We start from the raw sequence: 72,089 nt of genomic DNA, 5'->3' as shown, positions 1-72,089 counted from the left end.
CTCGGGTTTTTGAGCACCCAGCCGGGGAGGTTGCTTCCTTTTCTTGCTGGCTGATTGTCGCAGGGTGAAATTTGCTTAGCATGAAAGGTATTTAACCGCCAGTGCAGCTACAGTAGCACGGCCAAACATTACGGAGTCATGGAGTCCAGAAAGGCTGCATCTAAAAAGTGCAACATTTTACAGTGCTGGGAGGTAATGATAAACTCCACTATGCGGTGAAATGTGGAGTTTTTGAGGAAATCGGCGCCCCAAGCAGAGTGCGGAGTGGGTAAAACTGATAACTCCACCGGCGGAGCCGAGTTTACCGCCCACCGCTAGTCGTAGTGAGTCCCAATTCACAACCTACCTCATCAATGTTGAGGTAGGTCGGATCGCAACCCACTGCGATTTGGTATTTTGTAAACTGATCTATTTGTAAATCGATGGGTTTGCAAGTATATATTCCATTTGCAAAAAGTCAGATTGAAATTTTGTGACCACTTTTTGTGAATGGAAATATTAAACGTTAGGCCCTTCATTTTGCAAAGTGTCTTCTTTGTATTTAAGGTATGACACTTGAGGCCTTGCTTCAGGATTCCAACCTTATTTTCATGTTTCAGCTGCTTATTTTAAATTCAGATTAAAACCCCTGAGCATAGTTTGTCTGAAAATGAAAGTGAGCACTGGCAAAGCCAAATAGGCATTGTCTTTTGGATTTATAGGCTTTGCCAATGCAGTTTAAAGAAGAAAAAGGCACTATGACGTGATGACTAGTGCTGGTTATGCCAATCTGTGGGCGCAATCATGCAGAATGATGTGGCACCATTTTCCTTTTTTTATTTACTGTTTCTAGATGGCGGACACCACTTGGAATAATAAATCAATAAAAATATGAAATTCTTAAACTTGAAAATGCTAAATAAAGAAATAAATGGGGGGTTCATGTATTTCCTCAATTCCTCATCTAAAGGTTTTAACCCGTTCTCTGCACAGTGCTCTGGCAACTTATTGTCTCTATTCTTTGGGCTGGTGCTTCTCCTAACGCCTCCTAAAAAAACAGAAAATGGCAAACAGATCCACCAGAGCAGATTTTCAACCCATTGGCCTCCTGGGAAAGTTATTCCCTTCGATTACCATCTGAAACACTTCCCTCTCCAGATACGTCTCTCGATGCTCTTTAATCATATTGCCAGTGTCCCAATCAATAATAGTTTTTCCTCTCAAAATGGTTTCTAATTGGATAAGAAAAATTAGTTTGTGTTTTGCAGAGGACATGCTTTCACAAACACAATTTATGACAGAGACACAGAGAGGGATGCAGTCTTCCACTCAACAACCGCAGATAAGCAAATGCAAAGCAGATGCAGCGGAATCAATAACTTAGACAAAAAAACCTCATGTCATTGGTTTAGAGGTAGGCAATAACAAATTAAGCAACCTTGTTAAGATCAGATAAACGGGAACACACACAGGTGTGTTGCCACATCTGTGTGTGGAAGCTAAACCTCAATATTCACCTGAACCCCAATATTTCAAACATCCCACTTTTCATCCAAGCAATCTAACTCTAGAATCTCCAGTAGATGTTGCTGTTAGAGACTACACTTCTCATGAAAAATATACATTTCAACAGAGTGAAACAGAATATATGAGAAAGTGCTAATGACTGAGGGCCATATTATCAAGAAAGGGCGATACATTATCGCCGCTTATCGGCAGGAAACTGCCGCTAAAGCGGCGATAATGGGCTTGATAATATGCCCTTGTGAATTCCCATAGAAGCCCATGTTCTGGTGTTAACCTGGGCTTTAATGGGAATTCACAAGGGCATATTATCAAGCCCATTATCGCCGTTTTAGGGGCAGTTTCCTGCCGATAAAAGCGGCGATAATGTATCGCCCTTTTTTGATAATATGGCCCTGAGTCTAGATCAAAAATAAGGCAAAAATAGAGTTACTACAGAATTATCAGTATAAACGGTAAGGAGGAAGAATGCATGAAATAGCCAAGAAGGCCCAAATACAACAATACAGAGTCAAAAAATCTGCCCCAAACCTAGACAGGACTAAGCAAAATCACAAGCCAAGCTAATAAAGTGTACTGACAGCATCCCATAGGAAAATCTAAGTCAAATAGACATAGTGTCAGGAAAGAAACACAATATATCCCCAGTAGCAGCCACATTACAGACAACTATAAAGATGACCTGCACAGTTCTAAAACCCAAGAGTTGTATACACAAATCACACTTTCTATTGATAGATTCTTCAAATTCAATGTATGATATGATCATAGTTAGTTTAGCATTGCAAACCAGAAACAGCTACATATTTTTTTTAATCTTTAGTACTAACCCATTTCTTAAAGTAAGAGAAATCTTCCATCTACACCCTCAGTAACTGCACCGTGGAGATGATCAGCACAAAATGAAACATTTCTTAATCAATAGCTCATATAACTAAACACCTTCAGTGGAACGTCCAGTGGAAGTCCTTGAATATGATACTTTGGGTACACAAAGTTTAATTCACAATGTACACTTCCTTACAAAATAGTACATTTTTTTAATCATTGACATCATTCGCTTTGTGCTCCACGAAATCAAGAGGAGAGATGACTTGCAGTGAAACACTGGTTGGTAGGGGAAATGAGTAGGGGTGAAATGAACAGAACACCGGAAACTGCATCCATAGTAAAGTAAATGGCATCTTACATAAAAGTTTGGCATTACTACTTATAGTATTAATTACATTTCAGAGTAACTCAGTAAATTTGTTTCATGTGCAACATCGTTAATTCATCAATTATGACTCTGCATTATTAATCTCATCAAATTAAAAAAATAATCTTTCACCCAAATGTATAGATTTGCGCATTTTAAAAAAGTTACTACATGAGCATGCCTGGTACACTCGGTTTCCACAAATTGAACTATATGGTTAGCTAATCAAATACCTGGGTGGAGGTCTATTTTATTTCATATCGCAGTCTTGGCTCACACTGTGTTTGCTGTCAGATGATGCGCAGGAATCTCTGGTATGTTTAGTGAGCTCACTTCTGCGTTGTTACGTTTTGTTGCTAGGGTGACAAGATTTCTGAGCAAAATGGGAACTTTGCTAGGCTTATAAATAAGCGGAGATGTTCAGTACTTTTCTATGATCCTTGTCACAACATTTCAGAAAGAAAGCGTCGCTAAGTAGTGTCGTCCTTAGGATTAGTCGCCTATAAAATCTTTCTTACTTCTCAGCATCACTGGGGATGATGTACTGAGTAGCGTCTTGTTCCTGTGAGAATGCACTATGGCTGGAAGTTGTTGTCTGACCATTGCTTAATCAATGCCTATGGAGCCTTTTCATGTTTCTATTTGACAAGCTCCACACCTTATGGTTACATAAGTTAAAGAAACCTGTGACATATTTCATAGTTAAAGTAGTACTTTTATGCCTCTTTCTATAGCTTCCATCTTTAAAATAAACAAGGCTTTCTTTAAGTATTAATGTTTCAATATTCCCTCTCTGAAGCTGGAGCAGTAGTGAGTAGGATGGTTCATGTAAGCTAATTTTATGCATGCTTATTCTATATAAAATGTTTCACCATCGTCACTGTCAAAGTCTGGTTTTTACTTTTGACTTATGTTGCTGGATGCAATTCTTCGTTTCTTGTGTAGACTTTCAAATGTATAATAAATCACATGAAAAATGATTAAATGGACTGTCATTTTTGCAACCAATTAGTAAATGTGGAGTGTCTGATTATGGCTTCTCTGTGTGTAGAAAAATCTCCAGTTATGGTTTGTTGACACATGTGCAAGTTCTTTATTTATGGTGACCTTTGATTGTCAGGGGGTTTCATATTTGTATGCTCTAACCTGTTGTTATTTAGGTAGTTGGTTTTCTGCAGCTCAAATGTTTGTTTCTGACGGTGGTTGGTGACTATTTCAAATATTTTCCTACTTAAAGGGCATATTTTTGTACGTAATTTATGACTGTGCTAAATATGAAAATACAAACTAGGGTAGTTACTTTATTTGTGCATGTGGGGTCTGTTACAGGATATTTTTGGCTTGCAAAGAACTTATAAGGGATTGAAGCCTGCCCGTTGGTTGGCTTGCCTGCCATTCTCATTTGCCTCCTTCTTGTTCGTGCCCCAACTTGTTAATCTTGTGCTTGTTACCCCATGCAGCATTGACTCTTTACCATCACTTTTGATTGGCTGGCTTCTATACTTCTACTTCTTACTTTTAAAGGAATATTTTTAGGTTGAGCCTGGGCATAGCATGTGCTGCTCTGCACGGCATGCTGGATTCAGTTATTGGCATTCAACACACCCAGCGCTTTTGGTTGGTAGGTTGGTCTGCCTTTCAAGATTCCTGTACTCTGGTTAGTCAATAGTGTCCAACTGTCCCAACTTTGGGTGCTTGGTTCCCTACAAGGGACATCACCGATGGATCCTTTTTGTTGGCCAACTCCCGCCATCTGTTGCCTCCTCACTCGCACCCCTTCCCTCCAGATATTGGTACCCTCCTTCCTGTTCTGCTGCTTATTTTCTTTGCAGCTGCACACACACCTTCGTTGCTTGTTTTAAATGTAACAGCCTCACAAACATTTTTGTCAATTTTTGGTTACTGATTCAACTCGGATAGACAAAGAAAAAAAAGTTCTCATGTCATTTTGTATTTGAGCTCACGCTTGTTATTGAAATGGTGTCACATCCTTTTCCGTAAATTGAAAACATCAGACCTGCACTGTATTTTCCCAGTGGTTCCCAAACTGTGCGGCACGGCACCCCGGTGCGCCACCAAAACGAGTCAGGGGCGCCACGGTCACATTTGCTTAGAAGAATCCATTAGGAATTCCCTCGGCTGCTGGTATGTAGGCCGGGTGCACCTGGCGCCCAGTAGGTGGTGCACTTGCTCGTCCAATCCAGCATGTTTATTTCCATTTTGGGACTCGTAGTCCTGAATTTACAGTCTCAAAAGCTCAGCAGCAACGAGGTCTTGAGAAGATAAAATAATTATTGACTTGCCTGTGACTTCACAATTACGCATAAGTTGGTGACAAGCACCCTAAACACTACTTCACTGCTAAGATGATATCTTTCCCCAATAAAACCGTTGCTACTGATAGAAAAAGCTGTGTGGGTGCGTGTGTAAATGTGTGTGTGTATATATATATATATATATATATATATATATATATATATATATATATATATATATATATATATATATATATATATATATATATACACATATATACACACACACACACACACTACCACATTCCAATTAAATGACACTAAAATAATTTTGCACAACAAGCAAAATAGAAAAGGAACATTTTTGGACGCATTTACTCTCAGTTAATATGCGAAAAAACCACATTGAAATGTGTATTGTAGTAGTGAGCCTCAAAAGCATGAATACATTGAATACGTTTATAGATGGATCTATAAACGAAGAATTAAAAACAGTCTTAATGTGCTTCCTGATTTAGAACATTTTCCAGGATTATTACATGTAAAAACCAGCATTTTATTTTAGATTGTCTCACTTCCTAAGCAGAATTAACTGTCTTGTCCATTAATCTTCATTAATTCCGATTTTATATTGTGAGTGTGTATTTTTTTCCAAAAGTAATTCATTTGAACCTAAAAGTTTAATTCAGGATGTGTTTCACTGACTTATTTCTTGCCCCTTAACATTGAGGCCATTCTATTTTTTCACTCCATGATTTGTACACTCTACTACAAGAAACATGATTCAACCTAGTATAGTGAAGGATTTTAAATTATATTGTTGTACAAAAAGAAGTCTTTTGATATATGGTATTTGTTCAAGAGACTACAAAAACATTTAAAAAATTGCAAATAAAAATACAAGCTGGTACTGCAACTTTAAGAAAAAAGACTCCAACTATAGCTTGATTTTTTCAAGAGACAATTGTAAATTAGATGGGGGAAAAAAGTAATAATGCCTGAAGTTACTAGAGCAGCGATCAAAAGTGAAATGGAAAATGCACTAGAGAGAACAAACCGAAATATGGAAAAAAGTTAAAAGCAGAATAAGAGTTGCTCTTAAAAACACAAGAATGGTGTGACATGCTACACACCTGTCAGAAGTGGGTAGCTGTTCAGACACAAAGTGTGTTGATACTTTACAAAAAACAATGAATGTGTCTTTGTGCAATGTAACTGAAGCTCGTATAAAGCGCTCCAATACCTTTGGGTCGAGGTTGCGCTATATAAAACTGCCCTAAAAACATTTACAGCCCATGCACATTTTAATTTTGACTGCCATTCTAAGGGTGATTAAATTGGTTCCACTGTGTAGTAGTAAATAAACCATTATTAATGAGTGCCAAAAATCAATGCCTTTAATAAATATGTGATAGATAAATGGTTGAGTCTATATTTGTTTACGTACATACACTGATGGCAAGCCTCCAGCACCTGTTCACAGATAGGACACAACTTGGACAAAATAAATTTTGCCTTGTCAATGCTGTGAGGAATTTCTGGCTTGGGGCTGGTGAGGGAAAGAGAGCATCCAATCCACCTGCAAGGTTACATCTCCACACAGGAAGCCCTTCCTGAATGTAGTTGCCATGCATGTGTCTGAATATTGGCATTCAGCTCCTGGACACAGCCAGGATGATTTACCCCTGTTAGCCTGAAACTTAACTTAGGCACAAAACTTATAGCTGGAATCGGAATCCTCACAGTTCCCACTGGAGGACTGTTCACAAAGGATCAAGAGCGAAGCCATCACCACTTTCACTATATTGTTTTTTAAAACAAAAAATCATTTTAAAAATTCTATCTGCGGACCCCAGTGCTGAAGAGTATGGTTTCTGACTTAACCAATTAAAGTTTTTTATTAACTACTGTTATATTTCTATTTTGTTACATCTATGATTATAATACCTTCATCAGCTTCATCCCAATTATTTTCAGGGAGAAAATGGAGATACTCCCGAGGCAGGGTTTAAATCCCCCCTTACTTCATCCTACCTGCCAAAAAAAAGAAAGATAAAGGGGAGCCGTAGCCAATGGCCAATAGGCCAAGGGAGTTGTGGGTCAGAAAAGTTTGGGAACCACTGTCCAATACCATTGGAATGGCCGCCGTTGAAGCCTCACTTAGCAGAGGAGCAGCAATGTAAGTCTAGCTTCATTTTTTATGCCGCATGCATGACTTTAAAATTAAGGGATACATGGCGCCCGTTTCCGTTCACCAGGACGCTGTGCACATCATCTAGAAGGTATTTCCCGCGGACGGAGTGGGTTCCTTGCAACCGGGTTTGCGTTTTTGTTGCAATTTTCAAAGTGACATAGCAATGCTATGGTGTAATTTAGGTGTAATCATAGATCCTACCCTGTCATTTGACCTACAGGTCAATAAAACGGTCGGCACCTGCTGCACCATCATTCGGACCCTAAAGAAGATAGCCCCTTTTCTATCTGCTGAGGCGCGTAAACAATCTACGGTCGCCCTGGTATTATCCAGGATCGACTATTGTAACGCTCTTTACGGCGGTATAAATAAGAAAGAGATACAAAAATTACAGGTAATCCAGAATGCGGCCGCCAGGCTAGTTTTGAATCTGCCTAGGCGATCGTCAGCGACGGCGGCAAGAAGAGAACTGCACTGGCTGCCCATTCAGGCGAGAATATCATTTAAGATTCTCTGTTTTGCCCACAGTGTGTTCTTTGGATCAGGCCCAGAAGGGGTTAAATCCCTACTTACATCCTACACTCCCAGCAGATGCCTTCGATCCGCCTCGAAAAATCTGCTCACAGTTCCGAGGGTTAACAAGGCAAGATGGGGCGGTAGAGCTTTTTCCTTGTTGGCTTCGAAACTATGGAATTCACTCCCGCCCGAAATTGCTAGACAGCCGTCCCTGACAATCTTCCGTAAACTTATAAAAACGTGGCTGTTCTCCCTAGCCTATTAATTCTGATTCTCTCAGTGTTTTCCACTCAGGTTATGTCTCTGTCGTTTCCATCTGATAGCGCCTTGATGCCCTTGGGGGCTAAGTTCATTTTGCGCGATTTAAATATTTCATTCATTCAATGCAATATTATAACTTTAACGCACTTGTTTCTATCATGCTTGTACTATCGAAGGGCCATTTCTTCATGAGAGAGGTCTGTACTTTCTCTTCCTTCCAATCCTCTTGGGTGATATATATGAAATTTCCCATATTTTTACTTCGCTGGTTTATTTACTATTTGCCTGCATTTTCATAACATTATGCTTAAATTAATACACAAAGGGTCCTTTCGGCGTTTGGACTGTTTTTATCTGCATTTTTTATACATTATGGGAGAATACATTTAGAAGATGTCCCACATATTAAGTTTAACTAGCCGATTTCAATTGGTTAACATGTTATGCTGCCTTTATTATCAGGCAATTAAAACATGAACCTGTCTGACCGTAGGTCTTTAAGATAAACTCATCATAATGCTTATAATACAACTATGTCTAGCACCCCTGAGGTCTGTGCATTATGAGTCCTACCCATGGTCCATGCTCATAAGTTAACTCTTTTGGTAGTAACCAAGCCCCTCATTTCCTTGTTTACCTTGTCTGCATTCTTCCCTTCTAGTGGTGTATTTATTGGCCGCGGGTCAAGCCATTGAATCTTTATGGCAATTGCCATGGAAAATCTAAATACTGGTGGTATGTGTTTGCTCCGTGTGCACCTCCCCACATCTGCTGTTGCATTAAGGAGTTCATGTATGTGTGAGAGATTATTCTTGTTTTAAACAGTGTTCCATTTCTTGCCTTCTCATCCTTGTTAATTCAGTTTGCTTACAAAACTTCGAAAATCTGCTTGTGTGTTTCAATAAGGCTCAAAAATATTACTAGGTTTGTGTTTCCTCTTATGTTGGCATATGCAGTATTTATGAAATCTGTGCAAATAATATGTATAGGTTAGTTCTGTGTCCACCTTCCAAGGCATTTTATACTTCACTTTGATTTAAAAAATAAAAAAAACTGACTTTGAAGAAATACTATGCCCCAATCTACTGTATACTAATGCACTCTACCCCAGACTACTATACACAAATGCACTATTTGCCACTGCACTCTACACAACTCCAGGATAGGTCACAGCACTATAGTTTGCACCACTCCACTTTGTACCACTCCATACTAGTCTATTCTGCAAAACTGCACTTCACGCCCATCCACTCTACTCTTTACCACTGCATTCTACTTAAAGCCATCTACTCTACGCCAATGCACTCTATACTAACCACTCAAAGCCACTCTTTTACAATTTGTTCCACTACACTCTACTGTACTGCACTCTATTCCACTGCAATTTTCGTGGTGCCGCTCTAAGCCACTATACTCAACACAACAAAACTGTACACCACTGTGCTCTACATCACATAATTACTATACACATAATTCCACTGCACACCATGCCATGTATATATGAACTACACAAATGAATTCCACATTAGACAATTCCACGCCACACAATTACACATCTAACAATTCCAATCCAACACACATAATTCCATTCAAACCACATACATCCACTCCATGACACAAGGGTAAAAGACATTGCCATTTACGACACCAATAGCTCTAACTCAAAACTATGCAAGACCTATTGCATTTCTAATGCTTGTTTTCTTTTCGGTTAGGCACTCCATAAGAGTGCATGTTTTTTTCTATATATCTCCCTTCTGTACTTCACTCCCACTGCACTCCATGTGGCTTTCTCTTGTCTGTGTGCTTCTCCCCGCCCCCTCCATATTGTGCTTGCCCTTGTGTACTTCCCCCCGTTGGTTTCTCGCCTGTGTGCTTTTACTCAGCATAGCGGAAAGTACAAAGATTTGTTACACTTTGAGGGTCATGAAATAAGGGTAATTTACCTCTTCCCACTAAACATAAGACTACAAACTTGAGTTTGCCAGCTGCGCCTCACAAGAGGGAGTAAAATGAATCCTTAGTCAGCTCGTTATTGACGTTTGAGCTTAATTGTCAATTTAATGTCTGACAATGTCATTGCCTTTGATGATGGAATAGGCTCGAATTGTTGAAGGATTTGTTGTCCATAGGTTTCAGCTTTCTAGCCTCCTTCCTTCTTGTGAAATTATCTAAATAGATTTTTTCTATTCTAGTCAGACTTTTACCCTTGTAATTATCTGATGTAGGAGTGGTCTTTTTTAATCCATAGAGTGCATATTTCTTATAGTTTTCACTTTGTTTTATTACTAGTAGGCGTACTTCTGTCAGAGCAGTCATTACTAATTTAGAACACCCCCATGATGAAACAACACTTTTGTGACTTTGACAGGATGCATCTTTAACTTCCTTTTACTGTTGGCGTAATCCTTACTTGATTCGTTTCCTAATGTATAGAATTTCCTCTAACAGGAAGCCGAGTTTTTCACAATTCTATATAGTTTGTGTGGAATATATTCGGTTATGTTTGCTAAAATGTGTTAAAATTGGGATCCCCATTAATTTCCCCAACTCTTCCCTACCTATTTAATAAGAAACTATTCATTCACTATCATGCTGTCCGCCATTTATTAAAAAAAATATTTACTGAACATAATTTACTTCTAATATTGAAGAGTAACACACTTTGATTATCTTGCTTAGGATGGGTGTTGTGGTGGGCTGATTTATACCAATTTGGATCAAATCACTGGTTTTTCATCTTTTCCACACGTTAACCCGGGTGAATTATGAGAACTCATACCTTGGTGGCCCTTAAAAACTTTCACAATTAAATCGGATAAAGCAGCTGAGTTAAATTTGCCATGATTTACATTTTCTACGTCATTACTGATATTTATTTTTTTCTAGGTCAATTGCTTGACATCCAATTAGAATGACGAAGAAGAGGGGCTCATTCAGACTGCTACACGATTTAAGGTCCCTTGCGTTTATACTTACATTTTCACTAATATCATCACTAATCAAATCGGAAATAACAGGGGGGCATATTACCAAGCAATAGCGATAATTATCGCTATTGCTTGGTTAGAGACAAAAATTTACCGCTGAGCTGCGGCGATTTTTACCGCAAATAAACCTTGGTATTACCAAGGTTTAACGCAAATGCGATGAAAATCGCCGCAATGCATGAATATCGCTGAAAAGTCAGCGATATTCATGAATTAGCGAGATAATGCTCTTAGCCATGTTATCCACCTCCCATTGGATAACATGGCTAAGAACTGCTCAGGGCAGGTGTTAGCTTTTGGAGATATTCGCGCTTAGCGCGAATATCTCCAAAAGTTGGTAATAGGAGATAGTTTTCCGTTGCTAACATCTTGGCACGCCCACTTTGCATGTCATTAGTGATAAATATCACTGAAATGCAAAGTGGGGCCCAAGATGGTCGCTATCTCCTACTAGCTGTCACTAACTGGTGTTAGCGACAGCTAGGTAATAGGGAGATAATTTTATCTCCGCTTTCTTGGCTTTTAAAGCCAAAAAAGCGGAGATAAACCCCCTTGATAATATGCCCCAGGGTTTGCTTTGGACCGCTTTTTTCTTTCGATAAGAAGGTGTATGTCCATAAAGCTCTGCATTGATAACGCTGTCGGAGAGACACCTTTACTGCTCTGAATCTTTATGAAGCTCACCTTGTGGGAGTTTACGTTTCCCTGGCCTCAATTCCGAAGTGACCTCCATGAAAAGAGATGTACCGTATTTTAGTGAGCACTTTTCATCACCAAGGCACTTCAAAATTCGATCTGAGAACTGCCAGGGGCTCTGGCCCTTGCCCTCTGCCCTTGCCGCCCGTTGGTGACGCGATATGGCTCCGCTTCGTTGTGATGTGCTGCTGGGTGGGATTCAGGACGGTACGACAAGGAAATCACCCAGTCACTTCAGAGAGGTGAGTTAGCGGACACACTCCCCACAACATGTTTCTCGCCAGCGCCTCCGCAAAGAAAATTGTAAATGGCGCCTAGCAAGTGTAAAAAAGGTCACGTTTTATCAGAGCGCTTGTTCTTCCTCCTACAAATGTGTAGAGCCAGGGCTTTAAGTGGGCCGGGTCCTGCAGTTGCTCAGCACCGCCAGTTCTAAAAAGCAGGTGCTGAGATGAGTCCCTATGGGCTCTCCATTTTTTTAACCCTGAAGGTTAAAAAAATGTTTTTAACTTCAGCAATGCCATCTTTCACTGCCTTTGAAGTAACTTCTCATCGTTTCAGAATTGAATTTCAATATTCTATCCAACGAAGCTATAGTTGTTGCTTAGTTATCTTGTGCAAATAACAGCCATCTGCAAAGCCATTAGTCCTGGCTTGTTGTAGGTGTAATGTTACTTGTTGTATTATATATCTGGATGCAATGACAGAATCAGCTAATTACCTCTCTGGCCGCACACTATGGGAAGCACAGATTTCTAGGTTATATGTTTAAAGCCACGCCCCAATTACATCAGCCATGCACCTTTGTGAGGCTCCAAGTTTTTTCATCCCACTTAAAGCCATGTGTAGAGCAACCCGCTGCTCACTAGTGAGCCTTGGTAAAGATAGTATATCAACCAGCTGTCTCTTAGTACCTCATACCCTAAGATGGATAACTCGTGCACATGTAATGTGATAACAGAAACATGTACTCCTGCCACTTACCTGGTTAGCAGGTGACTTGACTTGCAATAAAACAAATACCTTTAGGAGGAAAAGCATTAAGTGGAAATGTCAAAACCAAACTAGAAACAGAAAGTGGACTAATTACACATTCCAGGGGAACAGGAAGTAGTCCTTGTGGTGCTTGCCAGCAGGAGCAGAAGAGAAGGGCAAGAGGACGCTGCAATGCAGTGCGCGATATGTAATTCGTTTTATGTATATATTTACTTACTTACCTCCGTTCGGCCGTATGCCGAAGTTTACTATCCCCCCACCCTGCCCCTCCCCTGCACCACCTCACTGTCCGCAGCACTCCCTCGAGGAGCCGCCACCAGGGGCGGCTCTAGGCTCATGGCGGCCCTGGGCAGGGAGCGTAGGTAGGGGGCCCCGGAAGAGGGGGTCCGGGCGGGGGTGGAGTGCGGAGGCCAGTGAAGAGGGGGGGTCAGGGTGTTTGGAAGTGGAACAGAGCTGGAGGCCGCCAAATCCCTGCCAGGGGCCGCCACACAAATATGTATCCATCCTCAGAGGATTATTATATTAAGGATATATATTGGCGTGGTGGCCCCTGGGGTTTGGTGGCCCTGTGCAGGTGCACAGCTTGCACATGCCTAAGGCCACCCCTGCCGCCACGTTCACTGATGTGTAATTTACCAGAGGGTTGATGGGACTCATGCGGACGGCTGTGAGAAATGAGAGTCTGTCTGAGGTAAACACAATTTCATGTATTCTTTTAAATGATCCTCAAAACAAGTTGACACACAAATATTTGTCTGAAGCAATTCACGTAAAAGGGTTTCATCATCAAATGTATTTTTCTGAATCACATCAACTTAAAGCCTGTGGTGGAAAGCAGTGAAAAGTTATATTAAGTGAGGGAAACATTCTACATTGGGGTGTACAAGACTTTATTGACCTCTGGTGCTGTGACCCATCTTTCTAGTGAGAGATGCTCACTTCTTCTGAGGTGTCCACCCACTTCGGGGCATATTTAAAAGCCCCTTGCGCCACTTTTGTGTCATTTTTCCCCATGTTAAAAATGATGCAAATGTGGCACAAGGGGCTTGAAAATTTGCCTCTTCATTGGGTTCTGGTGCTGTGACCCATTTTTCTAGTGACTGGGATGCTCACTGCTTCTGAAGTTTGTACAGACTTCATTGGGCTATGCTGTGGTGACCTTTCCTTTAAGTGAGAAACGCTCACTGCTTCTGAGGTGTGCACACATTTCAATAAGCTCTGGTGCAGTGACCCTTCTTTTTAGTGAGAGATTTTCACTGCTTCTGAGTTGTGTTCACACTTCATTGGGCTCCGGTTCCGGGACCCTTATTTTTACTGAGAGACGCTCGCTGCTTTTGAGGATTGCACATTCTACATTGGGCCCTTCTTTTTAGTGAGACACGCTCATTGCTTCTGAGGTGTGCACACATTTCATTAAGCTCTGGCGCAGTGACCCTTCTTTTAGTGAGACATGCTCACTGCTTCTGAGGTGTGCACACATTTCAATAAGCGCTGTTGCCGTGACCCTACTTTTTAATGAGGAGCCATGCTCACTGCTTCTTAGTTGTGTTCACACTTCATTGACCTCCGGTGCCGTGACCCTTCTTTTTAGTGAGAGATGCTCACTGCTGCATAGGTGCGCGCATACTTCATTGCATTCTAGTCCTGCAAGGCTTCTTGTTAGTGAGAGAAGCTCACTGCTGCAGAGGTGTGCCCATATTTTTGTAGGCTTTGGTGCCAGGGAGTGTGTGCGCCTCTGAGGTGTCAACACAATTCATTATGCTCTGATGCTGTGAATGTGTTAGTGAGTGGCACTCCATGGCTTGGCGGTGTGGGCTCACTTTACACAAAGAAGCTCCCCGCCCCTGAAGGGTGCAGACACACTGCACTAGACTCTGTTGTTTACACAGAGAAGCTCCCTGCCCCTGAGGGGTGCAGGCACACTGCACTAGACTCTGTTGTTTACACAGAAAAGCTCCCTGCCCCTGAGCGGTGCAGACACACTGCACTAGACTCTGTTGTTTACACAGAGAAGCTCACTGCCCCTGAGGGGTGCAGACACACTGCACTAGACTCTGATGTTTACACATTGAAGCTCCCTGCCCCTGAGGGGTGCAGGAACTCTGCACTAGACTCTGTTGTGTACACAGAGAAGCTCCCTGCCCCTGAGGGGTGCAGACACACTGCACTAGACTCTATTGTTTACACAGAGTAGCTCCCTGCCCCTGAGGGGTGCAGACACGCTGCACTAGACTCTCTAAAGAAGCTCCCTGCCCCTGAGGGGAGCAGACACACTGCACTAGACTCTGTTGTTCACACAGAGAAGCTCCCTGCCCCTGAGGGGTGCAGACATGCTGCACTAGACTCTGTTGTTTACATATTGAAGCTCCCTGCCCCTGAGGGTGAATGCACGCTGCACTAGACTCTGTTGTTTACACAGAGATGCTCCCTACCCCTGAGGTGGGCAGACACACTGCACTAGACTCTGTTGATTACACATTGAAGCTCCCTGCCCCTGAGGGGTGCAGACACACTGCACTGGACTCTGTTGTTTACACTTAGAAGCTCCCTGCCCCTGAGGTGTGCTGACACACTGCACTAGACTCTGTTGTTTACACAGAGACGCTTCCTGCCCCTGAGGTGTGCAGACTCAATGTACTAGGCTCTGTTGTTTACACATTGAAGCTCCCTGCCCCTGAGGGGTGCAGACACACTACACTAGACTCTATTGTTTACACAGAGAAGCTCCCTGCCCCTGAGGGGTGCAGACACGCTGCACTAGACTCTGTAAAGAAGCTCCCTGCCCCTGAGGGGTGCAGACACACTGCACTAGACTCTGTTGTTTACACTTAGAAGCTCCCTGCCCCTGAGGTGTGCTGACACACTGCACTAGACTCTGTTGTTTACACAGAGACGCTTCCTGCCCCTGAGGTGTGCAGACTAAATGTACTTGGCTATGTTGTTTACACATTGAAGCTCCCTGCCCCTGAGGGGTGCAGACACACTGCACTAGACTCTGTTGTTTACACAGATAAGATCCCTGTCCCTGAGGGTTGCAGACACACTGCACCAGACTGTGTTGTTTACGCAGTAAAGGTACCTGCCCCTGAAGGGTGAAGACACACTGCACTAGACTCTGTTATTTACACAGAGAAGCCCCCTGCCCCAGGGGTGCAGACACACTGCACTAGACTCTGTTGTTTACACATTGAAGCTCCCTGCCCCTGAGGGGTGTAGACACATTGCACTAGACTCTGTTGTTTACACATTGAAGCTCCCTGCCCCTGAGGTGTGCAGACACACTGCACCAGACTCTGTTGTTTACACAGAGACACTTCCTACCCCTGAGGTGTGCAGACACACTGCACTAGGCTCTGCTGTTTACACATTGAAGCTCACTGCCCCTGAGGGGTGCAGACACACTGCACTAGACTCTGCTGTTAACACAGAGAAGCTTCCTGCCCCTGAGGGGTGCAGACACATTGCACTAGACTGTGTTGTTTACACAGTAAAGCTCCCTGCACCTGAGGGGTGCAGGCACACTGCACTAGACTCTGTTCTGTACACAGAGAAGCTCCCTGCCCCTGAGGGGTGCAGACACACTGCACTAGATTCTGTTGTTTACACATTGAAGCTCCCTGCCCCTGAGCAGTGCAGACACACTGCACTAGACTCTGTTGTTTACACATTGAAGCTCCCTGCCCCAGGGGTGCAGACACACTGCACTAGACTCTGTTGTTTACACATTGAAGCTCCCTGCCCCTGAGCAGTGCAGACACACTGCACTAGACTCTGTTGTTTGCACATTGAAGCTCCCTGCCCCTGAGGGGTGCAGACACACTGCACTAGACTCTGTTGTTTACACATTGAAGCTCCCTGCCCCCGAGCAGTGCAGACACACTGCACTAGACTCTGTTGTTTACACATTGAAGCTCCCTGCCCCCTCTGTGACGCGGACTCACATCCTTCGGCCCTCGAGCTGGAGATGGTTTGATACTGATCCACTTACGCTGAAGAAGTATTTAAAACAATCAAAATGTAATTTGAAATATATTAAAGGTAGAAGCATGCTCGTTCACTCACAGATGTTATTATTGCTAGAATTTATAATATAATCCATAGCTTCATCATTGTTTAACACGCTCCATCCTTGAAAATTGGCAACATTAATTGATTTAATAGAAAAGTCAATTTCATACAATTAAACAAAACAGCAACGTACTAATTATACCTCTCTGCCACAGAATCTTCGGTTCCTAAAGCTTTCTTTCCTATGCCAGCCCAGACTGCATCGTCTGATGTGCCAGGACCCTTGCAATTAAGATAATAATAACTTGTTTTATATCACGCTTGGTATTGCAGTGCTGCCTATCTAGCGCTTTAATAGCAGGGAGTGTATGTATCGACTCCAGAAGGGTGAATGTTCAAGGTGGCCCTATGGGGATTCATAATTGTGCCCTGCGGATTGCATATGTCAGTATCGAGTACCTAACTCATGAAGCCATCCTGCTGTTATATTCGCCAAATGTTTCTGCGTCTTTACAGCAGTAAAGTGACACACGTCATCTTAAGAGATGCTTAGTCCTGAGAACGAGCTGGCCAAGTGCAGGCGACCAGGGGTTACCTGTGTCCTTTGCCAGACGAGTATTGAATAACTCAGTGACCATTAATGGCCAGCGCACTGAGAACAAACACCGCCCTCACCTCATACGCCTACAGACTCTGTGCACACCAGGCTCTACCCCAGGCAGCAGGCACAGTGACGTCCCTGCCTAGTAATGGATACCTTTTTACAAGGTTGTTCAGCAGCTTTGGGCGCGAAAGACTCTAAACTTTACGCACCCACCAAGGCCGGACTGGGGAGTCCCTCCATAGTGCGTTTCCTAGGGAATCCAGTTATCTAGGCGATATAACTCAGGGGAGACGCTATCTTGCTCCTCTGCAGCTTTTACCACAGGCCCAGAGATGCGCAGAAAACACTGGGCTTCCTGTTTCATTTAGCACTAGTCCCGTATACTGCATGGCATCCCTACATAGGTTTAACTCCGTGTTGAAAACTGTTGCCAAGCCCTAACGGTGTCACACTCAGGGGCCGTGGGTGACATTTGAAAGTGGTAGGGCGCAAAGTGATTTGCATACAGCACCGTAGCGAGTGAGCGCAGCATTGAGCGAGCCCGAACCCCAAAAGGGGGGCTTGGGGGGGTTACCCCCCCAAGAAAATTTTGGAAAAAAAAGAAGAAAAATCGTGCATTTTCAAGCAAAATTGAGAAAGCAGGAAGGTTAATAAAGCAATTGTGAAAGTGCAGTTATTACATTAATAGATGGCATAACATAGGTAGCTGCTTATTCAGTATAAGTGGAGAAGTGTGGCTCAATGCTTAGAGCAGCAGACCTTGATGCAGAACGCTGGCCAGGGACCATGGTTTGATTCCCGCCTCGGCGGGTTTCGGGCTTAAATTCCTCTGACCGGATATTCTCGCCTCAGTGCCGATTCTAAGCATGGGTCCCACGCTGCAACTCTGGGCAATAGCTTGCTTAGTCTCCACAAAGGCCCCCTGATACACAAGGGATGCCTGGTTTCACCATGGGATGCATAAACAAAGTGGAATCCACTCAAGGTGATAGTGATCCCTAAAGTGATGGGGAACACACAGTGTTGTTTAAATGCCCCTCACACACCAACAGGCCCCTTGGTGTCATGCTTCATCATCGGGGCCTTCGCACCCCTCTACGGGATGCGGCGTGCTACGACTCGCGGATACGCAGGAGCACTTGGAAGTGAACTATGTGTGGGGGGGGTGTATATGTGACAATGGTGTGAGTGAGGTGAGGTGAAAAAAGTGAAAAGTTAAAAAATACCTGGCACGTGGGAGGAAAAATTATTTTAATTTAATCCCCGGCTGGTATTGTTAAAAAAGTGCAGGGCGTGGTTTAATAGATACGAGTTAAGGTATCAAAAGCCACTATCAAAGGTGTCAACATGTTTCGGAGGTCGCAGCCTCCTTCTTCAGGACAAGGGTTATGCACTTACCCTCCCCTTACTCACATGCACAATGTAAAAGTGTATAAAAATAATTACCACAATGTGTAATATTCCTAACAATGTTTTAATGTTAGTGAAATGCAGTTGCGCCTTGTTGGCGATAGAACCAGCGGAAAGAAATGCATAAATAAATACATGGGTCTGTAACAGACTGATCAGTAGAGAAGAAAAAAACCTTCTCTGAATGTTACCAGGTCGAACCAAAAATCATGGGACCCTGTGAAAAGTAAAAAAACACTGATGGACACAACACAGTACTGACATACATATATACAAAACACATAATTACTCTCTGCTCAGATGGAAAGAGAGAATACAATAAGAACGAAAAGTCTTACTTAGAGTTCTCAACTATAAGACCTCATGAGCCTAAGCGTGTATTGGGGATCCTTCCTTTCTGCTCAGAAAAGACCTATAACAACATTAATATACGTGGTTCAGTTGGGAATAAAAACGATACTAAATGCACCAAACTGCTGAAAAAATGCTCGTCTCTTTCACCCAAAACTCACGGTTACTGCAACAGCTAATCGCCTGCCTTCACTCAACGCGGCTCCGGTGAAGTGAGCATAGATCGCGTTAAGGCCCTTATATATACCAACCCTGGGAGTAATTAGTGGTAGTTAATTGAAAGATAAGGTCCGGTAAATGTCCAAATACGGAGATCGTAATCTCCCAGGTTCCGGTGTTGCGCTCCCATTGAACTCTACCCAACGCTCATGCGCGTATGGGCTTATCTAATACGCATGCGCGTCTAAAGGAGTGACTGCGCATGCGTGGAAGAAGAGCACTGCATTGTGCAGCGAAAGCCAAAAAATGGATGCGCCAAAGTATAAATAAAGCGCGCATTCGTATGACACTGACGAAGCCCTGTGCGAAACGCGTCTGTCGAGGGTGCTGGGGGGTTTGGAAATAAAATAAACCAAGAACACTGACACTGGAGTGCTGGCCGTTTGTACCCTGGAGCCGATTTCTAGGAGTGTGTGAGAAATATATATATATATATATATATATATATATATATATATATATATATATATATATATATATATATATATATATATATATATATATCTGTTAAACAAAATCAGGAACAATGATGAGGGCATGTGATGATTTGAATGTTACTTCATTACTCTAGTGGGGGCATTTAAACGATTTCATGGCATTTCTACTGGTAACCTTGCATGGAATGCTTGGGTGGTCACTGCTGATAATCCTGCTACTTAGGGTGATCATAGTATAATGTTAACACCTGTTGTCACTATTGTACAGTTATAAAATATGTTAGTAGGTCAGTGGGACTTTCTGTGAACAAAAGTAGCACTCATACAGAAAAACTTGGAGACCCTTCATCTAGAAGCTCTCATATCATGGGAATAGCTGTGTATAAAGGTAAGATTCAGAAGGCAAGGAAAGTTTACTTCTCTGAATATGCTCCCTCTGACCCCAGTCCATCGAAAGAACTGTTAGATATTATCACAGAACTAGCCCCATTGATCCAGGCACCTCGATTCCACCTTGTCGCCAGTCAATTTTAAGGGAAAGATCATAACAATTTGCAACAACTTTTTAAAGGACAAAATCTCATTATCCATAAAATGGCAGTTTAGATCCATGAAAATTATTTAACAGCCTTGACCCTTTGACCTAATTACGAAAACTCAGGTAATAGACATCTTTTTAACAAAGTTGTCCCTCTGGTTCCTCTAATGACCTATGACCTGCAGGCTGCATGAAACTGCTTTGGTGTTACATGAAAGAAGAGCTATTGTCTCTTTCTAATCGTGCACTCGGTCAGGTTTGTCTCAGATGCCTGGGAACAGGCCCTGGTGAAAGCCTGCCTTGCCCCAAGGGCTTCAGTAATGTTCAACCTTGCGCCTCTCTTTTACCGTAATTAGGTAAAGACTTTACCGTAAAGTGCTAGAAAAAGTAAGTAACCGAGATTTACAACCAGGACTCACTCATAAAACTCACACGTGGTTGTGGAAAGGTCACACACCACAAGGCCCTACAGCCCACAGCCCCCTGTATTGTAACAAGTGTCAACGAGGAAACAGGAGACAGCCTACTGGTAAACTCATCTGTGACAATTGCAGGTGGTGAATGCGGTGTTACACAAACCAAATAATATGCCTCCTAAAAAACAATTTAGCTTCAATGGTTGAGTGACCGAGATCTATCTCTCTTACATAGGTCACTGTATGGGTTTGCCGCGCCTAATACAAAAGTCTGTTTCCCACCCACACACTTGCACACTCCACATGTTTGGGGATATTGGGGTCTTTTTGAAGTCTCAGTTCCGCGTTGCTGGAAAGTCACAACACATGAAGCCTAAACACTGTGCAGAGGTCCACCAGAGAGCGAAAAATCGGTTAGTAAGAGCCTTCCTAGTGACACTGTATGTGCATTCCTTCTCGAGTCTCTAGCAGGCAAACTGTGCATTGCAATGCCTGTCGATTTAACAGAAAACACTTTTTGCTGGCAGCGAGCGCACAGTGCACAGGACAGCAGGCTCGGCAAAGCTCCATGAGGCGAGGGCAGAGCAGCGACAGCGTCCTCGAAAACATGCTAAAACAATCAGGAATGAGGAAACCCCTTCCAAGGCTCCTGATTCTCAAGATGGAGACAGCAAATATAAGTGGGGCGCGCGCAAGGGAATACTCGCTGAAGGAGTTTGTTCGAAAGTTTGAGACCTCTTTTCCCGTCATCATTAAAATCACTGAGGAGAGGGTTACCTTGGGAAACAGGACAGCATCAGCAACAGCACGGTAAGTGCTAGTGTGTGTGGCCACGACAACAGGGCTCTCGCCGGGGTCTGCTTGCTAGTTGCTTCTCCTCCTGCCCGGGGTCTCGCCCCACTCTGTCCCCGCCCACCCACGCGCGGCATCCAATAATGGATGTTGCGCGGTGGACCAGCCAATCCTGGCGCTGCATGCAGCACCAGGATTGGCTAGGGGAGGCACACTCTGTACTCGCCCTGGGCAGCCTTTCAAACCCGGCCCGGCTGAAGCCGCACCCCCGGCTCCCTCTCTATGTCTCAAGTGTTTTGCTGGCATCGGCGCATGCGCGGGCAAGTCTCAGCCTGCTGCAGACTGTCACTCAAGAAGCTGCAGCAGACCAGCAGCCCCACCCCCCCACCCCCTGCGCACTCAGACCGTCCGCACCTTTACCATTGACGTCACATGATGATCCGTGTCACTCCCGCTCTGTGCTGTTGAAGAGAATTACTGAATTAGTGGTAGCTTTAACTTAAGCTTAGCTGCAGTGCCACGGTGCGTCCAGGGCTTAGTGGGGCTACGCCCATACGCCCCAATGGATGCACGGCGGCTGGTCACACTAAAGAGCCTTTAGGCTATCACACTCAACACATACCAGCGTCCAGTCAGAAGTATGACTGAGGTGTGCAGATGCACTTATGCAGGCTCTTGTGCTGGAGACTTGCAGCAGTGAGAGAAGCTCCCTGCTTCAGAGGTTTGTACACACCGCCCTAGGCTCTAGTGCTGGAGGCTTACATCAGTGAGAGAAGCTCCCTGCGTCTGAGGTGTGTGTACACACCGCCCTAGGCTCTAGTTTTGGAGGAGCACATCAGTGAGATAAGCTCCCTGCGTCTGAAGTGTGCACACACTGCCTTAGGCTCTAGTGTTTGAGGCTTACGTCAGTGAGAGAAGCTCCCTGCATATGAGGTGTGTACACACCGCCCTAGGCTCTATTGCTGGAGGCTTACGTCAGTGAGAGAAGCTCCCTGCATCTGAGGTGTGTGTACACACTGCCTTAGGCTCTAGTGCTGGAGGCTTACATCAGTGACAGATGCTCCCTGCATTTGAGGTGTGTACACACCGCCTCAGGCACTAGTGCTGGAGACTTGCATCAGTGAGAGAAGCTCCCTGCGTATGAGATGTGTACACACCGCTTTAGGCTAGAGTACTGGAGGCTTACATCAGTGAGAAAAGCTCCCTGCATCTGAGGTTTGTGTACACACCTCCCTAGGCTCTAGTGCTGGAGACTTGTATCAGTGAGAGAAGCTTCCTGCATCTGAAGTGTGAACACACTCTCTTAGGCTCTAGTGTTGGAGGCTTAAATCAGTGAGAGAAGCTCCCTGCATCTGAGGTGTGTGTACACACTGCCCTAGGTTCTAGTGCTGGATACTTGCATCAGTGAGAAAAGCTTTCTGCGTCTGAAGAGTGTACACACACCGCCTTGGCTCTAGTGTTGTAGGTTTGCACCAGTGAGAGAAGCTCCCTGCGTCTGAGGTGTGTTTACACCGCCTTAGGCTCTAGTGCTGGAGGCCTGCACCAGTGAGAGGGGGAAACAACCGTTACAACGCAACTATTACAACGGACTACTTTTACAACGCAACTACTACAACGCAGGATCCTTTACAACAAATGCCTTTATAACGCATGACATTACATAGCAGATGCTATAACAACGCATGCCATTACAACGTAAGTATAGGTAAGTATGTCATTTTATTTAAACATTTATTTAATTAAAAAAAATATTTAATTAATTACATTTTAATAATTTAATAAATATAAACAATAAAAATAATTGTTAATTAGAAAAGTACTTTAAATAAAATAATTAAATTAATTTAAGTAATTTTATTATTAATTAAAAAAAGTTCTAAAAATAAAAAAATATAAGTCATTTTTACCCCTACACTATCCAGCACTTACCCTACTATTACACCCCCCCTGGAGTTAGAATAGTATTTTTTCCCCTATACTATCCAGCACTTACCCTACTATTACACCCCCCTGGAGTTAGAATAGTAATTTTTACCCCTACACTATCCTGCACTTACTAATTTTTACCCCTACATTATCCAGCACTTACCCTACTATTACACCCCCCTTGAGTTAGAATAGTAATTTTTACCCCTAAACTATCCAGCACTTACCCTACTATTACACCCCCCTGGAGTTAGAACAGTAATTTTTACCCCTACATTATCCAGCACTTACCCTACTATTACACCCCCCTGGAGTTAGAATAGTAATTGTTACCCCTACATTATCCAGCACTTACCCTACTATTACACCCCCCTGGAGTTAGAATAGTAATTTTAACCCCTACACTATCCAGCACTTACCCTACTATTACACCCCCTGGAGTTAAAATAGTAATTTTTACCCCTACACTATCCAACACTTACTCTACTATTACACCCCCCTGGAGTTAGAATAGTAATTTGTACCCCTACACTATCCTGCACTTACCCTACTATTACTCCCCCCTGGAGTTAGAATATTATTTTTAAACACCTACACTATTTTAAATATATATAATATATATATAATATATATATATATATATATTTACAAATACATTAAAAAAATGTACTTAAATAAATTAAATTAATTAATTATTTATTAATTACAAAAAATTTAATAATTATATACTTACCTATACTTACGTTGTAATGGCATGCGTTGTAATAGCATCTGCTATGTAATGTCATGCCTTGTAAAGGCATTCGTTGTAAAGGATCCTGCGTTGTAAAAATTGCGTTGTAATGGTATGCGTTGTTAAAGTATGCATTGTAACGTCATACATCCGTGAGAGGAGCTCCCTGCGTCTGAGGTGTGTACACACCGCCTTAGGCTTTAGTGCTGGAGATCTTTGACCACTAAGAAACTCTTGCACTGGTAAATGTAAATGTACATGTATTTTATATAGCGCAAATCACTGACCGAGGTCGGTATCTAAGCGCTTGCTTAGGGAACCCGTCCTGGTATTCCCTTGTGAGATAACCCCGGCAGGGTATCCACAAGGTGAAAGCCAGGGATCCCGCCGCGAGGTGCCGTTGTGAAGATTAAGCAAGCTATTGCCCAGAGTCGCAGAGTGTGAACCCGTGAGTCGAGAAGGCACCGGAGCGAGAATTATCGAGTCCGTGGAATTTTTTAGCCCAAGACCCGCCGAGGCGGGGAATTGAACCCTGGTCCAGGGCCGATCTCAGCTTCCGGGTCTGCCGCCTCTAACCCCTGAGCCACACTTCTCCACTAAGAAACTCTTGCACTGCTGGTTGCTGAGTGAGAGAAGCTCTCTGCATTAGCAGCCAGTGCTGCAGAATATGTTTGGTAAGAACACGGGTTTTCTTGGGTGTTCGGATATGGTGTGTTGTCCCCAGGGGTGGCGCTTGTTGTAAGTGAGATTAGCTCCATGTGTCAAAGATGAGTAGACACCCCTACCTTAGGATCCATCACTAAATACTTAATAAGTGAGGAAAGCTCCCAATCTCTGAAGTGTGCAGATAAACTGCCATCGGCTCTAGGGCCGAAGATGTTATCAGTGAGAAAAGCTCCCTGTCAGTGATGTGTGCAGACACACTGCATTATTCTGTGGTCCTGAAGAGTTGCATCAGTGAGAGAGGCACTCTTCGCCTAAGGTGCAGAGAGACCTTGCATTCGCCTCTAGTGCTGGGTGTTTTCATCTCAGAGAAGCCTCCTGTGTCTCTGGTGAGGAGTAGACACACTACGTTATGCCCCGGTGCTGGGGATGGTTTATAACGGATAGAAACTCCCTGACTCTGAGGTGCACGGACACGCAGCCTTAGACCCCTGCCTAGTTATATAAATCCCCCACCTCTTAGATGTACGGACACGCAGCCTTAGACCCCTGTCTAGTTATAGGAATCCCCTTCCAAATGAGGTGTACGGACACACAGCCTTGGACCCCTGTCTAATTATAAGAATCCCCCACCTCTGAGGTGCATGGCAACGCAGCCTTAGACCCCTGTCTAGTTACAGGAATCCCCCGCCTCTGAGGTGCATATTAATCCCCCGCCTGCACGGACACGCAGCCTTAGACCCCTGTCTAGTTATAGGAATATCCCACCTCTGAGGTGTACGGACACACAGCCTTAGACCCCTGTCTAGTTATAGGAATCCCCTGCCTCTGAGGTGTATGGACACGCAGCCTTAGACTCCTGTCTAGTTATAGGAATCCCTTTTCCCACGAGGTGTACGGACAAGCAGCCTTGGACCCCTGTCTAGTTATAGGAATTCCCCACCTCTAAGGTGCATGGAAACGCAGCCTTGGACCCCTGTCTAGGTATAGGAATCCCCCACCTCTGAGGTGTCCCGACACGCAGCCTTAGACCCCTGTCTAGTTATAGGAATCCCCTGCCTCTGAGGTGTATGGACACGCAGCCTTAGGCTCCTGTCTAGTTATAGGAATCCCCCACCTCTGAGGTGTACGGACACGCAGCCTTAGACCCCTGTCTAGTTATAGGAATCCCCTTCCCCAAGAGGTGTACGGACACGCAGTCTTGGACCCCTGTCTAGTTATAGGAATCCCCCACCTCTGAGGTGCATGGAAACAAAGTCTGAGACCCCTGTCTAGTTATAGGAATCCCCCGCCTCTGAGGTGCACGGAAACGCAGCCTTAGACCCCTGTCTAGTTATAGGAATCCCCCGCCTCTGAGGTGTATGGACACGCAGCCTTAGACCCCTGTCTAGTTCTAGGAATCCCCTCCTCTGAGGTGTACGGACACGCAGCCTTAGACCCCTGTCTAGTTATAGGAATCCCCCACCTCTGAGGTGTATGGACACGCAGCCTTGGACCCCTGTCTAGTTATAGGAATCCCCCACCTCTGAGGTGCATGGAAACAAAGTCTGAGACCCCTGTCTAGTTATAGGAATCCCCAGCCTCTGAGGTGCACGGAAACGCAGCCTTAGACCCCTGTCTAGTTATAGGAATCCCCCGCCTCTGAGGTGTATGGACACGCAGCCTTAGACCCCTGTCTAGTTCTAGGAATCCCTTTCCCCATGAGGTGTATGGACACGCAGCCTTGGACCCCTGTCTAGTTCTAGGAATCCCCTCCTCTGAGGTGTATGGACACGCAGCCTTAGACCCCTGTCTAGTTATAGGAATCCCCCGCCTCTGAGGTGTATGGACATGCAGCCTTAGACCCCTGTCTAGTTCTAGGAATCCCCTCCTCTGAGGTGCACGGACACGCAGCCTTAGACCCCTGTCTAGTTCTAGGAATCCCCTCCTCTGAGGTGTAAGGACACCACAACAAGCTATGATGCTAGGTGGTTTGTTATAGCAATAGGTGATTTTCCCCTAGATGCATCAACGTTGTCATTTGCGATTCCTTAATTGCGAAAAATAAGGAATCGCAATTAAGGATTCGCAAATGGCAATGCATCATTAATTTCGCTATTTTATTGAAATTCGGTAAAAATCGCAATTTTTACCGAATTCCAATAAAATTGCGAGTTCCAAATAGCGAATCCGATATTCCCATTCATTCCTATGGGCTGAAATGCCCATAGGAATGAATGGGAATTGCGAATTCGCAATTCCAAATCGGAATGCATCAAAGCCTTTCAAGGGTGGAGAGGGGGGTCCAAAGGACCCCCCCCTGCACCCATGAAATGCACTTTTACATGTGAGTTACATACACACATGTCCTAAGGACATGTGTGCCTGTAACGTACACGTTTAAAAAATGCATTTTTATGCGTTTTTAAACATTTTTGCAAATTACCACGAAGTCCAACTTCGTGGTAATTTGCATTTGCAATTTTTAAAATCGCAAATGTTTTGAGCATGATGCATTGCTGTTAAGGAATCGCAAATTTGCGATTCCTTAACAGCAATCGCATTTTTTGGAACTCGCAAAAAAAAGCGATTTCCAAAAAATGCTTGATGCATCCCAGTAACCAATTTAGGAAGTGCAAAAGGCCGATTTATGCGAATCGCACCGTTTGCACTTCCTAAAAAGGTTGATGCATCTGGGCATTTCTCTCTCCTGAGACGTACCCACACACACACACACACACACACACACGCACACACACCCACACCCATACACACTGCATCAGGCTGTTCTCCTTGTACGCCTTCCTCTGCATGAGCTGTAAGTTTCCCCACGCTCATGTTGTGTGCGCACATTCCCTTTTCCATAATGTAGGTTGAGCCGCGGTGCGCACGTAAAAGCTGCTATTTTCGCGCCTTTCACAGTCTCTGTACTTGTCAGCGTTACCATAATGCAACGCTCGAAGTGTTTTGTTCTTGTTGAAATGAAAGTGCGTCAGAGAGCCTAGGGTTTCACAAGCTAGCAACAGCTGTCACCACTTCTCCCTCTGCTTCTCTACAGCTGAAAAAGTTTTAATGTGTAGGTCCATGGCAGGAAAGTTAGGCTCATGCAAAGTCTTCCTGCCTTGGGGCAAGTGGAGAGAGCTGGGCCCCAGAGGGGAGGCAGAATATTTTCCCCTGAAGCACAAAATGTGTCCCTTTTTATTGTCTGACTTGGCAGTGGAGCTGTTGTTATTGTCTGACTTGGCAGTGGAGCTGTTGCCAGACAATGATGTGAGCATCACTAGAGAGGGGATTTAGCTCCGCCCACATGTTGGAAGCCATGAGTACTTGTTTTGATTGAGCAGAAGTTGGGTGTTTCCAGCCAAAAAGTGCGGACCCTTCACCCAGCTGTGATAATTTTATTTATCCAGCTTCCTGACATTAAACTTTCGATGGCACACATGTGACATTGTAATAGTATTAAAGTGTCTTAGCTAACTAGATAATTTATGGTGTTTTTCTGTGTTGGCAGCACAGATAGGAGGAGGGCAGTCATCAAACGACATTAATTTTTAGGTCTAGCTTGAAAGTTCATTCATAAGACAGACCTATTGACATTCCCAATGCTTGTTCCTGGTTTTTGTCATCTGCAAAACACAGCAATATTTCTCCGTTTGCCATGTTTTGGGATGTAGCCTGGCCTTTTGTGGTGTTTCATCATTTTGTGGATGGTGTAAATTTTCCAAACAACCTGGGATTGCACAACATTACAACCAGCGAAAAAAGTTGGGTAACAGTTAGATTTTTTGTGTCTTTAATCAAATCAAAGTTATCTATTATTACCGTATGCAGTACAATTAATGCCCACTTGAATTCACATGCATATTCTGGCATAAAGTTATCACAACTGAAACTAACTTGCTTCGACATGTTAAAAAGTGTTTTCTGGCTTAGGTGAAGTAGACCTCAGTTATGCCTCAACAATATATTGTCCAAATTGGCTTCTGTGCCATAATGTTTGTTCTGTGTTTACATTTCTTCCCGATACTGTGTGCAGCAAGACATGATTTGTTTATTTCTGAATGACACTGTTCTCAAAGGGCCTGCTAAAAGAAGCCAAGCAGAAAAAAAAATCCCAAGGATCTTCTGGCGTGCACACGGTATTGCATTCATTCGCAATGGTTCACTAATGTTTATGTAAATAGTTTGTTCTGACACCTCTGGACGACATTCGATGAGAAGGGACAAATCATATTCATGAAGAAGGTTAGTGCTAAGATGATACAGTTATATGACGGCTCATAGTGCTTTCTTATAGATAGAACGGATATATAAACTCTTGAATTTGTGGTCAGCCAGATGTTCTCGACCCTAAGGGATGCTGCACAATTTATTACTGATTTTGCTTCACATCGATACTCAATCTATTTCTGATTTTGCCTACTATTAAGTATTGTTCCATTTACTGAGAGTCTTCATGGCAGTGATTTATGCATTTAAATGAAACTATTGCTGTATCTACATTTTACTATTGCTGTATTGTACCCTTTGAATTTTTGTAATAAAACTTCATGGTTTTTCTAAACTACGCTCTATAACTCACTTTTTGAGTAAGTCCTTTCTTAGAGACAGAATTTTGAAATGCTGTTTTAAACTTTGTTTCTGGGACACATTGCCTCATGATTTATGGTTAACATTATTCCTGATTCACCCAAGATCTGGTTGCACCATTGAAATATAAATTTTTAGGAAGCCTAGTTATCAAACAACAATATTGTATGTTAAGGAGCCAGAACTATCAGTGCAATGTTGTAGAAGGTCAAGGTAGCTCAGCAGGTTTAGTTACTGCGGGCAACTTCATTTCATTTCACGAGCGAAATTGCTTATTTTGGCATATTTTACATATGTTGTATTTGTATGAAATATTTCATTCGGCTCTACTGGGCTGTATACCAGACGGGAAGGTCCAGAGAGGCCTGGCCACTTCCACCATTTGAATCCAAAAGTTACACCTTAGCAAATACCCAAAAAATGAACTAGTGTCTAAAAATGAGAATGCTAAGCCTTAGGCCTGACAGCATTCCTGGACCATATCCTGGGGGCCCTTGAAGCCAGAGGCTATTTATTTATTTATGTAATCAGTCATGATTCACTGGACATCAGATCACTTTACATTGATTCTTAAATTAAAGACAACACATAAAGTGTACAATATTGATGTTGTGGGACAGGAGGATAGAGGGACTTTCGAGAGGAAACACTACCTTCCTCAGAACCCCTAATGAATATTTCAATGACTTATTGTGCCCAGGCATTCCTCCTCATTGGTGAGTGCCCTTTATCGAAGAGATCTTTGTAGGAGTATCTTCAACTGCAGAAGACCGTACACCTTCAAGGTTTACATTGGTGGCATTGAAGATGGGCGGAGAGGCGATGGGGTGGGTCCAGAGGCTTTTAAGGGGTGAGAGGTTTAAGGCAAAGGAGGCTTCTTGGAGTGGTTTGCCAAGAGTCCCTTAGGCTCTTAGATACAATTTAGCACAGAAGGTGATACCTTCAATAAAGGTTTTTCTCCAGCCATTAATATATAAGCCTAAAAAAACTGGACATCTGAAATGGAAAAACTGTTAAAATCAGAAGAGCTGAGAGAATGCTTGCTATGAACCCGGACACAACCCAGAGCCAGTCATTGGAGCCTACTTTGTGACTACTCCGATGTGCCCCTTAGTTGAAGAATTATTACTGCTGAAATGTCTTGGACCTAAATAATTGGATGGGCCAGTCAAGGTTGGAATGCTATGATGTGGCTTGACTTTCTGGGCCCCACAGCTGGGTTGGATAGGGTTAATACTGACTGGGAAAATTCAAGGGTCAATATTACAGGAGTCACGAGTCGCCATCAAAATGTCATCCCATAATGTGGGATGGAATTAAGGTCTACGTATTTTAAGGAACGTTTAGATATCCCAAGGGGTAGAGAAGCCTATTTTGCAGAGCCCATTGCAGTTACCAGTATTGGAGAGAGTCGATATTTCACTGGACAGAGGTTGATAGGAAGAGCAAGTGTATCTAGATACCCTCGTAACCCACTCATGGGATCTCTGCTGGACAGAGATTGAAATGGAGCATTGGTGTATGATTTAGGATTCCCAGAGAGGCAGGGGCAGGGTTGCTTGCCGTGACCCAGTAGGGAATCTAAGACTCAAACATTAAGGCCTAAAAAGTTGAAACCCTTTTGTTTTGTTTGCTCTGTTTAGGGAGGAAGGGACCTAGCATTTCAGTCAGGGCTGCTGTTTTTGGGGTAATTACTGATTTCCATATTTGTTGGTCTTTATCTGTTAGGTAACTGTAGAGAGAAACAGGGTGGATTGTAGCTCACAATGTATCCTCAATAACTTTCAGTGCAAATATGCAAGTATCCCTAACATGACTTTTGGATTGTATAGTAAAAGCACCATTAGTTTCAGGAAGGAAAGCGACAGTGTTTTTTTTTGTGATAGTTGAGTGAGATGAAGTCTGTGAACCAACAATTGTTGTTACTGTTACCGGCTTTGCAGTGAAGCTGGTATTTTTTATGTCAATAGAGCTGTAACATTGCTTTAACAGAAAACAGTCACCTGGAGCTGTACTCCGGTGATTTTCTTCAGTGAGACTGAAATACGAGTTGCTTCTCCTCAAGAGGGTTAGTTGGAGGTTGGATGGCTGAGGTTGGAGAAGAAGGAGTATATCCCAAGAAAGTTAATGGCATTTGGAAGAACTTGTTACCATGTGGAGAAAACATACATGTTGACTTCGGGCAAAAGACATGTTCAGTTGGAAAGGGGATGCTTCGAGATTGTACTCCAGCTGATGTCTACCATAGCACACTAATACAATAGCAACAAATATACAGAATTGACGAGGGACCTTATATTTAGTTGAACTGAAAGCAATTATTTAAATTGGAATTTCGAGCCCTGATGAAGCTCTCAGTGCAGAAAGCGAAACGCGTAGGATGCATGTTGTTTTTCTCAAAGAAGATAAATAGAGAATTTTCATTAGTACCACGAGTTAAGAATCTCTGGAAGATTTGTTTTATTGAATGTGTGAATGGACTGATTATTATTACAAATTGGTGTACAGTGATGTTGCCCCTCCACTAGTTGAAATTATATGGAATTTTGTGTCTAGGACAGTTGATCTTGGGAAGTGGGCAACATTTTCTTTCATTGGAAGAGGGCTTATCGGGCGATGAGCCTGTTCTTTAACCTTACCTGTTCATTTATTTGTGAGCTGTCCCTAGAAAGCCCTGATGCCTGTGAAGTGCTTCGGAATAATTCAGACATTTCCATCCATTGGTTTTGCCAAATGACCCACCCAACAATGCATGAGTAAGCACAGGGATGGTGCCTGTGACGGAAGCATCACAGAGCTCAAGCTGCACCACAGGACGCAAGATAGATCGCGCCTCTGATGTCCAATAATGCTGATGATGTCTAGGGTTGCTTGTGTTACTGTTCATATAATTGGCCTGACTATTTCTTAGCACAAAATGCATTCTCACATCCATTTTGGATGCAAGGTGGCTTAGTGCCAGGAGTAAATTGGGGGAAAATCCTAACCCAAGAACACATTGAGAGAGTGGCTTCTCGCTATTCAGATTCTGTTGAATTTAGCACTATTTCTTAGTGCAACATGAATTCTCGTTCCCATTTCAGATTTGAGGAGGCATTTTTGTGCTAAGAAATAGCACTAAATGCAGAATTACTCTTCTCATGTAATTATGCAGAATCTCGCAGAGTACTCAGGTAATTCCGAATGATTACGCTATACTGAATTATGCAAGTTACACCAACTTCTAGTATCTAACCCTCTCCTGTCCACCACCTTGCAGGCACAGCAAACCCAAAAGTGTCTCACACCTGCTCTGTGAGTGTAAACGAATTAAACATTGAGGCAGAAACTCTGTAATAGATTTTGAAGCAGTGTGCTGCCCAGCATAAAGCACTTAAACACCTTGTGAGGGGGTAGTAAGTGCTGTATAAATACAATAATGTAAGCAAGTGTGATTCTAATTATTCTTTAGTCAGTTTATGGGTGTCAAAAGTGTTTGTCAGCAAAGTGTGAGGCTGCTGAGAAAGGTTGCGGTAATGCATTGTCCAACGTTCTACAGTGAACTAAGATCCTACAGAAGTGACGGAATTCAACAGAGGGCATAATACACCTTAGCAGTGACTTGATGTGTGCCAGACACTTTGTCTACCCAAGAAATCAATGGATCCTGTCTATCAGGTGCTGTCCATTCTCAGCGCCTACATACATCTTGCTGGTATGGGCATTTGACTTGGAAATCCGCCTGCTGGTGCTTTAATGAGGCCTAAAGTCTGGACAGCTAGTCCTTGAATTACCTCAGTGGAGATTGTTCCTCTCTGTTGTTGCTTTAAAGTAACTACCACAAGGCATCCTACACGTTTTGCTCTTCCTCCTAGAAACGCTGTAAGATGGACAGTACACATGAAGTGAAGCTAACCCCACATTGTTTGCACATAACACAGTGTTGTTAGGTAGACCCTCACACACCCTATTGGTGTCATGCTTCATCATTAGGTCTCCTCCTGGTCCCTAAAAACCAGGGTGGGCTCGACCATGTTCCAGGGATCATTTAGGATCATTATTCAGCAGGGGTCTTAAGATAAAAATATCTTGAAACCCCATAGTATCCCTTTTATTCACTGTGCTCCTCGTATGATGAAAATAATAATGAGGGTGTGTGTATGGGTATAATAGTCTTAAACACTATGTGAATACATCAACATTCTTCAGCCCTACAGCAAGTTGGCCATAGGGTCCGGGGCTTTCGTCAGGACGCGGATAATATACCCAGGAGTAAGTTCTTAAACAGGGAGGTGATAAGTGGGTCGAGTAGGTGAAAGGAGACATGTTACCCTTGACAAATATTTAACTACAGGCCATATGTCACACTCCTTCCATGTAGCCCAGTGGCTATATTTAAAAGGGACCCAAGATACAAACCGAACCTGAAAAAGGGCACTGTTGTCCTTCTTGCATGCCAGATACATGTTCCATGTTTGTGTTTTGTCCTGACCAAATATAGTTAGGTTTGACTGACATATTAAGAAATTACTCCAGGGCATATTATATATTTTTTTCTTAAGACCCCAGTAGGAGAATTATCTTAAGTATCCCTGTCCCTAGTTTTAGGGACCAGGACGAGACTAGATGATGAAGCATGACACCAATATGGAGTGTGAGGGTCTACCTAACAGCACTGAGTTATGTCTGAACAATGTGGGGATAGCTTCTCTTCATGAACCATCCTTCCTCCAGTATTTCCCAGAGGAGCAGCTAAGGAGCAGAGGAGCAGCTAAACATGCAGGATACCTTGTTGTGGATGTTACGGTAGAAGGGAGGATGTATCCTATACTTTTACATCTCATCCCCTCCGAGACTCCGGATTTTTATCCGGGTATCTTCGTTCTGATTATAATTAGATGCTCTAAAGCACCCTGGTCCTTCTTGCAAGGGATGGCGTCTGTCCATTGACACATGGTTGCCAATTGGCTAGCACCCACACAAACCTATGGCTTGTCTTCGGAGATCAGTTCTCAACCCCCTCAAACTGCTTGAAAATCCCATGCACTTGTATATTCTGATACAATTGTGGGCACCAATTCAGGCAATATATCTAGTCTCTCATCAAAAGTTTGTTACATTACCACTGCTTGTCACACCCTTTCATCCCAAAGAAGATACAAAGTCAGCTTCCTAAAGAGTAGGCATGGGTGTGACTCATTATTTTGTGTAGTGTAACCACACAGAATAACCTGAAAATTCTTCAAGATTGCGTGGAAATCTGCATTTAGCACTGTTTTTTCAGTGCAAAAATGACTCCTTTTGTTTAAAATGAATGCAAGGATGCGTTTTCTGCTAAGAAATTTCACTAAGTCCAACAGAACATGAATAGCAGCGCAAGCAGCTGCTCGCTCTTGCTCAATGAGCTATTGGGATTGGATTTTCCCCAATTTACTCCCGACATTTAGCAGTAGTTTCTTAGCTGAAAATGTAGCCTTGCATCCAAAGGGGACGCAAGGATGAATTTTGCGCAAAGAAAATAGCGCTAAATGCAAAACAACGCGAAAAACACCATCAGGAGCAGCTTGTCCTCGCTAAATTTGTTGGTTCAGTGATAATGCCCTCCCCCAAAATGATTCCTAATTACGCAAGTGGGCGTAATCCAGTAATTATTGGTAATTCTTCATCAAAGAGTAACATAGTTAATGGCTCAAACAATATCAGTTTTATAGCGATAAGAACAAATGCTGTGTATAGAAAGGCACTTTCCACGAGATCGCCTGCTCTAATGCCCCATTCGAATGTTCATCTTGTGTTTGCCCATCATAACACGCACCATGTTTGCCCTTGGTTATTCTGACAGGTTATTCTCTTTATTTGAAGTTTTATGTCTTGAGGATGAATGTATTCATTATCAGTGCTGGGATATTCGTTGGGGGATCCAGCGGGATCTCTGATCTAGTAGTTATGAATGAGCCATAACTGAGATGAGGACCTGGCCCCATCCTGTCCATCCTCCTACTGTGCCCTGTTTCTCACTGTGCCCCAGTGAAACATGCCAACCCCGGACACAGGTTGCAGTGCCTAGAGGCACTTTCCTTGACAGCTGGGCCAAGGCACTTAAAGGACAATCCGCAGCATCCGTTTTCTGACAAATCTGGGAACAACTGGGACCTAACATCTTGATGCAAAACGCGGCCAGACGCCCATCAGAGAAAACAAACATATGCAGCATGTCACTGCACAAGTTTTAAAAGGACAAAAGGAGGTCTGGAAGCCGTTTCTGTCATTCTCCAGCTCTGCGTCTGGGAAGTGCAGGTCTTTGCATGCCATGCAAGCATGTAAGGGATATCGATTTGTGGAATTACACTAGTAAACATTTATTTGGCACTTACCAATTGTTTATAACTATTTAAATTAAATCATTTTTACAACCTTGGAATAGAAACAGACTGGAAAAAAAATCCGCAAGGTTCTAAACCATTTGATGCAGGTGCGTAACCCACTGAAATTCAAAACCAGGATGGTACCTTGAGACCTGCAGGTAGCACACGCCTCTGTCTCTGCAGTAGAAGCATTTACACCCTGAGCTATTCTACATAGCATACAAATCTGTGACCTAGAAATTATGCTGTGAATCAGTAACCATTTGTGCTATTTGATGATGCTTCTAACAAGGAAAAATAAAATGCACACATATCTTTTCAGAAGGTGCATTTACCACCAGAGAAACAGCCATGCCTGAAACTTGCAGGATAATCATAGATCTCTGCAGCAGGTGCCTTAACCCCGGTGTTTCCAGTGGGCGGTCTTGTTAGTATTCAGAACCCACAAGGGACAAATAAAGTGTTGAACGGAGGACTTGCTGGTCTCTCTTTATCTGTTCTCGAAGGCTCCCTAGTCCCATTTTAAAAACTTACAGCCATTAAAAAATAAAATAAAAACTGGAGTGACAAGTCTTGGAGGTGATTGCTGGCTGACCTGGGGGTAGGGAATGAGGAGGATCCCCAGCAGGAGGGCCAGGATCACCAGCAGGACCTGTAATGCTGAGGGGGTGGGAGGGAGGGTGTGTGAAGTATCACTAGGACCAGGAGGACTAGAAGGCTGAGCAAGACAGGACCATGAGAATTAAGATGACCAAGGTCAGGAGGACCAGGAACAGCAAGGCCAGGAAGACCAAAAGAACCAGGACCTATTAAACAAGGACTATGGGACTCAAGCCAGAAGGACAAGGGGGACTGGGACCAAGGGACCAGTGCCAGGAGGATCAAGACTAAGGGTCCTTGGAAGAGGGTCTTGTGGAGAATTAGGAAGGCCAAGACGGGTAGGAACAGGCATAGGAGGGGCAGGACAAGGGCACCAGCGGAACAGAGAATAGGGCCAAGAACAGGAAGGCCAAGAGCAGGGGGACCAAAGAGAACAGGAGAACTAGGGATTGGACCCGGGCATTAGGAGAACAGGTTTAGGAGTACCGGGGGGGAGGGGCAGACCTAGGCGGAACTGGGAGCTGGAAGAGCAGGACGAAGAGGACAACCAAGGCCTGGAGGAGGGGGACAAGAATGAGTATCAGAAGGAGGGAGACAAGATGAAGACTGGGGAGGATGAGGAGGACCTGGTCCAGGCAGGGGACGGCCAGGGGGAGAAGAATGGCCGGAGCAAAGGTGTTTAAAACAAAAAGGATCAGGGTGATCAGAAGAACCAGCCCCAGGAGGATGAGGATCAGAACTAAGAAGAGCAAAACCAGGACCAGAGGAGGGACAGGAGTGGGAGGCTGGCCCGCAGGAAGAGGAGGACCGGGAAGAAGATGAAGAGGAGGGCAAGACCCGCAGGAGCCTCAGGACACAGAGATGGGGATTATGAGGAAAAGTAGAAACACCAGGGTGGGGAACACCAGTAGGGGCATAATGAAGATCAGCAGAAGGACAGGGGCAGGGGGAGAAAAGGGAAGATCTGGAGTAGGAGGCGGCTAATGTTTTAGCTCACATGTTTAAGGACATGCTCTTAGATACACAGACCACATTTCTTGTACACAATTCTGCTATTCTTCTTAAGACACCCCCTTTTAAAGACACTCACACTTTCCACATGCTCAATGCATTGCTAAACCCCCTTAGCTACATTACAACATAATCTGTTAGTGGCCAATTAAGTAATCCAGCTTTACTACAACATTTGTCTTGCTGCCAATTTCTCCGGAGGCAGAGTATGCCACAAATAATGTTTAGACTGCCTGTCATTGGCTCTGCTCCTCGTGCTGTCAGCCCTCCCAGCAGCACTCCTCATGACTCCGCCCTCATTCCCCTGTACCCAATTTATGGGGTCCCAGAGTAAACGTTTCCATTTCCGACTACTGTTTCTGTCGCACCAAATCTTGTCTCCCGCATACCCACACTCCTCCGGTGGGAGGTTATGTCTTGATAAGGTGTTGGGTCATTGGGTAATGATTCTCAAGCTCCTATTAGACTGCCCGGTGAGGTTGCACCAGGGCAGCCAATGGCTGATTTCCGGCCTCACATCCACGTTATCCAGGCCCGCCTCCCCTCCCGCGAGACTAGAAAGGTTTCCAGGCTTATTTCCTCCAAGCTGGGGCTGGAATGTTCTGCAGAATCCCTGAGCTGTTTATAGCCACTGTTTCCGGTCTGGAAGAATGGCAGGAAAGGGTTCAGCATCAACCTGCGAGGCAGACCCAACTTTCAACAGCTACCGAAAGCTGCCGAAGGCCAGTGTCTGTCACAGGGGTGAGCTGGCCTGCGGCAATATCTGGTGACGCATCGGTAAACCAGTGCCTCCGAAGTACTAGCAGGGCTGGGGCGGAGTCATTCACAAGACAGGCCCTGGACGGCCTTTCAAAAGCCACCCAACATGCTCACGCTGTCACTGTCCACTTTTATTTGCCGAAAATTAAAACTGAATTACAGGCGCAATTAGACGCATAAAAAACACTACAAAAAGTGCTTGTAATTATTATTATTATTATTAGCATTTATAGAGCGCACTGTAACCCCGCGGGCATCCTGGCGCTAAAAGTACTCCCAACGGTCTCGCTAAACATACAACACAGGTAGAAGTACAAGTTGGGTGATAAAACTGTGAGATTTGATCTGACTGGTGTCCAGGTTCGAGAAAACCCCTGGGCTGTTTCCTTGTATGTCCAATAGACCATGTACGCGCTTTCTCAATTAAATTCAGGTGTTTTTGTATAGCGCGTGGCTACCCAATCGGGCCTCCTAGCGCTGCTTACAACTTACCCGCCATTTTACTGGAAGTTCTTTAAGAGGAATGTAGCCTGAGATTCGAAAAGATATGTCTTCAGGAGTTTCCTGAACCTGGGTTCGGATTGTCCTAGTCTGAGGGCAATAGGGCGTCTGCTCCACAGTTTGGTGACCAGGTATTCAAAGGAGCGCCCACTGCCTCTTGCCTTCTTCACTGTGTGTCTGCAATCTTAGATAACGACCTCCTGGGAATATAAGGGTTGATAAGTTGCTGAATGAGAAGTAGACCTTGGGAGGGAGGGCGAGGGGTGGGAGAAAAGTAGACCAAAAGTTGTTTGTGTGTGTAAAAGGCCGCTTTATTAAGACACAGGTGCACATTACAAATACAAACCTTGGCAACGCCTTACAAAACTAAACCTCACTAAATAAATAAATAACTACAAACTTCAGCCCCCCGGACCCTCCCCCACCCCTAAAACATTTGAGCCCTCCCCCTCCCAACAATACATCAATAAGCAATATAACAGCATTATAACATTACGTCATAAATAAACATTACGTCATCAATAAAACATTTCGTCATTAATCAAACATACGTCAACGTTAAAACTTTATTCGTCAAACCACAATTGCAATAACAACGGTCAGGTCCTCCATAACCATAAACCCTGCCTGACCCTGCACTCCTGCAGCTACCCCCCTCACCAAACTGAACGGTCAAACCATGACCAACCTACCCCAGCACTTGTCAAATAAATACTTGAACTAATACTCAACCCGCAATCTGCCTAAAACCTTAACGATACACAAAAACACCGCACAGCACCTGTGTCTAGCGACGGATACAAATACAAGCAAAAACACCCTGCACACCGGTGGCCCACAAAACAGCCTTTTTCTTAAAAAGAAAAAATTGGAACAAAAATACCAAAAATGGGAAAAAACTGGGCCGCGAGGGGAAAAGAGGAAAATTAATGCAAAAAGAGGGAGGGAGGGTGGGACAAAAAAGCTACAAGCCCTCCTAGCCACCAGGTCACCAAACCTAAAATGGTGGCTGGGAGGCAGTGATAGGGGAATATATAATTGGGCTATACTGGTCCTACTAGACCAGCCCAAATCTAGAAACTTCTGGCTACTTCCAATGTAAAACCCCTCGCAGCCCTCCCAAACCGCCCGGGGGAGGGGACCTCCCGGCGGTCGGCTCCCTCCCCCAAGCCCCCCTTGGGAGGGAGGGCGAGGGGTGGGAGAAAAGTAGACCAAAAGTTGTTTGTGTGTGTAAAAGGCCGCTTTATTAAGACACAGGTGCACATTACAAATACAAACCTTGGCAACGCCTTACAAAACTAAACCTCACTAAATAAATAAATAACTACAAACTTCAGCCCCCCGGACCCTCCCCCACCCCTAAAACATTTGAGCCCTCCCCCTCCCAACAATACATCAATAAGCAATATAACAGCATTATAACATTACGTCATAAATAAACATTACGTCATCAATAAAACATTTCGTCATTAATCAAACATACGTCAACGTTAAAACTTTATTCGTCAAACCACAATTGCAATAACAACGGTCAGGTCCTCCATAACCATAAACCCTGCCTGACCCTGCACTCCTGCAGCTACCCCCCTCACCAAACTGAACGGTCAAACCATGACCAACCTACCCCAGCACTTGTCAAATAAATACTTGAACTAATACTCAACCCGCAATCTGCCTAAAACCTTAACGATACACAAAAACACCGCCACCCAGAAAGGTAGGCGGGGAAGACACGCCTCACTTTCTGCCCCCCAACCGCGAAGCGAAAGAGAAACAAGAAAATCAACGCTGCAAAGCCAAAGCCCGGGATAAGACCTCACGGAGCTCCAACAAGTAAAGATCCATGCCCACCCGGGACAAATGAACTCCATCATCCCTAAAAAACTCAACAGACTCAAACTTAATATCCCTGTGTGAAATTCTGCTGAAACCAAGGCTCCTACAGCAACGAGACACCTCTGAATTAACCTTCTTCCTAGCCCGATCGACAGCCCTGGGGTTCACAGCACCTCTCCATATCCTACGGGGAATCAACTCTGTCCAAAAAACATGGCACCCAGCCCACATGTCCTTAATAAGGCCTAAATCACGTTTCATGGCTCGTAGCAAAACTACACCTTTTGTAGCACAAAGGTCATTTTCTCCCAAATGAATAACTAAAATATCTGGGCATAAACCGCCCACCATGTTGTTGTTCAAACAAGGGATTAACTCTCTCCAGAGCATCCCGCCTTTACCCTTCCAGAGTACGTTAAACATTCGGTCATTGAAACCAAGGAGATCTCCAAAATAACTCTTCGCTGCCTGGACTCTGGCCCACTTGACAAAGGAATGCCCCACTATCCAGACCGTTAACACCGAGGAGCGAGGCCCAGCAACGGATCCTGAAAAAGAAAAAAGAGTTAGAATCATGTGAAGGAGGACGACGCCTGCGCCTCTTCAGCAGAGCTCCTCACATAACGCTGGAAGCAGTTGGAAGACCAGCGCCCCAAACGCATAATATCCCTCTCGGACCAACCTCTATTAAAAGCCTCAGTGGCTGCACCTATTCGGAAAGAGTGAGTACCATAGAGATTGCCATCAAGACCTATGTGTTGTAAAGCTTTGCGCAAAACCATTCGCAATTGATAAGTTGTTACAGGGTTACCATTGATATGTCGGAAAACAAGGGCTTCATCCCCACCCCCACATAATGAACGCCAGCGCTGCGCCAGCATTAGAGGGCAAGTAAGCTTCGGAGCACGTGCCTGCAACCACACGCCTTTCCCCTTACCTGTCTGATCAGTTTTAGAACTGGCCAACCAGACGTGAACTCCCTCATCATAACAAAAAACGTCCTTCCAAAACAATCCACACTTATATTTCGACCCCAGCAACTCTGATACACTGAAGGCTCCAAAAAACATGAACACCATCAGCATAGAGAAAACACATGCCTCAAAATCATCCGAACAAACTAAAGGCAAAACTGTGATTAATCTGGCAAGAACTTGCCAAGATAAGGGGGCTCTGGACCTTCCAACGTGCCCTTGCTCCCTGGCCCAACCCTCCAGCATCCTCCTACCAAGTTCCCCCGCTGATGGAGGATAGCCCCACAACAACTTCCCCATGAAAGCAATCCCCGCCAGTTTCCCAGCAATGGTTACTTTGGTTAAACCCTTATCCATGAGGTCCAGTATGAAATTAACAACATCATCTGACCGACGCGACAGATCCTCCCTTCTGACAGCACCAGATTCCAAGAATTCCTTCCATGCCAGGGAATACGCAGAACGCGTAGACACAGACAAAGAACCTACCACCAGTTGTATGACCCGACCTCGCCGACGTGCCACAGATGACTCGGCATCGGAGTCGGGGATCTGTCTGCGCCCCTTGCCAGTCCACGGAATCTCCCCCACTGTGAACGAGACAGAGCATCCGCAATGTCATTGTCCACGCCAGGAATGTGTAAGGCACGAAAATGAATATCGTGTTTCAGACAACCCAGGACAAAAACTCTCATAAGTTTCAACACTTGCTCGTCCCTGGCCGATTGGCGATTCACTATCTCCACAACAGCCATGTTATCCACACGAAACAGCACTTTCTTGTGTGCCAATTCCTCCCCCCACAGAGTCAAGGCAACCAATAAAGGGAACATTTCCAGGAAAGTGATGCTACGACCACCATTCAACCATTCATCCGGCCAACGTTCTGCACACCATTTGCCATTCCAAAAGAGCCCAAAACCATCACTGCCAGCAGCATCCGAAAACATTTGTACATCCCACTGAAAGTCAACATCTCTGACCAAGGGAACACCGTTGAAAGAATTCAGGAAAAACTTCCACATTCTCAAGTCCTCCTTAACCCCAGCAGACAGACGAACACGATGGTGAGGCAATTGATGACCTGCCAAAGCCCTGCCCAGTCTTCTACAAAAAGTCCTGCCCGCTCTCACCACTCTGCAGGCAAAATTCAAATGGCCCAGAAGCACTTGAATCTCTTTCACCAACACTTTTCTCTTTGCCAACATCACATCCAGTAATTCAACCATGTTGACTCTTTTGTCCTCGGGCAGACGAGCTGACATAACCACCGAATCTATTTCAATACCCAAAAAGGAGAGGACAGTGGCAGGGCCCATTGTTTTCTCGGGAGCCAAAGGGACTCCCAGATCCTCCATGAGCCCTTGGAATGTGTCCAGAGCTTTCTGGCACTCCGCGGAGCCCGGGGATCCGACAAAGAAAAAATCATCGAGATAGTGTGTTACAAGTGAATGACCGGACTGATGGGAAAAATACCATTGCAGAAAAGTACTAAAACACTCAAACAAAGCACATGATATGGAGCAGCCCATTGGCAGAGCCTTGTCCACGTACCAGTTACCAGCAAATTGTATACCTAAAAGGCTCCAATCGTCCGGATGGACAGGCAACAGCCGGAAAGCAGACTTGATGTCACACTTAGCCATCTCAGCGGCTGCGCCCGCAGTCACAACCAGTGACATGGCCACGTCAACCGAAGAATAAGAGACAGACACTGCCTCTGGGTCAATAAAATCGTTAACAGACGACCCTTCAGGCCATGACAAGTGTTGAATCAATCTAAACTGTCCCGGCTCTTTCTTCGGGACAACTCCAATTGGTGAAACAATCAAGTTAAGGATCGGCCAATCGTGAAACGGGCCAGCCATCCTCCCTTCATGTACTTCCTTATTAAGTTTGTCTTGTACTACTGTGGCATGTTCAGAAGCTGATTTTAAATTGGCAGACCACCTACGTTCCCGAGAGCCCAGGTAACCTAGTCGGAAACCAAACTGAAAACCTTCCAATAGTGTAAGTTTCGCTGACTCTTCTTCGTAATCCTGCAAAGCAATGCGCAGCCTTTCTAATTTAACTGGTGTACGAGCCCTTGGACCCAGCACCCTTAGCACCTCTGTATCCCCTTCCCCCTGAAAACTGTGAGGTCGTACTTGAAGTTCCTGAACCTGTTTGCTTCCCTTTGGGGCTCTCAGAGGGTTGATTGTCCCAACATTTGGACAACGGATGTTTCCTACCACAACCTGAGCACTCATGTTTAAATTTACAATATTCTCTGATGCAGGAGCCCCTGTTAAATTCCCAACAGAAACCAGACCCCGATTGCATGGTTGCATTGACCCCCACCCCTCCCCGGGTGGGCTTCCCCTGAAAGGGGCGGTAAACTAATGGCAAACCACTGGCCGTGAAAATAGTCTTCCCCCCTGACGCTGACCCCATTGTATGTTGCCACAAGTCATTATCCAGCTCCCCCCACTTAGCCTCAGGATCCCAAGCCATCCTGGCCCTAAATTCCTCATCATACTGAGACCAAGCAAAACCACCCCCGGTGATCTGTGCCTTACGAATGACGTCCATGTATTTAAAAAGGGACACGCTGCGCTCAGGGAACTTTTCACAATATACACTGGCATAAATCAAGAATGCCGCTGTCCAGTTTTCAATATTCAAAGGCACTCTAGGCCGTTTAGCCAGTTCAAATTCCTCCTCTTTAGATCCCTCTTTAGACCGGACTTCCCGGTGCAGTAGCTTAAGGAGTTCCACATACTCACCATTCCAAATGCGTTCCTTGGTGCTTAACATTAAATGAGCCCCTAAAGGTTTCGTAACCCCCATATAAGGCAATTTTTTGATCTTTAACTCCTTACTGGCCACTGGCTCTTTAACTTTGCTGGAAGCACCAGCCATAACACCACTTTCAACTTTGTTTGTATCTTCTACTACATCATCAGTACCAACAGCAGTGTCTTGTACATAACGACCTTTGACCAAACGGCTAGCACCAACATCTATTTCTGTGTCACCACCAGTACCCACAGACACCATTATAGGTTTGGCCTGTGTGGCTGATTGCTCACCTGGCAACAGAGAGACCACTCTCGATGGCTCCGCCCGTGGCGCCGAAGTCAATGCATCCGGTCTGCGAGGCGCCCTACCCGATGGGCCGTGCTCTCTTCTCCCTTGCACTGTACTCTGGACCACTGGAGCCTGTAAAACACTATGAGAAGCATGAGAGGGCACCCCCCCCTCTGCATCCCGCAGTTCACCTTCTTCAGGACTCTCTTCATCGTAGTCCAACACCTCTGAATCCACACTGGTGTGAAACAACTCACCACGGGTCTTACCCAACCCGGTATCAACAACTTTACATTTCAAAGATTTTTGAACTCCATGAGGGGGAGCAGGCTGTACACGCCTGTACCTCCCTGCGTGTTGACTCTGCAGCTCCATAGCCGCCGGCAAGGCCTGCCACCTATACCTGCTACTCGTTGGGGCCAGCGGGGTCACGCCAGACCCTCGTGTGCTGGCCGCGGCGGGATCCCTCGGTGGAACAGAGAGGGCCGCGCTAGGCATTCTCGTCGCTTCCCCTTGGCGAAAGTGGACTGGACCGCGCCCTGCCAAGTCTGGATCGCCGCCCCTATTCCTATCCTGAAAAGAAAAAGTTTGGACTGGTGTGCTAGGGTCCCTAAAAGCCACACTCGAAACAGACCTTGACCTCCGTAAATTAGCATCAACAAACGACCCCTGACACCTCTCCAAAGAACGTCCCCTAATGCAACCCTTCAATGGCACTTCCCTAACCGGAGAGTCGCCTATCATCTCTTCCTCATCACTCTCATCCAAGTTAGCGCCCGCTGCCGCTGAAGAAGAGGCCTGCAAAGGGACCCCCACACCCCTCGTGAGGCCCTCAATATCCTTGTGAAAACCACGCTGCGCCAAACCTGCTGTACCAAAATGCTCCCATCCCGGAGAACCGAACATTATATAAGGACCTCTAGCATCTCCATGGACAGGCCCTCCACTCATCTGCCTGGAAAACCCCTCACGCTCCAACAACGTATTTGAGAAACCCACAGCCCCTGTAAACCTCACACCAGGGTGAATCAACCCCACAAAATCATCCCCCACCGCCCTACCCAATCCCCCCAAACCTGGGCCATGCGCAGGTGCAGACCCCCGACTCTCACCATGAAAAGCTCCATGACCCCCCTGTGACAATCTCCTGTCATCCCTCCGCAAAAGGACATTCCCCTCCTGAAAACCAGGAAACACAACAGCCCCTGACCTTACCGTGTCTTGGCCCAAAACCTCACCAGACATGGAACTACTTTCACCCATCTGGGCCCACTCACCCTCTCCTCTGGATCCCCCTCCAACAGACATAGCAGCACCCACATAAGAACCAGGGGTAGAGAATAATAACGGGCTGCCCACATTACTGTCCACATCCCCATGGTCCGTACCAACATCCTGTGCAAAAACAACCTGGCCAGCATGAGGCTCCATACCAACCTGTCTCCCCAATCCACCTGTAACAAGCTGGCAAGAAGCCCTACCATCAGTCACATCCATATCTGATACAGCAAGGTGTGAAGGGGTTAACAACATATCAGCGCGTGGATCAACAATCGTCTGTGTCTCTGCTACAAAATGCTGTACAATATCCAAATCCGGCATATTATGCTGCTGTACTGCCCCCTGCCAATCATTTAATTGAAACGAGCCCCTACGCGCACCTCGCGCAGCCCTGACAAGCGCAGGCTCCACACGGCGCTCCCCTATGGGGTCAGAAGCGGAGCGCTTCTTACTCCCTCTCCGCCCCCCCTCCCCCGCTTGGCCGGAACAACCGGAGCGGGAACGAGCGCTTCTGCCTCCAAACCTTTCCCCGCCCGCCCCGCCGAAGCAATCAATTGCGCTCCAGACGCCTGACCTGGCTGCATGCGAGCCGTCTGCCCTGCCGCCGGAGCGCCTCCCGCCCCACCCCGGGACTCCGTAACAGATAAAGGGGCCGGACCCGCGCCAGCACCCACGACTACGGGGGCGCCCAAAATTACCGGCGCTCCACCCTCCCCCGCCGCCACACGCGCCTGCAAGGAAGGGGCCGGTTTCCTCGAACGGGACCGGCCCCTTTCACTTACCTGAACCGAACGCCTCTTTTTAGGCGAAGAACAAGCCATAACTGCAGCGGACACGCCGGCGGAGGCCTGGCGCTGGGGGCGCGCCGGCCCCCCTCCCACCAACAAGTCCATGCGACCTGCTTCCGACAGCAGTCGCATGGCCTCCAAAACGCGGTAGTCTTCCATCTCGGAATTAAAGCGCCAAAGTAAACGATACAAGGATAGCTAAAATTACCGAAATACCTGACAATATGTTCTATAAAACGCTGACAGACAAAAAAGCTACAAGCCCTCCTAGCCACCAGGTCACCAAACCTAAAATGGTGGCTGGGAGGCAGTGATAGGGGAATATATAATTGGGCTATACTGGTCCTACTAGACCAGCCCAAATCTAGAAACTTCTGGCTACTTCCAATGTAAAACCCCTCGCAGCCCTCCCAAACCGCCCGGGGGAGGGGACCTCCCGGCGGTCGGCTCCCTCCCCCAAGCCCCCCTTTCCCGTGTATTGCCCAATCGGATATTCTTAATGCCTTGACTTGAATTTTTTTCTGCACCGGAGCCAATGCAGGGCTGCCAGATTGATGTTTTGGGAATTTTATAAAGAGTTTGTGCTGCAGCAACCTGAACGACTTGCAGTCTCTTTATGGCATACTTGGGGCTTCCCAGGAAGAGGGGATTGCAATAATTGAGTCTCGAGCTGATCAGTGCCTACACGGAAACTCTTCTTGAAGTTGGTGGAAGCCATTGTACAACTTTCCTTGATGTTTTTAATGCTCCGAAGTATGTTCCTGGTAGCTTGTTTCCATGTATTTCCATTGTCAACTTGTCATCTACCCAGAACCCTAAACTTCACTGCATAAGGGTGTGGGGAAGCTCTCCATGGTAGTCTGGCCAAGATAGTTCTTACCATCTTGCGGGGTTACAACCAACACCTCAGTTTTATCACCATTGAGGTGTAGGCTACTCTCTGGCATCCAGTCAGTGACCTGTTTTAGGCATGAGTGTGCGATGTACGTCATGAGGGCCTTTCAGTGAGTGCACACCCTTTCCAGTGCCTTTAGACTTTTTACAGTGGGGTTGGCTGGTCTTGGACCATTATGTATGACTGTCCAAGAGAGATGGCGTCTGTTGAACATGTCTTTTGCTTGCATGCACTGCTACCAAGTGCGTGGATAACAACACACAGTGTACCCCTTCTCCCACCACGTGCTTCCACAAGTCCACCTTGAGTACTTTGGCAAGATTGTTTCCTGAGCCAAATGAAAAGTTTCCTGGATTAGACCCCGTGGGTGCCTACCTTCATAATATCAATAGCAGTAACACCACACAAAGTTTCAAGGTCTTTTAACTCGCAAACGTGTTGCATTTTATAACCCTTGCCAGATTTAAAATGTACAAAGCTTGTAAAGACCTTTTTTAAAAAAAAAAAAGGTAGCTCCATCAGCCCTTTATATCTGGCTGGACTCATCCACATTTCCACACTGAGCCGTAAGGTGACCCAGTAGACCAGTGCTGCTTGACTGCCATCCCCTGTCATGTCCAGAAATGTAGCCACCAGCGTGTCAATGGGCTGAGTACAAAGTAGGAAATTGAGCCTCTGACTTCTGTTTGGGTTCTAAAATACAGCAATAGTTAGGGTTTATTGGACCCCTCAGACCTCTGGGCCCCAGTGCAACTTCACCTGCTGCACCAATAGAAAGTGCACCCCTGGTCCTGTCCAATGGCGGCCGGCACTGATCGGGAGTGGCGGGGCAGAGGCATGGGGCGATGTAAATAAATAATAACGTACCTTATTGCCGCCGTGGCTCACCTCCGCATCAGGGCTCCACCGGCACCGGATAGGACCCAGGAAGCACCCAGGCTCCCCTCACCAATCACAACACTGGAATGCAGAGTTGTGATTGGTCTGAGCGCTATGATTCAGCGGTCAGACGGGGACTGGAGGTCTGGGCATGTTCTCCATGCAGGCTGTTATGCAGCCTGTATGGAGAACGGGCAAAGTGTGCATGACTGTTTGGCCGGCCACAGAGGGCCGGCCAAACAGTCAATGTACACTTGGATTGTGCAAAGCACTCTTCTCCTGCCCTGCTCTGAGAGCAGAGCAGCCCTGCCCGCTCGCCAGCAAAGCAGCACAGAAACATAAAATGATAATAACTTTGTTATTATCATTTTGTGTTTCCTTTATTTACACTACTTAAAGCAGTGGGAAAACGCTCCTCCGTCTTAGTGGAGAAGCCGCCACAGGTCCGTCCCATGTCTCGCTCCCTTCTCACTGTCCCTGCTTAGGTAGCCTCCACCCGTCTTTCCTTCCCGGCGATGTCCGTTCTCACCTTCTCTAGCCCCTGTACCACCTTCATCGATTTTGTGCATGTGGTTTTCACTAGCAGGATGTTCCACTCTTCGTAGGCGGAACATTCTGTGAGAGGATGTATGACGTTACAACGCATACTTTTACATTGCATGACGTTACAACGCATACTTTTACATTGCATGCCATTACAACGAATTTTTAAAAACTACCTTTACAACTCATTCCATTACAACGCATACTACCTTTACAACGCATACCATTACAACGCATAACATTACATTGCATGTATGGTAAGTATTGGATAGTGTAGGGGTAAAAATTACTATTCTAACTCTAGGGGGGTGCAACAGTAGGGTAAGTGTTGAATAGTGTAGGGGTAAAAATTACTATTCTAACTCCAGGGGGTGCAACAGTAAGGTAAGCGTTGGATAGTGTAGGGGTAACACTTACTATTCTAACTCCAGGGGGTGCAACAGTAGGGTAAGTATTGGATAGTGTAAGGGTACTATGTGTTGTAATGGTATGCATTGTAATGGTATGCGTTGTAATGACTGCGTTGTGATGACATGCGTTGTAGTGGTATGCATTGTAGTGTCATGCGTTGTAATGGTTGCATTGTAATGGCATGCGATGTAATGGATGTTGAGTTGTAAAAGTTTCGTTGTAATGGAAGTGCGTTGTAAAAGTTGCGTTTTAAAGGTTGTTTCCCCTGTGAGAGCTCGGCTTCTGTTGTGTTGCCTGTTCTGAGTCAGGAGGAAGTCACTTTCATGGTACCTTTCAACTCCAAGGTGAAGCACATGCAGTGCTTAATTTGTGCTGGTGATTGCCAGTGGGCATCACCAAAACTTATTTTTCAGGACTGGAACTTACCTCACACCACCTTCATTTATTGCATCTAAACCCCGCAACTTTTTAGAATATGGGTCCTGCGGAATTATCTTCTACTAAAAAATGTGGGCACCTGCACATGTGTTTTACACACTCATCACTGGCACACTGCCCTGACATTGGATCTTTGCTGCTGCATTTGGTGAGATCTAGCCACCACATTTCTGGTGCTGAATTGTCGAACATTTGCATTATTTGCACAGGGTAACATTCAACCCCACTAAACTTTTATGGACTGTTTGGTGTCATATCTTTTGAAAGATTATTGCGATTTACAACCTATTGTCATTTTTAGGTCGAGCCTACCAGTCAGCCCAGTTGTCTGGTTGTGAAAGACATATTGTGTGTGGGCTTACCAAGAACATAAAGAGTCTTGAAGACCCCTATTGTTTACTACAGGTGCATTTACTGTCATTTGCCTGCTTCTTATTCGACAGCTTGCCTTGTCCATTTTGTGCCAGTTCCTTTCTTGGACCACAACCACTTTACCTGTGTCCTTCCACTACTCTCTTTTAGGGAACTACTTTTTTCATTTGTCTTAAGTACTCCACAAGAGTGCCTGTGTTTTCAATGCTCTTCCTAGTGTACTTTCATTTCACCCTCTGCACTCTGTGTTACTCTCTCTAGCCCGTGTGCTTCTCCCCACCCACCTCCGTGATGCACTCGGCCTTGTATGCTTCTCCTTTGGTGTGGCTTTCTCACCCGTGTGCTTCTCTCCCAGCTCCACATTACTCTCTATCTCAACTGTTTGCTTTTTGCCAACCCCACACATGCCCTCCATTTTGCTTTCCCGCCCACTCTCCTGTGTTGCTTCCCCCAACTGCACCCCCATGTTGTTTCTGCCTCCTTCGTCCCCTATGTTGCTTTCGCCTCTCCCTGCGCCATGTGTTACTTCCACCCCATGTGCACCCCTGTGTTGCTTTCCCCACCTACTTTTAAAAAAAATGCTTTCATGTGTTTTTTTTTATATAAACAATTGGCAAATCCAATAGGTTCGAAAGGCGAGACCTAGTGGCTTGGCCAGTGCGTGTTATGTATTTTCGCTTGAAGGCTTTTCAAGATAATTATAAAGCTATTTGTTTAATAATTAAATATTCTGCTTGGACAGCGAGTGGTTTAATATTGTTCTGCTCTGTAAAACCATATCTAAGACCACACCTGCCAGCGTCTGCAGAGCTGTGACCTTGTCGTTTGACCAGTGGCGGCTGGTGACATTTGAAAGTGGTAGGGCGTAAAACAATTCCCGTACTGCACTCGGGCCCTCAGTACACGTTGCCGAGTGAGGTCTCGCAAGAGACACCTTAAATACACCGCCTCCCCCGCCCCAGCACTATGGACACACAAAAAATGGCCCCAAACATACTTGCTCCTGCTCAAAGCAGGTAGCAAATGAGTGCGGATTTTGACCCGTTTCCCTCAGAAGAGGTAAATATGAGACGGAGGGTGTCTCCATGTTAATCCCCATTCAGATACATTAGCCACTGCTTTCTCTCGTGAATACCAAAGCTGGAGCTCCCAGCCCGCCCCTCCTCTCAGTCAGGAGGAAGAGGGCTCCACTGACTGCTGGTTCGAGGACCACGCCCACTTCTTTCCCACTTCGCTAGCAGATAGCATCGGCAAAACAAAATACACTAAACATCTCTTCATGCACGGAATATAAAGTACGAAGTGACACGGCGCGCAGGAGAAACAGGGTTATACGACATGAGAACACTGTCACCCCTACAAGCCTCATTTCACGCTCCATGCACGATCGCAACTAGCAACACAGATTGCCCTAACCATTAACCATATCGCTTTGTATAAGGTAAAAGATCGCTTCCAGCTTACTGTCATTAAGGTTACATTTAAAATTAATTTAAATATAACAAACTTACCTTGGCTTCCCGACTCGAGTCCCGAGACTGCTCCCGCCGTCCTGCATTTGAATACCGCCGCTCTCCTCACGGAAGCCTGCAGGCAGCCTCCCTCCCCTCCATGGCAGCCAGCGCTGATTGGTTCGGCTGGCTGCCCTAAATACGTCATTTCTCCGAGTCTGCATCCTGCAGAACGGAGAATGGGAGGAGGCTTGGGGGAGTGGCTTGCCCACTGTTGCTAATACTGTCTGTTTGGACTGCCTCTCAGGCTGTCCAAACAGTCCGTATTCACAACATTGGGCAAGCCACTCCCCCAAGCCACTCCCCCCTGCCCTGAGGCTCGAGTTAGTAACCAGGAAGTTCGCTGATTTCTCGCCGTGCAAGAAGGGCAGGCAGAAACAAATGGTAGTTATAAATAAATAACTACCATTTGTTTCTGCCTTCTTCTCGCACGGCGAGAAATCAGGGGGGGCGGCGCCCAAACGCCCCAATGTAGAAACCGCCTGGCATGTGTGAGTGTAAAAAGACAGGTTTCCCGATTTCCCTCAGAAGACTTGATAGCTGGACGCCAGATTTTCCAGCAAGCTAGGGAAGTGCCCCATCTGGGGATAGATAGATGTTCCCTCCTGCTAATGACAGCCCTAAATTCACGCACTTTCCCATGTTAGCGAAGAAATGTTTTAGGCAGAACAGGTCTGCTGCAAAGTTCTTCTATGTATTCAATACTCTTTTTGAACTAAAGTCTTCTTTCTAACATTAAGAATCGCTCCATGTGGTCACTAACATTCAGTTAAAAGATTACTCTTTCACCTACTAAACATGCAGAACGGTCAACTGTTCAGGCTGCATGACTGAAAAGATTTATCTTTGATATATGGATATTAACTACAGCTTGATAAACCTGTAAAAACATGACTATACAGCAGACCTGCACCAATTTGTTATCCTTGTGAAGTGGGCGCATGGCCACAGGTGCAGAGTGACAAAGGGGTGACTGTGGTTGAAAGGATTTCTAGGGTTCAATTTAGTGCCTGATGGGGCACATTCTTCAGGCCATTGCCACATGGGAGTCTGCTGCTCAAATGTGAAGTCGAGATTATGTAAAGAAAGATAACAATATTGTAGTGGTAAAGAGACCGTACAGGGCCCACTATCAGATCTAAGAAAAATGTGCACATAGATTTTAGGATTACTAAACTAGATGGCTTTAGGATGCCCACCGGCCTGAGTGGGACTGGTAACTTTGGCTCCAGTGTGCATAGAACAGGTGGCTGATGAATCCCAAACTCTTGATTTTCAGTCTGTCTTCGTTCTAACTGGAAAGTCCATGTTTGGGACTATAGAAATATTTGTATGACTCTTGAATTAAATAGAATAATAATCACTTGATTGTTTGGGGTTGTAGTAGGTAGTAGGAGAGAAGTGAATGGAGCACTTATATTTTTAGTACGAAAGGTTGGCTGAATACCATTAGCAGGGGTACTATACCAATGAATTTAAATCTGTCACTTCAATATTGGAACCTTTAATTTAATGGAGGTTGAATTATAAGTATCATGAATATATGACTGAATTATGAATCTAATAACCTACAGTAACATCTGGAGCTTATAGTCACTTATTAAACTAATTATGTCTTAAACTATTCACTGCTTAATTGCTCCCAGTACAAGGCTTGAACACCTATGTAAATTGTATATAGGAGAATACAGGGTACTAAACCCACGATGTCGCCCATAGGAGGTTAGAAATTATGCTGTGAACCGATTAATGTTTTTCCGCATTAAACAGCGTTTTCATGTCACCTTACACAACTTATGACCAAGCAGGGTAAAACATTATTGTTCATTTTAAATTGTGTTGTAAACAAGGAATATATTTATAATTTCATTTGTGACAGGGGCTCTGTGTGATGTTGTAAACACAGAGTCTGTTTTTCATTTTCATCAAACAAACAGTACTTGTACGAGATTTGGAACCATGGTCATGTGACCAAGAGCCTGTGTGCTCGTAACGGGTCTTTTTGCCCAAAAATAAAAAAAACTCTTAATGGTATAATGATACCTGGTCGGAGTGGCTCGAGATATATATATATATATATATATATATATATATATATATATATATATATATATATATATATATATATATATATATATATATATATATATATATATATATATATATATATATATATATATATATATATATATATATATATATATATATATATATATATATATATATATATATATATATATATATATATATACACAGAGAAAAACCCGTTCCTGACCAAATTTACTGGTCTCTGAAATCTAATTATTGTAAAAAAAGTGCATGCACGAGGAGCTATAAATTAAAAGTCGTGATGTTATATATATTCTAGAAGTACTGTACTTCGAAAGAAAGGGAATCGACTTTTATTGCAATAGGTGAAGATGCTGTAGAGAGGTGCACCGCTTTCCTACCTATAGGATGAGGTAATGATCATACTGGGACACACCCAAACCCGAAAACTCACCAATTTAGCACTAAATTTACAAGAAATGAAAAAAAAGCTCTAATGTCATCTCTTTATTTATAGGTCAAATATTGATTATTTGATTTAACAGAGATCGGTACAAGTGTCATGACATGATCAGAACAGTGATTTGTTGACAAATGGTTGAGGAAGCATTGCTACCAAAACTGAAACAGTGGACAACAAACATTTGCAGCTTTTCAGAAGGCTGCATCGGAAAGATTGACTATAGGTTATCTAGGCAATGATGTCTGCTGAAATTGAATGATAAAGGTGACATGTGAGAGGGTGATGAGAACTAGAGAACTCTAAAAATTGATTATAATTCGGGCTCCCTGTTTTCCGTTTTTACTGATTTTTAGAGATAAATACAGACAGAAAACCATTTATTTTTCTGTCTGTATTTATTTTTAGATGTGGATAAAAAAGGAAATTGGATACTTCTTTGAGTGTTTCTAACTACTGTCAGCCATGACTGCCAGGTGGTCATTAGCTGTGCATATTAACAGGTAAGGGGTTAAAACAAGAAAGGAATTTTAGTAAAGGAGTAGACTATGCACAACCTTAACACCTTAGCTGCGGCGCAAATATCCCTCCCCAATGCTGCGCTGTCCATTGGAACTAGTGCTGAATGGACGTCCAATGGTCGTGCGCAGCACTGGGGTGGTAGCGCTCTTGACGACCGTTGGCCGTCGGCAGCGCTTAAGAGGTTAATAAAAAATGTTTTCATATTAGTGCATTGATTTATCATCTGTGGGTGTTCATATCATAGAAACATATTAGCCATTCAAGCATGCATGCACATATATTGGTTACATAAATGTAGTACTATCCTAGTTTCAACTTCATTTTTCACGAAACCCAAAATAAATGGAAAAATACAGATGATATTAGCAAAAAAAGAAATATGGATAAATACAGACGGAAATGTCCAAAAAATAAATACCATAAGATTGGGAGTCCTAATTATAATTGGGCAGGTTACAGTATATTCAGATACAGAATATGGGCTATTACTCTTTCGCGTAGGTAGAAGAGCGGCCCGTATATGATGGCACTTGAGATCAGAGTAATAAAAGCACTTTAATCAAGGTTTATGGGCCTGACACTCCTATCAATGAGGAAGGACTTCTTCTACAGTGCAACCAAAGTGATAATTATGGTCTTAATGAACTGAGTTTAGAACATGGGAATTAGTAATGCACTCCAAGGCCTAAGTCTGTCAGACTGGTATAACCTGAGAAATAGTCTTGCTGCCTATGTACAGAGACTACATGATCTCTGTAATCTGCGGGGTAGCGTAGGTGTCAATGTACTGCTGTAGAATATGCATGCTTGTAAATTTATATACACATTCCTATTTAGCTTTTGACAAGAGATTTTTGTACAAAGAGTTATGCAGTAAATATTAACATCAACCAGGTTCTTGGATGGGAACGGGGAAGTGAATAAAGGTCACAAGCTAGCTTGTAAGGGAACAGGCAGCCTGTCGTCCTGTAGACTCGCTGTGTAATGGAGGCAGGAGATGTGGTTACCAGTCAGTGTTGGCAATGTGGGATGCCCACAAGTGGCTTGAGGCTTTTAATTTTACTGACTTGAGGTAGGTTGCTCATACATTGAGGGTATACATTTCAGTGAAGGGGTTAAAGAGGGATACCTACATTAGCTGTGTGATGGTGCAGGAGCCTTGAGGTTGGCGAGGAGGTTCCATGCATGTGATGGATTTCAAAGGCTCTGTTAGATTCCATTTCAAGACTGAAATATGTATAATGGGGAAGATGTCATGGGCATTAGTAAGTTTTATGGGATGTAGAAGGCGAAGTTCAGACTTTTGCATAAGACTACAGCACTAGTTTGTCAGTAAAGAGGCAATAGGGGAGGTTGAATAAGAAGAGTAGTTATGCTGCCAAGAGAAGTAGTAAAAGATGGAAGAATAGAGATCTTTTGAGGTACCCTGGGGAGAACCTACTAGTAGTATGATGGGCATAAATGCAGACTCCCTCCAGGGCCCTGGCAACGAATGGTCCTCAAATTGTGGGGAAACCAGAAGAGGCAAATACACAAGATTCGCATGTTTGCATAGCTCGTAGATACACAGCGCAGAGATCAAGAAGGAAACATGTAGCAGGTAGAAGTTATGAAGTTATAGACACAAAGGTTTTGATTTGATTTTTGCGTTTATAAAGCGCTACAGTTACCCGCAGGCGTGAAGGCGCTGTAGATTCCCATCCAAGAAGATAGTCCATTAGTATAGTTGATGCAGGACATAGCTACCCTCAGAATAACCAAGTTTTAAGAGCCTTTCTAAAGGGCACGAGCTGGGAGATGGCCTTCATGTTTTTTGGAAGAGTATTCCAGAGTCTTACTGATGGCAGTCGAGAATGCTCTGTCGCCCATCTCTTTCTTGTGGTTACGGGTACGTGAAGCAGTAGATTAGAAGCTGAGCAAAGGGATCTGCCCGGGTAGTACCAGCTAAACATGGATTTTAATCTCGCTGGATAGGGGAGATAGATTTTGGACCATACAGAGAAATTTGAAGCTGATGTGCTTGTTAATTGTAAGCCAGTGAAGGGGATTCAGACCCTTGGCCTCCGAATATCTTCTAGGAATGTCCAGAACCAGTTTCGCATGGGTATTCTGCACCACCTGGAGTACTGCATACTCTTGAAGAGAGCTATCTGAGTAAAATGCATTCTGCGTGAGATATTTACAGATGTTTGTAGAAGCTGGTGTGATAAGACTGTGTAGAACTTTGCTGAAGAGAATCTTTAAAAAAGGTTTATGAAAAAGACAGTCTTGAACACAGCAAAGTAATTTGACTGGGTAGAGGAATTTGAAAGAAGACTTCTGTAAGAGAGATATGACATTACCTGCCAATCAGGAAGCAGTGACGTAACACAAAATGACGGTTCCCCCCTGCAAAAAGTGATATGGGGCCCCTGATTCTCCTGTATGTTAGAGAAAGTCATTGGTCTTTGGCTGAATGGGGGCCCTCTCGAAAGAATGGGGCACCTGGAGAGTTGATGAATTTGAGGCAAATAAGGACGAGGGTAGATTTTCTGTGGTGCACGACATTAGTCTGAAGAGCTACATGAGTTATCTTGATAGTTCGTTGAGAAGTTATTGGGTAATGACGCACAGTTGCCGTGGGTGGGGTGGTGGACACACAGAAGTGCTTGCGTTGTGTGGTGGACACGCGGATGGGCTTTTGGGATTTTGGGACCCTGGATAGCTGGCAGGGGTGTGTGAATAAGCAGAATGTGGGTATCTGAAGGTACGTACACTATGAAAGGTTGATGGTTGATGTGATAGGAGAAAAAAAGAGTTTGCAGTTGCAGGTCCGTTGGAACAGTTGGTTTTATACCACTGATTAAGGGACATCTTTACACGGGCCCTCAGATCACAAATGGCAGAGTCAGTTGGAGGTTGGGTGTAGGAAGAATGTAGGCTACTTTCAATGTTGTGCTTAGAGTACTGTTAAACAAATTGAAATAGTAATCTAGGAAGCGGTATTGGTGTTTTATTAAAGCGGAAACATATCAGATGCCTAATCCTGCGATGCGAGTCAGCTGCGCTTGAGAGGCCTGCATCCGTCAGATCTGAGCATACGGGGGCATCTCTACTGTTGGAACTCTGAGTTTGTAAGAGATGTGCCACTCCAAGGATAGCCCTGCTGCTCGAGTATCTATAATCTGTCTTCCAAGTGACAGACGAGGCACTATGGAGTATGGGCCAACATGGCCAGCGTTGGTAGACGACAATTAAGCCCATAAGTTCTACCCAACCCGCATTGTAGCCCTGCTTGGAAGACTCAAATCTGAAAGATTGCAATAAACTGAGTCTGATTTGCACTCTCCGGCCTGAGTTAAAGTGGCACAATGTGGGCATCCGCTGTCAGTGTAGTGCTGGGGGTCCCACCATTCAGAGTGGCCCAGCTCCCTTGTATGCTTGTGACAAGACCTTACTGTGTGCTCAGCGTTTTCAGTCAGGCAGTTACACCACAGGTAGAGACTATACTCCAGGGGCCCTTTACCAACCACATTACGCCAGTGGGGCCCATAATGTAGAGTTGTGGCACTGCTGAGTCTTCATGAACTGTGTGGTGTATGGCATAGCTGTTTCCTCTCAGCCCTGACACTGAAAGGTCTCAGCAACTCCAGGGATAGCAGTTCTGACTAAGGCCTGCCTGTCAGATTTATGTAAAATGGGGGGCTCTCTTGAGTAATGGCAGCTCCTGTACTATTTCGATAATCTGATACATTTCTTGTACAAAACATGTGCCTGCCAAACGAATGTGTGTTTGTATATCTGTGAGTGGCGTCAAACTGGAGTAGTCTCCAAGGGGCAGATTTATGAAGGGCTTGCGCCACGTTTACGCCGCCGTTGCGTGACGCAACGGCGCGGAAACGTGGCGGATCCCTGCGCCCTATTTTCAAACGTGACGCATCTAGGAGATGCGTCACGTTGTACAGCACTGCGCCATGAGGAGGCGTTCCTGCGCAGGGGGGGGCGTTCCTGCGCAGGAACGCCTATTGAAAGTGGCTGAGTGAAATCTATGAGATTTCACTCAGTCACTTTCAGGGCAATGCTGCGTCAAAACCCTGCGCCTGCTTGAAGCAGGCGTAAGGCTTGAGGCAGCATTGAAAGAATAGGCCCCCCCAGAGCATTGCTGGAGCTGCGTCGCGCTTGCGACGCAACTCCAGCAATGTGCCACATTTCCGGCACAGATGCGTCACGCATCTGTGCTGTTTTTGCCCCATGGTGCGCCGCATCATAAATGCGGCGCACCATGGGTGGCGTAGCTGTGGCGCACTGTGGCGCACGTTAACTGGCGCATCCCTCGGGATGCGCCAGTTAACATAAATCTGCCCCCAAGTCCCTTCAAAATTCACGTAATTTGAATTTGGGGGAAATTACACACAATTACACAAATTGCAAATATGGTATTTTGTGCAATACTTTAGCATGAAATGTATCTTCGCTTCAATATTTGGCGCAAAAACCATTTAAAGAAAGCACGGGGAACAACTGCTGTTTATTGGCGTAATGACCAAAGTAAAATAATGGCCTAATTTCAGACATTTCACACAACTGGGGTATCATGAAATTGCCTAAATGACACAAATTACTCCAGCGTAATTTAAATTTCGCCCTGTTTTAAGAATATGAGGTATGGATTTTGGCAACTATGAAATTTCAAATCAGATTGGTCTCATGTGTGCACATTTCTGTATTTGGTGATCTAGTTGATATGCCCGAAGGGGTGAATTGGAGTGGCATATATTTTTTTGTAGCCCTTCCAGCCCACCTCCCTCATCTCTGGGCATGACTAGAGTCAAAACTCACCTACGTGAGTACCTCCTACGGATGTTTTGCATTCAAAGTGCCCTCCCTAGTGACGCACCATAGTGTTAGTACCAGCACATCCAGTGCTTTAAATGGTCCAGTACTGTCCAGTACGGAGTACCAGCACTTTTTTCAATCAATCAATCAATCAAAGCATTTATATAGCGCACTACTCACCCTGAGGGTCTCAAGGCGCTAGGGGAGGGAGGTCCGCTACTGCTCGAACAGCCAGGTCTTGAGTTGCTTCCTGAAGGCGAGATGGTCCTGGGTCAGGCGGAGGTGGGTCGGGAGGGAGTTCCAAGTCTTTATTTTGTCCAAGTTTTTATTTTGAGAGGGAGAGTATTAGCACTTCTCAAGAGTGACATAATACTTTTAATTGGAGAGTACCGGCACTTCTCAGAAACAAGTACTCTGGTAAAGAGTACCTGCACTTCTATTTTTCAATTTTAAGCGCTGAGCACGTCTGGTCTACATTGTGGCTTAACAGAATTTTTTTGCTGCGCCAGCTTTCCATTTTAGTCAGGTTTTTTTGTGGTATAATATGTTTAAATATTAAATTGTTTAATGCAAGTATAGGAAAGGATAATTACTTTCGACAACCTGTATATATTATCCCATTAATAGCCCGGCGGTTTCACTCTGCAGCACTGCGCCTCGGCAGGATGCCAGCGACCGTCCATCAGAGTGCGCTGATTATAAGGGATGGATTGGCTCAGACAGGGGGACTGTGGCGTTTCCATTTCTATTTTGCTACCATTAGCCCTCGCCCTGTACACTCTGCCCTGGTCCTCTCAACCCTACCCTAGCCCTTAACACTGCCCTCAACGCCTAGCCCTGACCTGTCAGACGACGACCAGGCCCTTTACACCCAGAGTTCACCCTCAGCACTCAGTCCTGGCCTTGCACTCTCAGGCATGGTCCTCCAGTCCCATGGATGGCCCTTCATATGCAACTCTCAGCCCCAACCCTCCGCGCTCAGCTCTGACTCTCTGGAGTTAGCGTTAGCCCTCACCCTCCACTCTCAGCCCTGGCCTTTCACTCTCATTCTTGGCCCCTGACCCTAAGTTACAACCTTCAATACTCAGCAATGACATTTTCCACTTACCCCTTGCCCTGCGCTCTCAGCACTGAGAGTCGCTGAGCTCTGGTGCTTACATTAGGCCCTGACTCCTGACTCCTGGCACTCATCCATAACTCAGAACACTCAGCCTGGTCACATGGCGCTCAACCATTAACCTCCCATCTCTGTCCTAGTCCCTTGACCCTCAGTATCCAACCCCGGAACACCCTCTTCATCCACGCTGAGCTCTGGCCACCCACACCGCACAGGCCGGTCATCTTGAATTCTGTCCCTGAACACCCAGGTCTACCTCTCTAAACAAGGTTGGTTGCTATTCCTAGCTTGCCACACCAAGCCATGGCACTCGCACTGGTGGAAATGCCCATCCTTGGTTCTCTGTTCTAAGTTTTGGCCCTAACTCTCCACACTCAATGGCGGCCGCTGTCCACGTCCAGTCTTGAGACTTCACACTGACCCCTGAATTTCAACTCTCTACCTGGACTCTTCACAGTATCCATTGACCAGTTGTCATGGTAAATACATCATCACCCAAAGTCCAAGAACTTTAAAAGGGCAAGAAGAACTCAAGTGCGTATGTGACTTCAAATCCCAAGTAATTGACTTTCTTCTCATCTCCACCTTCAAAGCAACCCTACACAACTACCTGTTCCAAACAGATGTAGTCCCAGTCACAACCCACCAACCAGAAAGATATCAGTACACCAGGTGTCATGAACGGACTCGGTACCGTTAAGGACAAGACGCGCTTGGGGAGCTAGATTACAGAAGTACCTGCATCCCTGTGAGAGGAGTCACTTTCACCACCCACATCTCTAGACTGAGGAAACCTCATCTCAAGGGAGAGGAGATGGAATCCTGATCCCTGAGGGGCGGCGGGCAGAAGAGGAGCGGGCCATGTTGTGATTTGTGGGCTGCCAGGAGAAACAGTTGAAGGATCGCATGTCTCTTGAAAATTATTTTAATTTAAAAGGGTTTAATGACCATTTACAAAAGATAATAACATCTGACAAGCTGTATAAATCAACCGCCTATTAGCATAAATCATCTGCTGTGCTGCTTTGCTGACTGGGACTCGTGCCAATTAAGTCATATCTGTTGCACGTGAGTAAAAGCAGCCAGGCAGTGCCGGACTGATATCATCAAAGCAAGTCTATTCCGCATGACCACGACTGACCATGTACCCTCGGGCCCCAGATGGCCGGGACTCTTGGAATGGACAAGAATATCTCAAATCTGAAAGGCAAACCAGTGAGCTATATGAAATCCTAGGGGTCGGTGGCCTGAGGGTGTCTCTTGGGCTAGTGAGAGAGAGTTACAGACAGTGTCATGAGTTTAGGCGGAAGAAAGAATACTCTTGTAGCAAGGCAAGAAAAATTATTGAGGACTAGAGTAGGCTAAGGCAGTGGTTCACAAACCGCCGTGGCTCCTTGGGGAGCTAAGCTTAGCCAAGGGAGCCGGGCACCCTGCACTTTAATGCATTTAATGCTGAAGAGTCTGTTTGCTTCAGTTAAACTAATTAGACGTAAACTCAGGATGACCATGATTTGTACGTGACATGCCTAGAGCTGTAAATGTATAGTTTAGTTGATGGTACGTCGAGGGAGATGACATCCATATTTCACAGAATCCCCATGTTCCATCACTCCCAAAGTAAGCAGAAGATGCCTGATTTATTTTGTTAGACTCGTTAATAGTTTAGTTTTTTTCCAAATGCATTTTACACCAATGCAAGTTATCAGAAAAGTACAGTTGTCCTGTTTATTAAACACACTCAGTATTATTAAGTATTGACATTTGTACTTTAATCATAGGTACTTCCAGTACACATTTCTTTCAGTACACACCGATTTCCAGACAGGCCTGTCTCTCCTTGAGCACAGGGAAGTAAAACACCATATACAGCATAATGCCAACATTTGGAAGCTAGGAAGAGGGATGTTTAAAAAAAAAATCTGAGAAATGTATTTTACTTGCATTGATTTGGAGGTAATTTTAGGGAGGAGACAGCAAAAATAAAGCTGGATGTGGTTTCTAAAGTATTGAGTCACCCTCTTGAGACAGGTGTGTTGTCACGTATGACACTGGTAGAAATGGAGGTGCATGCAAATATTCTTCAAGCGCTGAAACACTTTGGCAATGGGAAGCCACAGGCAATGGGTCAAGGGAGCTGTGGGTCAAAAAAAGTTTGGGAACCACTGGACTAAGGGCATAAAAAATGTTGTCACGTTTTCACAAAATGGTTGAATTTCATGAAAAATGAAAGAAATTATTGGAAATGACTTTGTCATAAAAAATGTTGTGCGACGAATCTTGTGCAACCTTTTTACATGTGCACGCTCAGCATATAAAAATATGTCATGAGATACTGGCAGGATACTGGTTAGAGAATACAATATCTCTGTGAGACATTTTTTTGTGTGAATCTTCTGGTCAAAATTTGCATGAAGTCTGGGCCAAAATTACATGAAAGTGCTCTTGGCAAATTTCAGGAACTACGCCAATTTCACCAGTGTAAATTAAATTTGACCCAGGCCTTGATGACACATGTTGAAGGAAAGTGTATTTCTGATTAGTTTTAAATGGGAAGCAGGCTGATCCTTTGGAAAAGGAAAGTGACATTTAGCAACAAGAAGATTGTAGGGAGGAGGTGCAAGCGAAGGGAGTTCAAAGTCTAGAGGAAGTTGAATACAAAACCAATCACGTGGTGAAAATGAGAGAAATTACAGGCAGATGAGATGGAGAATAGATTAAGCAAAATCTCAAGCTGAAGAGGACCCTGATAGAACTGAGGCGCAGAAACATTTATGGAGAGTTGGTGTTAAGACGGCGAAAGTAGACAGAGCAGAAACCTATTGAGCCATGAAATTGTGCTTGCTGGAGAAAATGAACCCCTTGTATTTCTTGTCTCTCCTGAATGAAGATGGCTTGAGAGCCCTTGTAAACCAATGTCCCGCAACTTCTCAAAATCACAGTTATGATGATGACAAAGGTGGTGGAATAGGCGTTGCCCCCATTTGAATGTTTTAAAAGTTTACCTACTAAATTATAATATTCCAGAAGTTACTTTATTATCCGTTTAGTCGAAAACTCAGTCTCAGTGTAATATTTAGTATGATTGGTAACATGTGAAGAACTAGAAGGGGCGGGCTGTGAAAGTCTAGAATGAGTTTCCGGCAGATTTAATGAAGTCCTCTGTAGTGTCTTAATTGATGTAATTGAAAATGATGTTGCCCTTTAACTATGTATGGAATTCAGAATACTGGACCTTGTGCTGGGTAGAGCTGTGACTCAGATGACAGTTTCCAGTCCTGGGCTTTGGATGAGGTCTCTGTTACTTGGATCCTAATTAAGTGATCTTTATATCTACACCTGAGTCCTACTTAATGATTGAAGTGGATCTTTCATCCTCCATTAAATAAAACTTTACAGAGGGTCTGAAATTCTTCTTTTTTCGGTAGAGACTGGCTTACTGCTGTTCATTTCTGGCAACACCAGGGCGCTTCTTTTGAAGCAGATGTGTGCCTTACAAATAGCGTTCATTCATTCATGTGACGTCTGTATGTGTGTGTTTGCATACATTAAATTCAGATGATTCATATATATTTGAACATTTTCAGATACTGTAACATTAAGATTAGAATCGTCCACGGTCGGCACAGCATAATATTATCAGAGCTATTGATATTTGGCATAAAAAAGCTTCAGCTGAAGTATTGCTGAGGTTGCAATATTAATTGTGCCTGCTGCAAAGAATGTGTACCATGCAAATCACAGAACTGAATGAACTATGAGTAGCGCTATGAAAAAATGAAATGTATGTCAGAGAGAGGCTATGGAGAGATGAGGTGGACTTTTAGAGATTGGAAGTGAGGTAATTCATAGAGAAGGAGGTCATTGAGTGGTAGCACTGGGCTCCACCAGCGCTAGAGCTGTCTCTGCTGATCACACATCGGTCTGTCTATCCTTTCACTCCTCCAGCCATTCGTCCTTTCACTCATCTATCCATCCTTTAATTTACCTATTCATTCTTCTATCACTTATTTTCTCTTCCTTAAATCCTTTCACCCACTGATCATTTGACATGTCCATCTAGCCTTTCATCCTTTCAACCATCCGTCCTTGCACTCATCTGTTCTTTTTTTTTTTTACACTGCTGCTTCCTTCATTTAATTTTCCTTTAATCTTTCCTCTCTCCCTGTCATGTTTTATTTCTTCCTTTCACCTTTTCTTATTTCTCTCATCCCTTCTATCCAGTTTCTAACTATCACAATAGTTTCTTTTATCACACTTTTTATACCTTGCTTTTCTCTGATGCCCACTATTTGCTGCTTTCTGTGCCCTTTTTAGGTCTCGCTGAGCCAGCGTATGCACTGCTCTGCGTGAAATTTAGTAAATGGGCGTTTAAAAGTGCTACCAGAGGCTTTTCCTGGCCTCAAGCTTGCGTGCACGTGCAAGCTGCCATGTGGGTTTCTGTCAAGGCTCATTAAGCCTTGCGTGCCTCTCTCCGTGCTCCAATTCCCTCCCCCTGCCCCACCCCCACCACAGCTCGCATCACTCTGCTGGCCTCCACTTCCCCCACCTCTCCCCACCTCTCTATACTGAGCACGAGGCACGCGTGCGGCCAATGCTGGTTAGACTGTGCTCTGAGCAGGCGAAAGAAACCTGCATGTTGGTGTTATTCCTTCTTTTTAGCTGTTTTGGGAGATCAAAATCGGGAGTCCGCCCGGCTTCATCGTCACTTCTCCACCATGGCAACTACTTTCCTTCTTCCTAGAAGTTGTTGCTCAAGCGACGAATTGCAAGGTTTTCTCCACAAACACTTTCAAAGGCGCGGTAAAGCCCACATTTTTAGGCTGTCACTTGATCGGCTCCGCTGTCTTGCCTCCAGTGGAAAAGCAAAAAATCATCGGCTCCCCGCAGCTAGGTAACTTGCTCACAAAAATGCTTGTAAAGGATAAACAGCAGCTAACAGAGCTCTGTGATTTCCTAGAGTACATTGCACATGTTTTTCCATTCTTTTGATCCCATAGATCTATTCTTGGGGGGTCGGAGGATCCCCTTTATGCTGTTGATCCTTGTATTCACCATGAGGCTGCGTCCACCTGCCACGTCTGAGGCACCGTAGCAATATGTGTAGAGTTCAAGTAGCTCAGTCTGCAGCATTCCCCCGGGTGCCAGTTCCTCCAAATATCATCTAAAGGTGCCTTGGGACCGGTTTAATCACATCAATTGTCACATTCGGTCAGGCGTTACAATTGTCAACACGGACGTCCAAATCACGGCACGTTTAAGAAGCCTGACAAATCAAATCAGGAGGATCAGCGGATATCACACGATGTTTAAAACCTGTACTAGGTCAGTTTGGAACTTTCCCATTTTCCCCTCCAAGGCTGCATGCAGAGCGTAGATTCTCCACGCGCCAGTGCACAAGCTGCTCTTTCTCCAGGCAGACCAAACAGGAGGGAATCTCTCAAGTTGCGAGCACAATACACCTCCACGTAAACCACGAGGCATGCCCGAGTCAATTAGGTGACCAGTCAGCTGTACGGCGGGCGAGCAGTCAACAATCCATTATTTACCAAGCGCGCAGGCACGTATGCGGCTCTGGCCGAGGATTACAGCACAGGCAGGTATTGCTCTTGGTGTATTTTTTCAATCAGATGTAGTGACCAGCGGCTGGCACGAGAAAAGACCTGTAGTGTTTGTTACTAGAAGGAGATGCATATTATTAATTTGACGTGACAGAAAGTACAGGGGCATTGCTAAAGGGGAGGGGCAGTTACAATGATTAAAATTGAAGCAGTACAATGTATGTTTTTATAGATGGTTGTTCTCTCAGGATGAATATACAAGGTGCACGGAGCATGCATCTTTAGGGTCCTCTCTGGTGCTCAGGTAGGGAGCACATACAGTGTTTGCAGAGATTAGCACTGGTGCAAAACAACAACATACAAGCATTGGCATAGCCAATAGCTCTCGCCTTTGGGACCTTATAAGTGTTTAGCCACGCAACAGATAATGTTGTTGCAGTAAGGATATTGTGCTGCATAACTAAATACTTATAAGGCCCCAAAGGCGAGACTTATTGGCTATGCCAATGCTTGTTCTTGTGTGTATCTTGTATTTCTCTCTCCTTTACTGAACTTGGTTCACATAGTTGCACTTGACCCCGCCTCTCAGTCTTGTTCTTAGAGCATTTTATAAGCTTTTGTCTGCAGCCCCACAAACCCCAAACTAATCAACTTTGAGTGGTTACTACCAATTAGGCTGCTAATGCGAGGGGTCCATGTAGCCACTGTCATCAATGCCATCTCTGTTTACATGAAACACTGATAGACCTCTGAATAGCAATTGTAGTGCCAGAGGAGAGAGACCCTGGCAGTTTTAACTACATTGAGCACTAAAATAATAGCAGAAGAAAGCGGTAGCGGGTTCAGCAAGGGACGATGAGACTGAAACTACTATCATGAGTAACCTTCAGTGTCTCTACCTTGTGGGAATTGTCCTTTTGATCTGCCAAATTGTTGTCATTGCCATGCGAGTCCAGTTCCACAGACATACAACAGCGTTCTGATGTTTGCCACAGTCGTCCTAGACTTCTGCATGCCCAAGGATGCCCAGTTGAACCGCTTCTCAGGTGAGTACCCTCACCTAGCTGACCCTAGTGAGGCTATGTTCCAAAAAAAAATCCATAATAATAAGAAATTGATCTCATGATGTGCCCAAGAGAATTGTTATTATTGCATAGAACTCTATAAGGAATATTATGTATGGCAGCTGTGCTTAATTTGTTGAAAAGTAAGTGCTAGGGTACTTCTTAGGAGGCCACTGCAGCACGCAACACCTTTTTGCCCCTGCCAGCACTGCCAATAGCAGTACCAACACAACTACTAACCAGCACACTCCTACAAGTCTGACAGTTCAGACTATTCCAGGCCACCCAAAGCTATAAGAATGGCTTGGAATAGTCTGAATTGTGGCTTTTTAATGTATGTTGAATTATTTAATGCTTTTGTTGTGTCCATCCCAAAATTAGACAGACAATGCCATGGTGTGGTCGACACTTACTAGTTTCGAGATTAAAAATTAAGTGCCAGTGCCGAGCACTGAAAACTGCCAGCTCAAATTAAGCACTGTATGGCAATAATTTGCTCAGTACTAAAAGAGTCGGACTTGTAGTTCACGATTATGAATCTTCTTTCATGACTACTTTCTCAGAGACAAATTATAGGTGGATTTGACCGAACACATGTTTCTTCCTATATGTAGAAAAGCCCAATCTTCTGACTGCCCAAAGTCAATTCTGTCCAGTTTGCTGCTATAGGATACAACTGGAGACGCACTTGGTCAACAGAGGCAAAGCCCATTTAAACTTGGAAACCTTTTCATAGTGATTGGAGCTGTGATCGACTCTTAATCTTTCAAAATCCCTGTCTGTGTTGGGTCTTTTCGTCAGTACTGTGGATCAGATCCCTTCAAGTGATCTCTGCTTCATGAGGTCCTGTGTCAATGATCCTCTAGTGATAGCCCATTTAAGCTACAAACGGGACTCGCATAAAAGTGCTATCCATGGTGTCCGCAGAGTAGACATCACCACTTTCAGTGTAGATGTCACTACCTGAACTGGAAAACTTGGAGCCTGCTTTACAGTTTGACCTATGCCACTCCATCCGTCAGGGTGCTGAAGGACATTATCTCCACCATCCAGTCTGACTACTGCCTGCCAAATTTAGGGATGATCAACAGCACAGAGAATATCTGTGTACAATGAAAAGTACAGCAGTCATGGTGGGTCTTTCAATGTATAAAAAGTTTGGTGGATAGTCACCAGTGGAATTTCTTATTTTTTTTATTGCCTTTCATTTTTCCTGGTAGTGACAGACAGAAAACAAAGATTTGAAACATTCCACCATTAATGGGAGGTGGTGGGGTGTGACGTAATCTCTTTCCCCCATGGCCCCTACTCCTCTGGGTCATCGAAGGCAGTCCTCCATCAATGGGCCAACTGGGGCTTCATCGATGGATAGCTAGAGGTCCGCCCATTTCTAAATGAGGCATGCAGAGCTAGGGTTTAGTGGACAAGGTTATCCACTGCATTTGTGATTGTTGTAAGGTCCATCTCACCTTTAAAGGAGGTGTCACTTTTCTTCTGACAAGTTCTCACACCTGATTTGCCTAGAACTACTCCCCCACACCTGTCTTCTCAGTTATTGAAGGAGTGCATCCTTAAGTAGTGTGACCACCTTATTCACTCCTGAACTAGAGTCACCACATAGAAGTAATGGTTCACAAAGCACAATCCTTGGGTAACTAAAGTCTCATCAATGCTTCAGCAGTGCACTTAGGCGGGACTGATGTTCTTTAAGTGACCATGTTCCACTATGTATTTCTTCAGACAGCAGTTCAGTCCTCGGCTGTATGGTCTGTAGGTCTCAGTCCAACCAGTAAGTACAGAGGCGGTTGTATGCCCATAACACGAGCTCATGGGGTCTGTTTTAAGATACTGTCCTTGCCAGATTGACCAAAGTCTAACATCTATATGCCGGTTTATGGTGCAGAAGTGTATGAAGGTTACTTTTGGACCCATGGTCATGTTTTATCGGGCAGACTATTTCTAGATGTAACAATTCTCTTCCAGTTCCTGCCGGGAGATGGACAGCACGTTTTTGGCAGTGATAAAGTATTAATAATCTTCATGGCGTTTCATGTTGTGATCTGTGGGTCACATTCCCAGCAGTTATAAAAACCAAGCTGTTGGCCTTGTAACGGTGCCCTGTAAGGCCTTGCTTGCTGGATTTATATGTCAGAGTTCTGGCAACAGGTCAACAGCAGGTTGTTGTCTTTGCACTCTCATTTTTTAATCCCTAACCCCCAACATCTTATTGAAATCCATGTTCATACTCTTGTCTACAATTTGTGAGATGGACCCATCTCAGGAGGTAGATAGTGGAATGCTGCTCACAATGTTTTGTTTGTTGAAGCTGACCTACTTCTTCTTTACTAGTTGGTCCAAATTATGATTTGTAGAATAGACACCCGACAGTAAATTGTAGCCGCACTCTTTGACGCTTCATCAGTTTGCTAGAAAAAAGCACTCTTGTTGTCTCCCACTCTCTTTGGTTCAGCACTGAGTTCACTAATCTGAGTGCCAACAGAAAAGGGGGCATTTTGTCTTCTAGACAGTGCCTGGGGGTCTCTGCTCGCTGATGTACACAAAAGCTCCATCCGCTGGAGGAGGGCTCACACTTCCATGACTTCTGTTTACTGGCTTTCGAGGACAGTGACTTCAGAAACAAGCCTACGGTGCTACTGGTGGGCAAACTTTGTGAAGTGCAAAATTTGTAAACTTCACAACCTTTGCCAGCAAAATGTGAATTTCCCCACTATCCACCCTTGCATATTTGACCATTAGGTTATAAAATAATTCAATCTCACCAACAATCAATGCTTAAGACTTGGATTTTCCTGGTAGACCAATTGGCTTATTTGATGGATATTAAGAGTGTCACCACAAGCATGCACTTGTCTTTTTTACATAGAATCAGAGGACTGTGCTGTCTTCCTCTTGCCTGGCAGCCATCTCGTGTCCTCACCCAGCCACTGCTGGCCTGGAGACCTTGAAACGGGTAGTGTGCATCTTATAAATGTTATGATGAAGATTTGAAGGAAGTCCATATCCACAGTGCTGGAAATCGAAAATAGGTATTCCGTGAGCCCACAAACTGTGAGAGTGGGGTGGGAGAATGAGGGGTGATCCATGGGTTCAGGGTCATGATAAAGGAAGTGCCCTGAGTGGGTGCAGATATCATGAAAGGTTGTCGGTTGTCGGTTTTCTACCCGTCTGGATCTATTACTTTTGCAAATACCACTCCTAAAGAAAGTGGCAACAAGGGTGGGTTATTTAAGCTGTTCACACTTAGTTAGTCAGTTGGTAGCTTAGCAGCTGAAAACACTTGTTGCAGTGATGTTTGTGTAGGCATCTCCATCATCTTTCAGGGTCATAATGCTGGTACAAAAGCTCTGGTGCTTAGGGGATATGGGTGTAATCTGGCCACTCATGCTAACATAGTTCAGTAGATTATGTATGAGCTAGACACAGCTGCAATTAACCTACAGGGAACAGGGTTCATGGTTTACATGTTTTAATGCATCGTTCACTAGTCTAACGGTTGGTAAAGAGGATTGTGTTGGTTGGTAATACTTTTTTGTTAATGGGGGTTCAAGAACAATTCAGTTTTCACTGTGTGGTTTGTAACTAGCTATGATGAGAGCAATAGCAAACTTGTCTAAAATGTCTACAGAACACACAGATGTATGTACATAAGATACATACAGTGTTTGAGTAAGTGAAAAAACATTTCAGATTTCAAGATTTTTCTTGTTAGTTTGTGAAGTGACATGTTCTGCTAACCTTTGTATTCCGTTGAGGTGTTCAGACTTGCTGAGAGCTGTGCTCCTTTTCAGTTCCAACTCTTTCTCCAAACCTGGAAACAATTCAGACAACATAAATTACTGATTGTCCATAAAGTGAGGTATTTGTTTCACTGCTGCCTACACTGCAGAGGAAAAGACGCCCAAGTGTCCTTTATTTTCTGACTGTTGTTCAGAGTCACTAATTGGAAGTGTGGTGGATACAGTTGCACCTTTCATTCATACCCCACCAGGGCACTGTTGGGATGATTTACGTGTGTCCGGCTGAAGTTAGAAATTGTGTTTTCTGGTTGGCTGATGTATGCATCATGTCCAAGCAGGAACCGCAATTCTAATCAGTGTAGTTGCAGTACACACTAAAGGTTTACCTGTGCTCCCCTCTGGTAGCTTAGCACAGAGCAGTCGGGATAAACTAAAGAGTCAATGTGTAAAGTATATGTGCACACACACACAGTAGTACAGTGAAAACACCACAAAAGTACTCCACACTAGTTTAGAAAAATAGCTAATATTTATCTGAGTAAAACAAGACCGAAATGACAAAAATCCAAAATGCACAAGTCATGATACGAATTTTGCAAGATTGAATCAAAATGCAGTACTTGTAAGTAAATAGCTCCATCTGGGAATATCTGGTCACGCCTGACCAGGAAAAATTCTAAAGTTTAGTCCAACCATGATGGAGCGTGGCTGGATACAGGAGTCACGCAGACGCGCTGACAGTATCTTGGAAGCGTTGAAGCTCGGGGATGATGGGTAGAAAAAGGGAGGGGATGCATTGCTGTTGAAGGCAATACGTAGGTTGCAAAGTCAGGCATTGTCCTTGAGATGTCAATATCAGGAGCGCTGTGCATCGGTCCAAGATGTCAATGTTGAACCACTGGGCTGTAGGCAATACATTGGTGCAAAGCCGCGCAGGGCTGGGAATGTGTCGAGGACAGTGCATCACAAACATCAGCGATGCAGTGTCCGAGACTTAAGCAGCAGCAGTGATTCGAAGGCAATGCATCAAAAATGTCAGGGCTGCGGGGTAAGTCGAGGTCGTTGTGTCGCACATTCGGTGAGCAGTGGCCATGACTTGATTGCAGGCAGCATAGATGTGTCGATATAACAGAAAATTTGCCCGTTCTGAGCGACACTTTAGTGTTGATGCATTGGTTTCTTGGGTTTCAGCACCACTTACTTCCAAGGGCCCAGGTCTGGATTTGGCACCTCTTGGCAGAGCATGACCCACAACAGAGGAG

The 72,089-nt window shown here is 44.6% G+C and overlaps 1 protein-coding gene across 1 annotated transcript; it reads right to left on the bottom strand.

Annotated features, from left to right (window-relative positions):
- Positions 1 to 40,269: 40,269 nt before the first annotated feature.
- LOC147663699 (uncharacterized) lies at positions 40,270 to 45,272 on the bottom strand. The gene is made up of 2 exons (XM_086950256.1): positions 44,369 to 45,272; positions 40,270 to 40,871 (listed from the first exon to the last, which is right to left on the bottom strand). Exons 1-2 carry the CDS (start codon positions 45,270 to 45,272, stop codon positions 40,270 to 40,272), a joined length of 1,506 nt encoding a protein of 501 aa, XP_086806382.1.
- Positions 45,273 to 72,089: the final 26,817 nt, after the last annotated feature.

The sequence above is a fragment of the Lissotriton vulgaris genome, unplaced genomic scaffold, assembly GCF_964263255.1.
Source record: "Lissotriton vulgaris unplaced genomic scaffold, aLisVul1.2 SCAFFOLD_1304, whole genome shotgun sequence".
Classification (NCBI taxonomy): domain Eukaryota; kingdom Metazoa; phylum Chordata; class Amphibia; order Caudata; family Salamandridae; genus Lissotriton; species Lissotriton vulgaris.
Note: the sequence above shows the minus strand (reverse complement) of the source record. Positions and strands in the feature narration are given on the sequence as shown.

Coding starts and splice junctions, on each gene's coding strand:
- LOC147663699 (XM_086950256.1), bottom strand. CDS start 45,272: ATGTTCGGTTCTCCGGGATGGGAGCATTTTGGTACAGCAGGTTTGGCG. Junction 40,872..44,368: donor AGTGGTCTCTCTGTTGCCAG/GTGAGCAATCAG, acceptor TTTCTTTTTCAG/GATCCGTTGCTGGGCCTCGC.